The sequence below is a fragment of the Schistocerca gregaria genome, chromosome 1 (genome assembly GCF_023897955.1).
Source record: "Schistocerca gregaria isolate iqSchGreg1 chromosome 1, iqSchGreg1.2, whole genome shotgun sequence".
Taxonomy (NCBI): domain Eukaryota; kingdom Metazoa; phylum Arthropoda; class Insecta; order Orthoptera; family Acrididae; genus Schistocerca; species Schistocerca gregaria.
The window spans coordinates 348,954,957-349,027,045 of NC_064920.1; the positions used below are offsets into that span (position 1 = coordinate 348,954,957).

General features: G+C 40.3%; 1 protein-coding gene across 1 annotated transcript; it reads left to right on the forward strand.

Moving 5' to 3' along the window:
• Nucleotides 1–5,697: 5,697 nt before the first annotated feature.
• On the forward strand, nucleotides 5,698–14,920 carry LOC126301376 (uncharacterized). Its single transcript, XM_049991719.1, has 2 exons — nucleotides 5,698–6,050; nucleotides 14,650–14,920. Exon 1 carries the CDS (start codon nucleotides 5,713–5,715, stop codon nucleotides 6,037–6,039), a length of 327 nt encoding a protein of 108 aa, XP_049847676.1. The 5' UTR covers nucleotides 5,698–5,712; the 3' UTR covers nucleotides 6,040–6,050; nucleotides 14,650–14,920.
• Nucleotides 14,921–72,089: the final 57,169 nt, after the last annotated feature.

The window sequence follows — 72,089 nt, forward strand, 5'->3', positions numbered from 1 at the left end:
GCACGAATCTCAACTCATCCGTTACCGACGTTCTCCCGTTTTACAAACGCCAGCGCTGCAGAAATGCTGACGTTATTCCTCAGTTAGACCGAAAACTTGAAGCGTTCACCATAAACTCTTCTTCGCATGGGAATAACACCCATTTATTCCGTTTGAGGAGAAAACTTAAAATGCCATCGTCAGAACTGATTCCATTCTCTGTGAGAATACTGAATGACCAAACGAGCGCGAAGGTCCGTACATCGTGAAATGATGTGGATTACATGAACTATTGTTCCTGTTTACATCCTTAACACAAATCACAATAGTTCTTTGCAATTTGTGTTAAGGATGTTAACACTGACATTAGTTTATGTAATTTACACCATACCATGATGTACAGAGCTTAGCGAGCGTTTAATCTTGCAGTAGTGAAGAGCTCAGTTCTGACGATGACGTGAGTATATATCGAAGGGTTTGAAAGTCTGATGTGTTCTACAACAAAATTATCACTTGATAATGACGTTAAGGTCGGAACTGGAAATGTGAAATAATTTCTACGAATAAGATATCGTTAAATATAGTTTACCGTTTGTGTTCTCTACAATTTCGGCCCTCTACAGCCCTCACCTCCCTCTCCCTCCCCCCCTCCCTCCTACCCATCGTCTTTCCTTCCAGCTGCCTAGCAGTCGTTCCAATACTAAATTAACAAATCCTGGATGATTTAAAAAAAGTGTTTCATTACTTTATTCCTAGCTCTGATAGAGATTTTCAGTTTATTTCATTCGCCTCTTGCTGCTTCCAACCTCTCTTCCCTCATACTTCATTAAACAACATATTTTTAAACTTGCACCTGTGCTAACATAGTTACTACGCTACACGTCTCATCTTCCATTCAACACTTCTTCCGTGCCTCGTTATCATTCTATACAATTCTTTGTGCCAGATAAGCAATTTCATATGCTTGGACCGCTCAGTGTTTTTTATTTTTATTTTTATTTATTTATTAATTTTTTCTAGTTTCAGGAATGTGGTATCTCTGGTTAGCAGTTGACAGTATTCTCTCATTCATTTAGGTGTCTCGTGCCACCTTTGATCTACAGCAAGTCACTTTTCTCCTGTCTACTACTCTTAATTACTTTGATGTTAGCTTTGTTTATCCTTATCTTCATCACCAGCAGCAGTAATTAGACATCCACTGCGGGATATAGGCTTCCTCTACACCAGTACAAACGTTTAGGTCGCCGACTGTACTAATCCAAGTTCCTTCTTCAAATTTTCTCATGTCTTCTATCCACCTTTCACATGACCATTACGTGATGTCACAAGCCGTCGGCACACCAAGTATAAATCAGTAAACAGGCATGAGGGCATGTTATCCCGATTTTTGTGGGTAAATAAGAAACGGCTTTAATAAATAACAATTTATCGCCAAGATAGCGATTTTCGTTGAAACGTAGCCCTTTTGTGGAAGAGGCCGTCTTTATCAGAAGAGTTATATTTCCAAGATGAAACTGACTATTAAACGCCAGAGAATTGGAACTCAATTGCTCTCTTGTCCTATTAGTGGCTTCAATCACCTCATTTGTGACTGAGCTGACTGTTCAGGTTTCATTTCACCCCGCTGTCAAGAGTTTCCCACTTTGGCAGTGCTTAGCTGAGAGCAGGAAGATAATAAATGATACCCCACCAGCCAACGGTTTACAGTATTTTTACATTCGCCTTGGACTTTTATCTCTTACGATCCAGTAACGTACAGCTTTCGTCCTTCTGCCAACTATTAGCCTGCCTGCCCACTAACGTTTCCCACCTACCTATGCTTCATTTCCATTATCATCATAAAGATTCTTTCGCGCCACTCTGCTGCTGATATAGTTGTCCGTTTTCGTGTCTCTTCTAGTAACTCACATCACGCGTCCGCCAATTTTTGGTTGTGCAGCTCTCAATTTGGAACAGTTTGGCAGTGCAAGCCCAAGTCTCATTGCATTAGTACACCCATTTGTGATCTTGTTTCTGTGCTGAAACTTCCTACCATTTCTTTGACTGTTGTTTCCGTGTAAGATTAGCTCATAAAAACCGATACATTGCACCGTGTTCTTCGACAAGTTACATCACCATAAGTAGCGAGTATTTAAGTAGATCGTTAATCTTCGTGAGTCTATTTATATAATGAGGTCTTGAAGCCAATATAGCACTTCAAAGTGGAGCTATTTTTTTCTACATCTACATCTACATACATACTCCGCAATCCACCATACGGTGCGGGGCGGACGCTATCTCGTACCACAACTAGCATCTTCTCTCCCTGTTCCACTCACAAACAGAACGAGGGAAAAATGACTGCCTATATGCCTTTGTACGAGCCATAATCTCTCTTATCTTATCTTTGTGGTCTTTCCGCGAAATATAAGTTGGCGGCAGTAAAGTTGTACTGCAGTCAGCCTCAAATGCTGGTTCTCTAAATTTCCTCAGTAGCGATTCACGAAAAGAACGCCTCCTTTCCTCCAGAGACTCCCACCCGAGTTCCTGAAGCATTTCCGTAACACTCGCGTGATGATCAAACCTACCAGTAACAAATCTAGCAGCCCGCCTCTGAATTGCTTCTATGTCCTCCCTCAAACCGACCTGATAGGGATCCCGAACGCTCGAGCAGTACTCAAGAATAGGTCGTATTAGTGTTTTATAAGCGGTCTCCTTTACAGGTGAACTACATCTTCCCAAAATTCTACCAATGAACCGAAGACGACTATCCGCCTTCCCCACAACTGCCATTACATGCTTGTCCCACTTCATATCGCTCTGCAGTGTTACGCCCAAATATTTAATCGACGTGACTGTGTCAAGCGCTACGCTGCTAATGGAGTATTCAAACATTACGGGAATCTTTTTCTTTTTCGTCTACATTAATTTACATTTATCTACATTTAGAGTTAGCTGCCATTCTTTAAACCAATCACAAATCCTGTCCAAGTCATCTTGTATGCTCCTGCAGTCACTCAACGACGAAACCTTCAGGTACACCACAGGATCATCAGCAAACAGCCGCACATTGCTATCCATCCTATCCAAAAGACCATTTATGTAGATAGAAAACAACAGCGGACCTACCACACTTCCCTGGGGCACTCCAGATGATACCCTCACCTCCGATGAACGTACTGGGCTCTATTACTTAAGAAGTCTTCGAGCCATTCACATATTTGGGAACCAATCCCATATGGTCGTACCTTAGTTAGGAGTCTTCAGTGGGGCACCCAGTCAAACGCTTTCCGGAACTCAAGGAACATGGCATCCGTCTGATACCCTTCATTCAAGGTTCGCAAGATATCATGCGAAAAAAGGGCGAGTTGCGTTTCGCAGGAGCGATGGTTTGTAAAGCCGTGCTGATGCCTGGGTAGCAACTTTTCTGTCTCAAGGAAATTCATTAAATTCGAACTGAGAATATGTTCGAGAATCCTGCAACAAAGCGATGTTAAGGATAATGGTCTGTAATTTTGAGGATCCGTCCTTCTACGCTCCTTATATATAGGCGTCACCTCGCTTTTCTCCAGTCGTTCGGGACTTTAGGTTGGGCAAGAGATTCGCGATAAATGCAAGGTAAGTAAGGAGCCAATGCAGTTGGGTACTCTCTGTAAAACGGAATTGGAATCCCATCAGGACCTGGCAATTTATTTATTTTAACCCATTCAGCTGCTTCATAACCCCAGGGATGTCTATCATAACATAATTCAGGAGCATGTGTTAAGGAAATGGTTTTAAGCTTGCATCGAACCTTTGGCAAAAGACAGATTAAATATGGTAAATACTAGTGTGAAAGACTATTCTGTCAGCAATTCCATTCTCATCGTCCAATAATTACACTAGTGGCCATTAAAATTGATACACCACGAAGATGACGTGCTACAGACACAAAAATTAGCCGATAGGAAGAAGATGCTGGGATAAGCAAATGATTAGCTTTACAGAGCATTCACACAAGGTTGGGGCCGGTGGCGACACCTAAAACGTGTTGACATGAGGAGAGTTTCCAACCGATTTTACGTACACAAACAGCAGTTAACCGGCATTGCCTGGTGAAACGTTGTTGTGATGCCTCGTGTAAGGAGGAGAAATGCGTAACATCACGTTTCCGACTTTGATAAAGTTCGGATAGTAGCCTACCGCGATTGCGGTTTATCGTATCGCGACATTGCTGCTCGCGTTGGTCGAGATCCAATGACTGTTAGCAGAATATGGAATCGGTGAGTTCAGGAACGCCATGCTGGATCCCAACGGCCTCGTATCACTAGCAGTCGCGATGACAAGCATCTTATCTGCATGACTGTAACGGATCGTGCAACCACGTCTCGATCCCTGAGTCAATACATGGTGTCGTTTGCAAGACAACAACCATTTGCACGAACAGTTCGACACGTATGCAGCAGCATGGACTATTAGCTCGGAGACCAGGCTGCGGTTGCCCTTGACGCTGGATCACAGACAGGAGCGCCGGCGATGGTGTACTCAACGACGAACCTGGGTGCACAAATGGCAAAACGCCACGTTTTCGGATGAATCAAGATTCTGTTTACAGCCTCATGATGGTGGCATCCGTGTTTGGCGACATCACGGTGAACGCACATTAGAAGCGTGTATTCGTCATCTCCATACTGGCGAATCACCCGGCGTGATGGTATGGGGTGCCACTGGTTACACGTCTCGGTCACCTCTTGTTCGCATTGACGGCACTTTGAACAGCAGACGTTACATTTCAGATGTGTTACGACCCGTGGCCCTACCCTTCATTCGATCCCTGCGAGACCCTACATTTCAGCAGGATAATGCACCACCGCATGTTGCAGGTCCTGTACGTGCCTTTCCAGATACAGAAAATGTTCGACTGCTGCCCTGGCCAGCACTTTCTCCAGATCTCTCACCAATTGAAAACGTCTGGTCAATGGTGGTCGAGCAACTGGCTCGTCACAATACGCGTCACTACTCTTGATGAACTGTGGTATCGTGTTGAAGCTGCATGGGCAGCTGTACCTGTACACGCTATCCAAGCTCTGTTTGACTCATTGCCCAGGCGTATCAAGGCTGTTATTACGGCCAGATGTGGTTGTTCTGAGTACTGATTTCTCAGAATCTATGCACCCAAATTGCGTGAAAATGTAATCACATGTCAGTTCTAGTATAATATATTTGTGCAATGAGTACACGTTTATCATCTGTATTTCTTCATGATGTAGCAATTTTAATGTCCGGTAGTGTATATATGGCAATACGTCTGAAATTTAGTTACTTGGAGATCAATTTTTGGTCTGTACCTTATCCACAATTTGTTCAAGACCACCGGCACCTTTGGTTGTTGAACATTTTCTCAACATACGTACAGAAGGCAAGTCGTTGCGTGAGCACGCAGAGAGAGTGTACGGCTTGTTATAGAAGCTATCATGCCCAAGAATGGAGTTCTTCGGACGTACGATTACGTCAGAGAGGAGGAGTCGGAAGGAAACAGAAACAGTGACGGATAGGAAGAGCGCATCTGCCGATGACGCAACGGGATCTTGCGGGTAGACGCACAGCGGCTCGCTGCGAGGGGCCGACTTCTCCGGAAGAGGTAGCGTGACGTCAGCAGGGGAGCGCCGCTCCCACGTGGCGCGGTGCTCCCGCGCGATAAGCAAGCAGCCGCGCTCCAGTTGGCGATATAAGCGGCTCTTGCGGACCCCGGAGGCTGCAGTCCGCTCCGTCACAATGAAGCTCTCCGTCTTGTCGCTGCTGGTAGCTCTGTGCGCCGCGCAGACGCTCTGCTACGTGCTGGACGTCCCGGCAGCCCCGGACGTGGTTCTGGGGCCCGTGGACGAGGCCTCCAGCACGGAGGCGGCACCCCTGGAAGGCGGCGAGGAGGCGCATGCGCAGAGCGAGCAGCTGGTCGTCACGGGAGCCTGGCCGACCAAGGTGCTACCGCTGCCGCGCATCCTCAGCAGGGTAGCCGGTAGGAGGGTCTACTCCTCCTCCAGGTCCCTCTGTCCCCCGGGACAGCTCCCTGACAGGCTCGGCATCTGCAGGGATATCTGGTGACGCGCTTCACGGTACGTCATTTCAGCGTTGTCTGAATAAAGACACAAACTCTTGTTCACCCTTGCACATATGTTGTTGTTGTGATCTTCAGTCCTGAAACTGGTTTGATGCAGATCTCCATGCTACTCTATCCTGTGCAAGCTTCTTCATCTCCCAGTACCTACTGCAACCTACATCCTTCTAAATCTGCTTGGTGTATTATTCTCTTGGTCTCCCTCTACGATTTTTACCCTCCACGCTTCCCTCCAATACTAAATGGGTGATCCCTTGATGCCTCAGAACATGTCCTACCAACCGATCCCTTCTTCTAGGCAAGTGATGCCACAAACTTCTCCCCAATCCTATTCAATACCTCCTCATTAGTTATGTGATCTACAGATCTAATCTTCAGCATTATTCTGTAGCACAACATTTCGAAAGCTTCTATTCTCTTCTTGTCTAAACTATTTATCGTCCATGTTTCACTTCCATACATGGCTACACTCCATACAAATACTTTCAGAAACGACTTCCTGACACTTAAATCTATACTCTATGTTAACAAATTTCTCTTCTTCAGAAACGCTTTCCTTGCCATTGCCAGTCTACATTTTATATCCTCTCTACTTCGACCATCATCAGTTATTTTGCTCCCCAAATAGCAAAACTCCTTTACTACTTTAAGTGTCTCATTTCCTAATCTAATACCCTCAGCATCACCCGACTTAATTCGACTACATTCCATTATCCTCGTTTTGCTTTTGTTGATGATCATCTTATATCCTTCTTTCAAGACACTGTCCACTGTCCATTCCGTTCAACTGCTCTTCCTTCCACATGTAGCAGTCCTGTAACCAAACGTTAACTTATACTGGACGATCTATGCTTATACACCACACCATCTTCAATAACATTCCTAATTTTCCAATTTCCGAGTTTGTGCCTTGTTGAAGTAATCATTTTTTCTATCGCATCTCGACAAATTCCCCTTCTGTCATGAACTGGAGTGCCAGCTGCAGCTTTCGGACTCTCGCTGTTTGGACACGCTAGACAGAGAGCAACAGAGATCCGCGGAAGCTAGAAAAGCTGTCGAGTTACCACGAGGCATTTACATCCAGTAGCGTACAAAAACCAGCACCGGACATGTTCATCCGTTTCGTTCTTCGGCTATGCACATCCACGTTGTTTTTCATGTTTTCTAATGTCATCTACCTCCTGTCCCCTTCCTCTATGTCTTTCTTTATATCTTGGAATCATGTAGAGTCTCTCTAGGTCCATGTACCATCTGCTCTCCAGGCTAAATGTCCTGTTTCCGTCCATTTCATTTTCCTTCTTGATGCAATAATTTACCAACAGCCGTATGTATTTTAGAAATTTATTTTATTTTATGAACTTCTATGTGCTACCAGTTTCGGCATTATATTGATGCCATCTTCAGGCCCCACTCGTCATATTCGTAAAATCGCTATACACGTAAGGAGCCAAATAACTGGATTCGTGAATCAATTCGTCCTGCAACAGCTCTTGGTGGCCAGGCGACACAGACAACTTGATTCACGGATCCAGTTATGTGGCTCCTTTCGTGTATTGCGATTTTATGACTATGACGAGTGGGGCCTGAAGATGGCATCAATATAATGCTGAAACTGGTAACACATAGAAGTTCATAAAATAAAATAAATTTCTACAATACATACAACTGTTGGTAAATTATTGCATCAAGAAGTTCGTTTAAGCCGTCGTCCCACGATCCATAATGGATCAACGAAGATTTCATTTTCCAGTACAGTCCGTTCTCTCATCTAGTTGTTTGCTTCCAGCGTATCACAGAAACTCCCATCATGAATCTCTCTATTTTGTACTGAACGAACCTGAGTTTTTGAATGTTTTTCACATTAAAAACCACACCTCATTGGCATGTCAAAACTGGTAACACACAGCGATCTCAGCTTTCCTTTTCAGATACATCATAACCATAACATAGGAAATCCCAGTTACCTTACCAAAAGTATTCCAGGAAGCTTTTGTTCTACTTTCATTTCTTAATCTGTCCATCGTTTTGTAGTCTTCAACTACCTAAACACAAAAACACATCTACCAGTTCTGTAACTGACTGTCAGTTGATAACAGTTTCTTTCTGTTGTGTTGACTGCATAATACTTTAGTTTTATTCTAACAGATTTTCTAATCTACTGTTGGACTCGGTAGCAAAGTCGGAAATATGGAGATTGTGAATTTCGTTAAGAAAGATTGAAAAACTAAAGTAATAATCTTGTTAACGATCTTAGGCTGTTTCTATAGCCTTCTTGAGAAATCTTTTTTTCCTTCACTGTGAAAGAGGACGAAACTCGATGAAGGGGTCGGCTGCATTAACAAATCGATGGCAAGATTCTCAACAAATGAAGCACGATGAGACTCATAGTACAATCTGGCCTCAGGACGATTGACACGAAGAATAATTATATTTCCATACGATAACTATAAAGGAATCTAGTGTAGCAATATTAGTAGAACAATTATCAAGCAGGTTATACTGTGTTGCATATATGATCTTTCATGATGATGGACCGACTGAAGGCGCTCGCGTCCGCATCTCGTGGTCCTGCGGTAGCGCTCTCGCTTCCCGCGCCCGGGTTGCCGGGCTCGATTCCCGGCGGGGCAAGGATTTTCTCTGCCTTGTGATGACTGGGTGTTGTGTGATGTCCTTAGGTTAGTTAGGTTTAAGTAGTTCTAAGTTGTAGGGGACTGATGACCATAAATGTTAAGTCCCATAGCGGTCAGAGCCGAGACGCTCGTGAAGTGGTTTTCGCAGTTCGTTTACTGTATGTGTTTGTATGTCAGTGTACCCGATGGATTAATACCGTTGTCTACCTCATTTTACGTCGACGGTCTTCACTTCTTCCTAAATGTTCTGCATACGACATTCTTGATAACCTGTTTTATATATTTTGGTCTATGTCATACATATAACTCTACTCGTCTACTGTATCCTGCCATTGGCAAAGAACTATTACCATATGAGAAATGATACAATTTCAGAGACTTTCTAGTGTCATGCAGATGTAATTTTTTGTGATAGGTTTGTTTACAAATAACTCATCTGCTACTAGTCACGATTTTCTTTATTTTATTTTTCGCACGACGCGTTTCGGGAAATGATTCCCATTTTCAAGTGCTTCTTTTGTGTATGTGTTTGTTATGTCATGTATACGTGATGTTGTCGATGTGTGAAATTCTGTTTCATTTCGTTGACTTTTCTGCAATATATAAGAAAACACGCGATTTTTAGTTGCTTGTCGATCTTTTTGTGAAATTAGCTGCGAAACTTAGAAGAATTTGTACTTAACAGTTTCCTTATGGTCCATTTGTGCAGAGTCTGACACACACTAAACATCAAACACAACTTGTTGTACACTTTTAAACATCTAAAAGGTTTTCATAAACAAAACAGTTACACAGATGTTCCCACAAGTAGTCACCAGAGATGATATTTTAGGTCTTCCACAGAGTATGATATGCTTTTGCACAGAGGTTATTTTCCTTAACATTTTGGATCCTAATTTACTTATATCTATTTTACAAAGTCGACGAAATGAAGCAGAATCTCGCACACCGACAACATCACATAGAAATGACGTAACAAACACACAGACATAAAAATCACTTGAAAATGGGAATCATTTTTCGAAACGCGTCGTGCGAAAATTAAAATAAAAAAAATCGTGACTTGTAGCAGATGAGTTATTTATAAACAAACCTATTGTTTTCTCAGTCGCACGCTTTCAGGACCGCTTATAATGGATCAGATCTGATTTTTTGTATATAGAGTGAGCTGGCTAGTGAGGAGTGTGGGTAACAGGAAATTTAGACTCGTGCGGCAGTGAGAATTTGGTTCGAGGAGCGAGACGTGTCAGGGTAATTCGTGCAACTGTGCGAACCCCTGTGCAAACGTGGCTTAGCGGCCAGCACACCTGCCTTAGTTTAGCAAGACACCTGTGCTTGATTCGCGTCCTTGGTACAAACTTTCACTCGCCATTGCAGTATATATGCATAAAAACTCTTACTGGTTCCCTTAGCATTTGCCTGACATATAAATATGATTTTCGTTTACTCATAACATTTCTTCATACCGTATTTTATCTGTACATTAAATCCATACCATCCTTCTATAACACGATATCCCATTTCATTGCTCTTTTTACAAAAATTTTTGCAAAACCATACAGAGCGGTACCTTGGAATTACAGTCTTAGACACATTTTCCTCTGTTTCATCTCAGTATTTCACATAAATAGAATTTGGTCGTCGAAGGAAATGATTCCTTTTCGAGCTTACATAAAATGTGTTTTAGAAAAGAAATCGTTGTATCAGCAGCAATAAAAGTAATAAATGACAAGACGTTTATTTCTAGCTGCCACAGGTATTTTGTCTCTCTCTGTAGTTTTCGTAGACATGACACTAAGCTATTTAGGGCACATGAAATTCAAGTTGCAACACGAAGTAGTTTGATTATCACACAACTGACAACTACTTCCTACTTATTATGTAATATGTTTCACAATAAGAAGCTTACAGATTTATAGGTTTATAGATATTAAACCAGAGAGCTTACAAATTCTGTTGAAGTATCGTTTTGTAGAAAAATGAGTCAACTTTTCATAATATTTTTAACCACGTTTGTCTCTTAATTTGTGATACAGCTGTCACCCTATTTGAAACAGATTTTCCTGCCGAACTCGTTGCAGAATGGGATGATTTTTGCCAAGGAGGAGAAAATTGTTGTGTCAGAGGGTACTTAAACGTGAAGAATCGAGCAAATGAACAGTATTCAGAGAATTACACCCACAAGGAAATCGATAAAAATCTCCAATTTTAAATGAAGTTTTAGAGTGTAATTTCTTGTCAGAAATACTAAATAAGTACATCACTTTATTTTTCTCACTGCGAAATGATATTAGGGCGGAAAAACCTCTCTGAAAAACGAAGTTTACACATTTATATAGGCAATTTCCAACGTTTAGATAACACAACGACCATGTTTTGAGAGTCTTGCGAGTCAATGTGTCTAAGTGAAATCACACCAAGAAAATATCTTTGACGCGCAAAAAGTGGTACACATTGTATAAAACACTAATAATACTCTTCCTGGACTAACAAAATTAACACTAATCACAATTCACTGTTCTCAGAAACTACCGTGGTAAAATGGAAAGCTCTTTGCCCGGCATAAATAAGGCGTTCATGTTGTTGTTTTCTCTGTTGTCGTTGTCTTCTGTTCGGAGACTGCTTTCAGGCAGCTGTACACACTAGTTTGTCATGTGCAACCTTCTCCATCTCTGCATAACTAACGTAACCTACATCTATCTGAACATACTTACCTTATTCAAAGCTTGGCCTGTCTCTACAATTTTTACTCCCCGTACTTCGTTCCATTACCAAATTAATGGTTTCTTGATGCCTCAGATTGGGTCGCATCAAACGATCATTTCTTTTACTCGTACTCTATCATAAATACTGTGGGGAGAACAAGCCAAAGACTGCGATTCATTGGCAGAACACTTAGAAGGTGCAACAAGTCTACTAAAGAGACTGCTTACACCACGCTTGTCCGCCCTATTGTGGAGTATTGCTGTGTAGTGTGGGATCCGCATCAGGTGAGACTGATGGATGTCATTGAAAAAGTTGAAATAAGGGTAGCTCGTTTTGTATTGTCGCAGGAGATAGCGCCACAAACATGATACGTGGATTGGAGTGGCATTTATTAAAACAAAGGCGTTTTCCTTGCGACGAGATTTTCTTATGAAATTTCAATCACCAGTTTTCTTCTATTGGCACTCACCTACATAGGGCGAAATGATCATCACGATAAAATAAGAGAAATCAGAGTTCGCACAGAAAAATTTAAGTGCTCGTATTTTCCCGCGCGCCGTTCGACAGTGGAACGGTTCACGAATTCCTCTTTTTCAGAAATTTTTTTCTTGCCCTCAGTGAAATTAATATTATTTTGTTTTGTACATATTGTATAATAACGTAAGTCAAGTGTAAATTTGGTCGACAGAATATACTTTTCATACAGTTTTTAAAAGTAATCAAGTTTTGTGTGTTTCATGTAAAAAAGAACAAATTCAGTTACTATTTAGTCATAAAATTCTGTGCTATGAATCGTTAATCTCGAGCGATTTTTCTTCAAATGGCAAAATTTTTTAACCAGCCCGCTCACAAATTGTCATAACTCAATAGTTCCGTACTTCTGTCGAAGACACTATACGTAAACGACGGTAGAAAACTGAAACCAAAGAACAAAAATGTCGAGGAAGCATTATGATATTAGACGATCCTCGATTAGTAGTATATGGAATACTTAACGTGAGAAGGGTTATAAAGACAAAGTAAGGTATCCATCTCCATAGCCCTAGCACACCGACAATCCACTTGTAGGCGGAGAATGGAAAAGAATGGTATAACACCGTGAAAACTGTACAAGTTAAAAAAAACGGTGACGAAACAGTTTACATTCATATTGGGTTTATGGCAGATGTTGTTACCGATAGTACACACTTTTTGCCGAGACACCCTATTATTATCAGACTACCAAAGCATTAGAAAAGCTTATAAATAGCACACTTTGCTGTCTCAGTCACATGACTGAATCACTAAAAAGTATTGTTTAACAGACCGAAAAAGTTGACTGAATGGAAAATAGTTTTTTGATCGTGTATCTTTATGTCGGTTACTAGTTCTTATTTAGGCAGGTCGTGCTGAGGTCAGTCAGAGCCCATGAGCAGACAGAGCCCTTCTGCAGCGTCACTGCTGACTCGGCGTGTTTCGTCACGAGCTTGGTTTGTTGCGTGGGCGGTGCGCGGTGGCACTTGTTTGTTTCTACTCCGGCGTCTCGGCAACAAAGCAACAGGTCACGCATGTGACGGGGACCATATGTATATTTTGCCTGGCAAGCACTACGTGATGCAGCGTACGTCGCGTGTTACGCATGCGAGTGCTTGCTAGAACAGGGTCCGTGTTTAAAGTTTAGCGCAATGTGACTCCCAGACAAAAGGGGGAATTTGTCTATTGCAGTTCCTCAATCCTTTACATCATATATGAAGAGCACAAACTACAGATTGGAGCTGAAGTGGTGGTCCAACAGGAAAAAGAACGAAAAGGTTAATGTTCCCTATATCCGAAAATGAGCGCTGAATGTGCACTGAAGCGAGTCGTGTCATACAAATTTCTGAAAATAACAGACTGTTACGTGCGAAACACCTATCATATTTTTTTAAAATTTAGTCTTGGTAACATGTCCAAACACCAGCTCTACTGCCATCAACGTTATGATTAAAGTGACACAGGGGAAAATAACTATAATATTTATATCTCTCTCTTTAATCTAATCGTAAGTTACAAAAAATGGTATTCTATACAGCAAACTCGCTCTTATCCCGGTTATTACGGATCTTGGACAACACGGATAATCGAAAAACATGTATAGTCTAAAATACACATGTTCTTACCGGAAACTGCTACTTATTGCGTTTACAAAACGTGGTACATATTGTAAGCCCATTATATTACTTAAGCTCAATTCGCTGAATACTGACAACTTATTTACGAAGTTATCTTCAAATGGTTCAAATGGCTCTGAGCACTGTGGGACTTAACATCTGAGGTCATCAGTCTCCTAGAACTCATAACTACTTAAACCTAACTAACCTAAGGATATCACACACATCCATGCCCGAGGCAGGATTCGAACCTGCGACCGTAGCGGTCACGCGGTTCGAGACTGAAGCGCCGAGAACCGCTCGCCACTCCGGCCGGCGAAGTTATCTTCAAAACGTATTGTATTTAGTATCACTTGCCTTTATTTTACTTTCGGGAAATAATCTAGTTTTCCTGTTCCCTTGTTCACTCAGTTTCCTACGAAAAGTCAAAGCATCGGTACAGTTAAACGACATCCATGAACTAATAACAGATAAACGCATTTCAGTGCCTGGCGTTCGCTATAATAGGTTCGTCGAACACCACGTCTCCGCTATTCCGAACGCTTTGTTCACTTAACAGCTCAAATCCGGGTACAAAGGCATCTTTATGCTTCTCAGTAATATATACCTAAAAGTTAACCCTGAATTCTCGCTAAAGCATCGACTTACTAAATGACTGGACGCATACTTTACATGACGGCTTTCTAAAGATGGGGTTGCACTACAGTTCGCTTTGTCAGTGAATGGAACTGAAGACATGAACCCCAAAATGAAGCAGGCATATTGCAAAAATCACGACAGCGCTTGCGATATGAACCAAAATCTGTGGACGGCAGTCCCTGTACGCGTTGCAACTTGATATGTAGGAAATTACAACACGCTGACTGTCATTATTTCTCAGTAATCTAAAAGAATTGCTTTTGTTGTTAGTCACCATGATTTTATCAGCTATTGTGTCCTTCAACTAATGTTTTGACCACTGCATGCTACTGCATGTACATTTCCTAACAACAATCAAAAATTTGTCAAATTTTGTAAACATAATTTATTTCTCGTTGACGTTCCAGTCCTTTCAGATACGTTATTTCATGACGTAAAAATTGGGGACGAAGCATGTGTAGTGATGCCTATGTGTGTGTCGTCTATGTTGCAGAGGGCTACCGGGGCGCCGATCGCGGCAGCCGAACCTCACACTGAACGCTCGTGGGCGCTGCCAGACGAGACTGTCTGCATGCAGAAAGCAACGGCGTGGTCCAGCCGCTGCCAGTTATGTGATCAACGTTATGTGACCCACATTATGTGATCAACGGAAATCACAACACAACATCTTCAATATCTCCTGTTGATTGGTGCCTTTTTATACTCTTTGTATTCATACTGGAAGGAATTTTGTAAATAAAGTACACGAAAAGTCTATGTTTAAATATTGTTTTACTACATAGCAGAAACTGCTGTTTGAATAGTAACATAGATTGGTCTTTTCGCTCATATAACGAAAGAAGATGCTTAATTCTCAACATCTGGCAGTACGTTTGTGAGTAACAAGTACGTAAGAATATGAAACCTATGACACAATGGTTCGTCAACCTAAATGTCTCCAATGGTAAATCTGAAACATCAGAAATGTTACATCAGTAAATGTAAGACACAGGATAGAGAAATCGACGGTTGATGCGAACTTAATTTTGAATATGTTGAAATATTTATATTCATTCACTTTTGTCTTATAAATGATTGCTAAGTCTGAAGATTTATATATACAGTCCACTTATTTTCATATTTCAGTTCATTGCTATTCGGTTGTATGATACTTCGCGGTAACTTTTCGTCTCTGCCAGAACGACATTAAGGCTTTTAGACTAAATTGAACTAAGTATGTGATTTATCTATTTTAGGGATTAGTAATACCAATAACAAAATCGCAGAAAATTTATGCTATAATAAATCATTTCGTTACTGGTTCATTCGAGTTTCAGAATGACAGCGATATTCACAAACATTGTACTTGAAGGAAAAGTGGTCTACTCTATCTTCTAATGAACCAAACTTCTTCGTACAAAGAAGGAAAATACATAGCTAAAAATGCCTTTGTTACTGAGCAGAAATAAATAATTAGTGTCACAGAGAGCAGAAATGTATGTTGGTTGAAGGCGTTTCTTCTTAATTATTTAAGTACCACTTGTGAAATAAATGAATTAACAAATAACAGTATGTAGTCCAAAGACATGTAGAAGGATGGTTGTAGTTTAACGGTAAACAACATCGCGCTCATTAGAAAATGTTCAAATGTGTGTGAATTCCTAAGGTACCAAACTGCTGAGGTCATCGGTCTGTAGACTTACATACTACTTAAACTAACTTATGCTAAGGGCAACACACACACAGACCCATGCCCGAGGGAGGACTCGAACCTCCGGCGGGAGTAGCCGCGCAATTCGTGGCATGGCACCTCTAACCGCGCAGCCACTCCGTGCGGCGTGGTCATTAGAGAGCAAGTATTTGCGCAGTTCGTTGAAAATTGTTAAACTAAGGTGACCGCGATATTTTTGAAACTACAGTTCCTGCCACCTCCCAGAAAGCGAGCAATGAAACTACGGAAAATCTGCATTGTGCTGACTGGGATATTGAATCTTACACCTCAAATAAGCATGCTTGTGGCTCAAACAGGTAAGCAGTTACGTACGCATATGTAAACGGCCAGCAAAACGTGAGACTGCAAGGTAGGAAACAAACTGGCGACTTATATTTTGGGACGAAATGAGTACTACAAATAGCATATGGTCATCTATTTCAATACAACATCACACAGAAGGATTCATCACAGTTGCTATACTGGTGAGAGTACACAAGTGAGCACCAATGCTGCTCGACTTGTCGTGGCAGTGTTTATCAGCGTCCCATATACAGTCGCATAAATCGTTTAAGTACGTGAGTGTTGACAAGCCAAGCAGGAAAGCTCGATGGAGCCTTCAAAAAATTTACACTGTCCGATAAGAGCATTTTTTACTGACATCAGAGAGTGAAGATAAGCAACCACCGAGTGTGACGTCTGCAATGAATGGCAGAGAGTGATAAGCCAGGTGGCTCACAATCAGCTTCCACTTCCTTTTTAAGTAGATGGTCTGGGTTACCAGTCATTCACCGAATAGGTGTGTGTGTGTGTGTGTGTGTGTGTGTGTGTGTGTGTGAGGGAGGGAGGTGAGTGGTATGGAAAAATAGACTGTCCAGCATGTTTCAAGTGGGAGAGTTCTCATGGAATATTCGAAATATTATTATTATGACACAACCGGAAAGAAAGGAAGGAAGTTAGGGTTTACGGTATCATCGACTACGGGGCTATCAGACATAGCACACAAGCTCAGACGGGGAACCTAAGCAGTTTTGGAAAACCACTGTAAAACTGAACTTGGATCACTGAACGGGGATTTTAACCTCCGTCCTCCTGAAGTACGAGTCCAGCGCTTCGTCATTTCGTCACCTTGCATAGTTACACTGCACAGACATACATATGCGGAAAATAACCATTGGTCGGCTATAAACTGACGATCACAACAAAAGAAATAAAATAGATAATGAACGAATATTAGATTTGCTTTTGAGAAATATGTATTCGGCAGACGAACATCCGACCAACCTTTTGGATGATGGAAAGCTGAATGAATTAACACAATTACATCTTCAAGAACTAAATGAGAACCTTCTATGTCATAATTCTTATTTATATTAAGAATGCCGAAATTCAGAGACGCATACAAATGAAGAACATACACTGTTCGCCATTACAACTGTCGTGCCAGGAAGGATAGAAAACAAGAAAATGTTTCTGATTGAGTGTATGCAGCATAGTTGGAAGAATACATGATTTATGGGTGACGTGTGGGTATACAGAGTCTTAAATGTCGTAGAGATCTGTGATCGCTGGCTGCAATAATGGCTCTAACACTGTGAGCTTTGACGACTGACACAGATAGGTCATTCAGTGTTGCTTCAACAATATACGCCAGAGCCCATCGGTCGTAGTGACTGGAGAGAATTAGCGCGCCAGTCTATTGGCAACCCATGGTGCTGTCTACGGTGACAGATAACGTCACGAGATGTAGAAGGTAGAGCACAGCGTTCGGTCCTGACACGTCAGATTTGTAACCCCTGCTGACCAAACCACTAGCTATGCGAAACAGAGGTGATCACGTTGTGTATCGAACGGCACCCAGAGGAGTCACGCTATGTATAGCTGCCGTTTGATGATGAGAAGCGCCAGAGACGGATATGCCCGTTGAGACGCTGTGCGTAGAAACGGGACTTGTCTGAAAAGACTACACGGTGCCACTCCCAGTCTTCGTACTGCCTGTTTTCACGTGAAGTGGACACGGATTTAGGTTTGTGCTCCAAGTTTCAATGTGTGAAATCTTAATCAGCGTTATTCGAGAATGTTATGTAAGTAGTATGGCTAACCCGATTCTGGAACACCACTTAAACGACGTACTGAAGAATGCGATATCAGTGAAGTCACAATCCAGGAGTGCATGCATTTGACCTGGAACAGTGCGTGTGTTAGTGGGGGTTGCCTATATGCAGGGACAGATTCAGTTACTTATAAGCTAGACACTTGCAAAGACAAATTCTTCGCATTTATCAAAATTAAAACACACACACACACACAGTGTGTGTGTGTGTGTGTGAGAGAGAGAGAGAGAGAGAGAGAGAGAGAGAAAGGCCTAGGTCAAAGATATACACTCCTGGAAATTGAAATAAGAACACCGTGAATTCATTGTCCCAGGAAGGGGAAACTTTATTGACACATTCCTGGGGTCAGATACATCACATGATCACACTGACAGAACCACTGGCACATAGACACAGGCAACAGAGCATGCACAATGTCGGCACTAGTACAGTGTATATCCACCTTTCGCAGCAATGCAGGGTGCTATTCTCCCATGGAGACGATCGTAGAGATGCTGGATGTAGTCCTGTGGAATGGCTTGCCATGCCATTTCCACCTGGCGCCTCAGTTGGAGCAGCGTTCGTGCTGGACGTGTAGACCGCGTGAGACGACGCTTCATCCAGTCCCAAACATGCTCAATGGGGGACAGATCCGGAGATCTTGCTGGCCAGGGTAGTTGACTTACACCTTCTAGAGCACGTTGGGTGGCACGGGATACATGCGGACGTCCATTGTCCTGTTGGAACAGCAAGTTCCCTTGCCGGTCTAGGAATGGTAGAACGATGGGTTCGATGACGGTTTGGATGTACCGTGCACTATTCAGTGTCCCCTCGACGATCACCAGAGGTGTACGGCCAGTGTAGGAGATCGCTCCCCACACCATGATGCCGGGTGTTGGCCCTGTGTGCCTCGTCGTATGCAGTCCTGATTGTGGCGCTCACCTGCACGGCGCCAAACACGCATACGACCATCATTGGCACCAAGGCAGAAGCGACTCTCATCGCTGAAGACGACACGTCTCCATTCGTCCCTCCATTCACGCCTGTCGCGACACCACTGGAGGCGGGCTGCACGATGTTGGGGCGTGAGCGGAAGACGGCCTAACGGTGTGCGGGACCGTAGCCCGGCTTCATGGAGACGGTTGCGAATGGTCCTCGCCGATACCGCAGGAGCAACAGTGTCCCTAATTTGCTGGGAAGTGGCGGTGCGGTCTCCTACGGCACTGTGTAGGATCCTATGGTCTTGGCGTGCATCCGTGCGTCGCTGCGGTCCGGTCCCAGGTCGACCGGCACGTGCACCTTCCGCCGACCACTGGCGACAACATCGATGTACTGTGGAGACCTCACGCCCCACATGTTGAGCAAATCGGCTTTACGTCCACCCGGCCTCCCGCATGCCCACTATACGCCCTCGCTCAAAGTCCGTCAACTGCACATACGGTTCACGTCCACGCTGTCGCGGCGTGCTACCAGTGTCAAAGACTGCGATGGAGCTCCTTATACCACGGCAAACTGGCTGACACTGACGGCGGCGGTGCACAAATGCTGTGCAGCTAGCGCCATTCGACGGCCAACACCGCGGTTCCTGGTGTGTCCGCTGTGCCGTGCGTGTGATCATTGCTTGTACAGCCCTCTTGCAGTGTCCGGAGCAAGTATGGTGGGTCTGACACACCGGTGTCAATGTGTTCTTTTTTCCATTTCCAGGAGTGTATGTTAGTTGTGTTAATGTCAAGGCGAGTAAAAATCAAAAATATTTGTTTCTGAATTACGTAGGCACACACACACACACACACACACACCCACACACACAGTGAGAGAGAGAGAGAGAGAGAGAGAGACAGAGAGAGAGACAGAGAGAGAAACGCCCAGGTCAAAGATATATGTTAGTTGTGTTAATGTCAAGGCGAGTAAAAATCAAAAATATTTGTTTCTGAATTACGTAGACACACACACACACACACACACACACACACACACACACACACACCCATGTGCAGACTGCTTACCGGAATAAGGATAATTACAGACCTCTACAAACATTGGAATCTCATAAAACTGCATTGTTTCTCAAAACATGTAAGACTCCACACACTTTACAACCACAATCAAGAATCACATTAAATATTTCCATTTCTATATAGTCTGCATTACCTGTTAAAATAAATACAGCTTGCTTATTGGCGCTACTGAAATAACACCCATAACCTGTAGCCTTAGATCAATAACCAATGAGTCATAATCTGTAACCAGCAAGATGTAACCTCTAATCCATAAACTGTAGCCCAGTTTATGGTGAGTGGGGAATGATAATCACTGGGTTGATCAATGATAGTGGTCAATGATAGTCAGGGATCGAATGATGGTTAACAGTCAGTGATGATGAGTGAATTGGTCTATGATGGTCTGTAGTCAGTTTTGATGACCAGTGCTCAGTGATGATCATGGAACTGGTCAATGATGGAAAGTGATCAATGATGGTCAGTCACCATTGACTTTTGCAGACCATTTAGTATGCTGTCACGTCTTTTTATACTTTCCAACAAACATTAAGACAGTTAATACTATTAGCACAATTAGGGAATGAATACCATTAGCCCAAACACATAGTTTGATTCAACAACTGCTTAATGCACAATAGGATTTACCTTGATATTGTGTAATCAGTAGTACGTTAGCAGAAGCTAATTAACTGTGATCTATACTGTGGCTTCAAACACTCTTTGTAGCTTGACATGCAAATGAAATAGTAGAACACTAGAATGAGAAGATAGTGGAACACTTAGACAGTGCAATGCTACAATGCTAGAGTGCTAGAATGATAGAAAACTAGAGCAGTAGAACACGAGAATTATAGAATGCTAGATTACTAGAACAATATTATGGTAGATTGGTAGAGTGGTGTAATGTCAGAATGCTAGAACGGTGAACTGTAAATGGTGAATGGTAAACTTTTAAATGGTAAATAGTTAAATGGTTAATGGTACACTTTACCATTAGATCTTCTGTTGATGGATTTTGAATTACAAGTTACACATTAAGGGGTATGAGTTATGGATTATCAGTTACAGGTTATGACTTATAAGTTATAGGCTACAGGTTTTGGGTTATAGGTTATGGGTTTTTGGTAATATTATTAACTAGTGTCATCAAGCATGCTGCATGTATTTTAATAAGTAATACAGACTATATAGATGTGCAATAATTTGAAACTTCATTTCGATTGCAAAGAGTGCAAAAGCTTACTGGTACATAATATGAGAAAATATACAATTTTATTATGCTTGAATGTTTGTAGGCATCTATAACCTTACTTGTTCATTTCCTTAAGGAGTCCGTGTGTGTGTGTGTGTGTGTGTGTGTGTGTGTGTGTGTGTGTGTCTGTTTATGTATTTGTACATGACAAACAATATATAAGTTTATCAAAGAGTTTACTTTCAACATATCAGGTCTGTCCTGTTGTATTATCTTCTTCGTAGCTGTTTCGACTCTCACATCAACTTTAGTAGTGATATTTGTCCAAGTATACTAAAGTTCAGGTCGTGTATTACGAAATAATCACCATTAAAGAGCTTTATTTGCAATAAGATCGTCAGACCACCTTCTTCCTTCCTTCTTAACACATTGCTTGCTCAATTTTTCTTTTGGATTGTTGTGTGTGTTGTCACATTATACACTTTTCACAACTGTACACCTTTCATTAAATGTTGGTGCTATTTAATAATTGATTAGAGGAAGTATGTCTATAAATGTTTAGAGTGGCTGGATAGTAGTCCTGAGTCACTTCTAATAAAAGCAATGAATGTCAATCAATATCATCAATTATATTTTTATAATGTACTAAATGACATATTATATTTGCCTCTCCTAAAATAATGTTTAAGAAAAATTTAGATGTGGAAATATTTAATTTGAGGGTGTGCTGTAACATACATCAAATGTAGTAACAATTAATTACATTGTTCAGTAAATCAGACTGCCTCTTTTTTAAGTGCTTGCACACTTAGCAGAGTATGTTAGCTAACCTATGTTATCTGCAGTTGTAAGCTTTGTCAGGTTAGATTTATGACATTGCTCATCTAGTCCTAACTTACTGTATAATGTCAACTGTTAATTTATCATGTTATGTGTAACTATTTAGGTAAGGAAATAGCATTTAAATAGAGTTGACAATCATATTTTTGGCACTAATTTCACGAATATGTGTGTATGTGAAAAACAACATTACGATATTTGATATAAACATTGCAGATTTTGCTTGCAGACATATTTTTGTAGATATATTTCAGATGGAAAGAATACTGTGACACTTTACAACCAAAGACCTGGAAAATAATTAATCTGAGGCTCTGCTGTGCCTTAATCCAGGCTTAGTATTCATATAGAATAATGAATGTCACCATCTGTTGACTAAGTCAACCAATAGGAGCTTAAAGCAGTAGCTGATTTTATTTTGCGTTTTTGAGGTTTTGCAGAATAGCATTTTAAATGAAACTCAAGTTCGACAGCTACATGTTACTAAATAGTTAATTACATTGCATAAGCAAATGTTGCATTTTAGTTCTTTGTAAAGAGTATGATTTATTCGTTCTAGTATTGCATACCACTGTGAAACACTTGTTGGATGGTATGCTATATCATATGAGTTATTAGGGCTTCTTCGCATTCCAGTCACATATTTTGTACATGGGAGCTTTTTCTGTTGGCTTTGAATACTATACAAGCATTTGCAGGCCGATCAAAGGGGTCACTATTTTAATTATTATCTGTCTTGAGCATAAAAGTTTATCTAAAGTATATTCTGTATTTGGCAATCAAGTGTCGAATCAAGCATCATATGATTGTAGTTGAAATCGATAATGCTATTTATGGTACTACATAACTACTAATCACTCTTTGATCAATGGGAACACTCATATTGCTGTAATTGTTCTATGAGACGTGTGTATTCTGAATATTGTGACAGGCAGTTATATCTGGTACTTGGCACCACAGCATAAGTGAAGCTGAAGTAGAATATCAGGGTTGCTGAAAATGTTAATTGGCACGGTGATATCATTACATGTAACTATAAAGCATTCTAAATGCTGTAAATAAACAAAAGGTCTAAATGCAAACTGAAGTACTAAAAATATTTAGTTACTTACGTATTAAATCTTGTGACACAAATACAAACTGGCCTCCATTACAGCTAAGTAGCCTACAAAGAATACTGTAAATATTAACATGTGCTGTGTCACAGTCTTCTTCTATGATGTTTTTTTTTATAATTAAAGTTCATCGTTCGAGCGTTAAAAGACGACATTTACTTCCACTTCTTAATAGAGAAAAAACTTTCGAGAATTAATCGTACATGATTCAAGTTGTTGTGGACAGCAGTGGCTCTCTGTGAGTTACCCTGTCGTAATTATAAAAACCCATAGGTCGAGAAAGGAAACAGATATCGTCCACCTCTCGATATTTCAGTGTGTTAGCTACATTTCAATGTAGCGATGTATGACCAAAATTAAATCATATGCAAAGCCTATGCAATCCGTTTTCATCTCTGCAAACTTTCCAGATTCCGTGCAATGACTTACTTAATTTGATTCTACACAGTAACTATAACAAAGAACGAAAAGAAATTCAGTCCTCTGTGGAGCGAAGATATGAAGCTATAGGATGTGAAAGAATTAATTTCAATATCTTTCTCAAAATTTTTTGATAATTGTTTCACAGCGGGCAGCACGTCTTCTCGAGCACTCCGCCAATTGCTGTAACACGGTTGCAAGACACACACAGGACATAGAAGCCGCATTGCACCGTTTGGCACTGGATCGCTGGAACATTGGTCGCTCACGAAGAACGAGGTGCTAGCGTTATCAACGAACGCCTCTGCTAGCGCCCCAAGGGACACCCTCAACAATGGTCGCTGTGCTAGCAGTCCGCATTGTTCTATACATCCTCTTTTTTAGTTCACCTCCAGAGTCTGTACTCTGTTTAGTCATATAGAACAAATGTTTACATTTTACACTTAACTTCATGGAGGAAACACATCAATGCATGTTTACAGACTCAAAGTTTCGAGTCATCACTATGTTTCCACAAATCAGACATTCTTGTGTTATCAGTTCACACTATTCCTTAAACTGAATCATATGCGATTCAAAGAAATGAATATATGAATACTATAAAAGCTACCGGTTTTTGCCTATATTGTTAAGGAAACACCATCACTTTACAGATGAACGTCTTTTAATTGTTTGGAAGTCGGGATGAGTCACAGTAACTGCCGCTGGAATTACACATGAAAAACATAACAGTATTCTTCAGAGTTTACCATTCTTTTTCTATATTGGCTTTAGTTTGTAAGTTTGCTAGTTCTTCATTTAATCTCGTTTGGTACAGGTGTCTGATAGTATCCTCTTGTAGCAAGTATACCTTATAAACGCTTTCATGCTGTTGGTTTAACACTTGTTTAGTTATTTTTTTTCCATTTTGTAAAAAGATCTGTTTTGCAGATTAGTAAGAAATGATCTGATCCTATATCTTGTCCTCTATAAACTCCTGTGTCCCTTACTTGGCCCGCTAGCTTATCATTTACTAAGATGTAGTCAATTATTGATTTAAGACCTCTACTGGCCCAAGTATATTTGTTTATATCCTTTTTTCTGAAAAAGTGAATATGTGATTTTTAAATTGTTGTAAGTGGCAAAATCTCTTCGTAATTTTCCATTTTCATTACTTATTGGTTACCAAAACGGACCTATAACATTTGTTATTGCGATATTTTATTTTCTGGCACTGAAGTCACCCACCATAATAATCTGATCAGTAGTACTATATTTACTCAGAGTCTTCTGTAGTTCTTCATTGAAGCTTTCAGGCTCATCTTTTTCCCCTTCTTCCGGTGCATATACACTTATAAAGCTTGCGTTACCCTTTATCAGTTTCAGCCTGACTCTACGTATTCTTCCACTTACGTACGTACAGTCTTGGCTGTCTTTTTCCCATTTTTTATGCAGGAGCAGTGCTACACCTTTGGTTGCTCTTTTATGTTGTCCACCACCACTATAGAACGTAATGTAATCCCCTACATATTTATTTCCTCTTAATTTCTTTTTAGTTTCTGTGAGTGCTACAGCATCGATACTCATGTTGCTTAGTATATTTACTAGTTCTGCCTCCTTTTGGGAAATTTTTCTCACTTTCCAGGTTGCTGCTTTGATGTGTCCATTCATCCATTTTCGTTTGTCCGTTTTCATAGCCTTGTCATTTACCTTTGAGATCATCCTGTTTCCGAGAATCGTTTGGGTACTAGGAGTAGTCTGTGTTTTCTGAGATTTAGTTACCAGCCATCTGCTCAACTCCCTTCTAGGAGGAACAGGATTTTCTTTCGGGATTATCTTCCTTAGCTGATATGTTACGGTTATTTAAAGGTGCCAGAACTAAGTTCGCCAATCATCCTCTCCCACTGTCTTTGTAGCCTGTATCCACTGTGTGTCACACATTGTCTAGGGGACTCACGACTCATGGCTTCTATGATGTGGGAGTAGGGTTTGTTGGCAGAACTGCATTGAAATCCTTGAGGTATGATTGATTTCTTAAATTTCTGTGGAAATTTCCCAGAGTTTTGTTTCTGCAAACAGGTATCAGCAGCATGAGCAGACTCCGGTGTCCTTTGCCAAACTTTGATTGTTGTAGAATAGAAAAGAGAAATGAAAGATATCCTCAGGCTTCGAAACATAATACCATTGGGGTCGAAGGAGTAAGAGTTGGTGAAGGGAGGCCCATAGGAAAGAAAACAGAAGAAGCTTGACACAAGTAAGTGAAACTAATGTCAGACTTAGCTAAGGGTCAATGTGGTTGCCACCCACATACTCCTAAGACAGGAGCCTCCAGGGGGGGGACTACTCTTTGTCTGGAATAGAATTTGTGATCTAGGGAAGTAATATAATATTATGTAGGCGAGGCGTATGATATAGAGTAGCATAAGGAAAAAATAGTTTACAATAATGATAAAGTAGAAGAAATGTGTTAATGAAACTACAAATCTATAGCACAGGATGTGTCGAGGTGCCGATACTGGGGCAACTTGATAAGAGGAAACTGAAAGAATTTCAAATATGGTGCTATACAAGGGTGTCACATCTTCTGTTTCCCGACGAGTGATTATATGAAGAGGAAAGAAACAAGATTGTGGAATACCTTTACTATAAAAAGGACGTGGTCGTAGAGCATGTTGTGTAGAGAATTAGAAAAATTCTTCAAAGTGCCCATTTTTGCAGGATATTTGTCCAAGGCATGATGGAAAGCTTTTGTGATGTTTGGAAAGTATGAGAGAGGTAAACGCTCAGTCAAAGTTATAAAATGGGTAGTAGGCCAAGCCTGAATAGCTCAGAAGATAAGAACATTACCCACGGAAGGCTAAGTTCCTGATTCGAGTGCTGCTCTCACAAGCGGCTTAAGTCAGGGAGTCTCACAACAGCACATGCTTCACTCTGGAGAAAACTACTCACGCTAGATGGTAAATGGTACATATAAAACAGGTTCTGCATGCCGGAGATGTTCTCAGATGTAAAGATTTGTAGACTCTCGGAAAAGAAGGTTGACAGTAGTAAACCGACATCGTGAAAATATGATAGATGAGTTAGTAGATCTGTTTTTATAATTTTAGTCTAATGTGAGCTTTTAACATTTAAACTAAATTGTAAGCATATGATGATTTTACGTCTGATAACTAAACAATAAGGTTCCTTTAATGTTTTTTTTACAAACAAATATGTAAACTTGAAGCTAAATTGTAAGCATATGATGATTTTACGTCTGATAACTAAACAATAAGGTTCATTTAATGTTTTTTTTTTACAAAAAGATATGATGACTCTAACACGGGGACGTGGTATGGACTACCATCTGCAACTGTATTCATCTTAGGACTTTGTTGATTGTATGGTTGGTTGACTGATTCGGGGAAGGGGACCAAACAGCGAGGTCATCGGTCCATCGGACTGCGGAAGGGTAGGCAATGAATTCGGCCGTGCCCTTCCAAAGGAACTATCCCGGCATAAGCCTGAAGCGATTTAGGGAAATCACGGAAAACTAACTCAGGATGGACGGACGATGGTTTGAACCGATGTCCTCCAGAATTCGAGTCATGTGTGTTAAACACTGCGCCACCTTTTTCGGTGGTGATTGTATGTATCTCGTGTTATGCAAAGTGCTCGTCACCTGAATAGTGTTGCCGTTAACCAGTGTTTAGCTGCTCATTCAGCTGCAAACAAAGCAAGTATATGCTTGCAAACTTCTGTCGCGCTACCGAGGAAACTATGTCGTAAGTGTGGCTCTCTGATCCAGTCGTTGCTGACTGTCGTAATGCGTACTATCGACAAATTAAAGGTTGATGTTTAATTCAAATAGAAATAACTAAATTATAAACTTTCTACCCTCTAACAGCCGCATAACGAACCTCTCCCTTCAAAGAGAAGTTACTGATGACAGACACATCACGTTGCCTTTGTAATCATCACTCACACAAATTAGATAATAGTTTGATATTATGTTGATCTTCATTGTCTTCACAAAAAAGAAGAAGTAATTATTCTACAATTCGAATCGAGAACAACTGTCAACATGACCTACTCTCGTAGGAAGATCGTAACCAGAGTCTGGAAAGTTGCAAAAGTCGTCTGTATGCCCAAGAAAGGAAGTAAGACTAATCCACTGAATTACAGACTATATCTCTACCGTGAATTTGCTGTAGGATTTTGGAATATATAGTTTGCTCGAACATTGTGAATTATCTCGAAGGAAACGATTTAGCGACAAATAACCAACGCGCAGTCAGAGAATATCGTTCTTACGAAACACAACAGGCTCTTTATTCTCTCGACGTAATGAATGCTATTGATAGGGGCGTCAAATTGATTCCATATTTTTAGATTTTCAGAAGGCTATGGACACCGGTACTCACAAACGACTTCTAATTAAATTGCGCTCCTATGGAATATCGTCTAAGCTGTGTGACTGGATTCGTCATGCACTGTCAGAAAGGTAATAACTGACAAAAAGTCATCGAGTAAAGCAGAAGTAATATATGGCTCTCTCGAAGAAAATGTTACATGTCCTCTGCCGTTCCTGATCTACATAAATGATTTACGAGACAATCTGAGCAGCCCTCTCAAAATGTTTGCTGGTGATGCTGTCATTTACCGTCATGTAAAGTCATCAGATGATCATAACGAATTGCAAAATTATTTAGACAAAATATTTGTATAGTGCGAAAAGTGGCAATTGATTCTAAATAATGAAAAGTGCAAAGTCATCCACACGAATAGTAAAATCAATTCCATAAATTTCGATCACACGATAAATCACACAAATCTAAAGACAGTAAACTGAATTAAATACTTAGGAATTACAACTACGAATAACGTAACTTGGAACGACCAAACAGATGATGTTATGGGAAAAGCAAACCAAAGACGGCGATTTATTGGCAGAACGCTAACAAAATGTAACAGGTCTACTTTTATGCTGCTTACAAAAAGTTCAAACAAGAGCAGCACGTTTAGTATTATCGCCGAATAACAGAGAGAGTGCCACGGATATGATACACGAACTGGAGTTGCAGTCATTAAAACAAAGGCAGTTTTCACTGCGGCAGAAACTTCTCATGAAATTTCAGTCACTAATGTTTTCCTCAGAGTGTGAAAATAGTCCGTTGGCGTCCACCTACGTAGAGAGAAATGGTCGTCATAACAACATAAGAGAAACCAGAGCATGCAAGGGGAGATTTAAGTGTTCGTTTTTCCCGCGCGCTGTTCGGGAGGGGAACGGTAGAGAAGCAGCTTCAAGATGGTTCGATGAACCCTCTACCAGGCACTTATGAGTTGCAGAGAAATCATGTAGTTGTAGATTTGGATATAAATGTATGATTTTCGCAAGACGAAATAGTTTTTTGATTCTGATTTAGGTTGAGTGTAAGTAAACCATTGCTAGATTGACGTCAGTACAATAATAACATGAAAATGTTATTCTAATCTTTTAAATTCACTTCTGAGGTAATAACTGATGAAGACGGAAAAGCAAAACAAAATTGGTGAACTTCATTTTCAAATGTTCCTTTACAAAGGACAATTAGGGAATATTGCCTCAATTTAATTCTTTTGGCACTGCAAAGATGAGTGATGTAAATATTAGTGTCAGTGGTGTAGAAAAAAAAAGCTGAAGCCGCTAAAATCGGACAAAACTCCAGGTTCCAGTGGCATCCCTGACAGTTTCTACATCGAGTTCGTGGCTGAGTTAGTCGCACTATAAACTATAGTTTATTGTAGCTCCTTTGAACAAAACACCATGCCGAGTAGTCGAAAGGAAGCACAGGTCAGACCTGTTTACAATAAGGGTAGCAGAAGTTATCCACAAAACGGCCGTCCATTGTCCTTGACAGTCATACGTCGTAGAACAGAACGTATTCTGGGCTAAAATGCAATGAAGTATCTCGAACAGAATGACGTCCTCCATGCCAATCATCTTATATTTCGAAAACATCGATAATATGAAACTCATCTTGCACTTTTCTCGCATAACATCTTGAAAGCCATGGATCAAGGCAATCACGTACACCTTCGCTTATTGTCGAAAGTACGATCATACGACGCATCAAGAGAAACTTGTGACGGGATTTAGCATGTTTGCTTGGATAAAGCGTCATCGAAAAATGTGGAAGTAACATTAGCTGTGTCCTAGGGATGTATGTTGGGACCCCAGCTATTGAAGTTATACATTAATGACATCGCAGACAATGTTAATTGTAATCTCATACTTCTTGCAGATGATAAATTTATTATATCAAGTTATTCCTCAAAAAGCTCCACAGATATTCAGTCGGATAGTGACAAGATATCAAAGTGATGCAAAGGTTGTCAATCTGAGTTAAATGTTCAGAAATGTAAAATTTGACATTTCACAAATCATAAAAATGTAGTAGCCTTTGACTTGGCTACATCAATATATGTATCAAGCAGGCTTTCAGGTGACGCTAAGAGAACTATATGGCTCCATTTGCAGAAAAGGAAAATTAGATAGCATTAAACATACGATAAAATTACACTCCTCTCTGCGTATCTCAATTCGATATCTTGAACCCTTCTGCAAATAAAAGTGTTGTAACTCCGTTCGCTAGTTATCCACTATACTCCGCAAGCCGCTGTACAGTGCATGACAGCGTAGGATGGTGGGTATCTCGTACCAGTTCTATCCCTGTTCTATTCCGTTTGCGTAATGAGTGTCTGTATATACACCTCAACACCCTCGTTAATCTACCTTAATCTTAGTCGCGTGATCCCTGCGCAAGATATATGATGCTGGCAGCAGAATGATGGTGCAATCTTTCTCGATAACAGCTTCTCTAAATTTTCTCACAAGGTTTCTCGAAAACTACGTCGTTTTTGTTACAAGGAGTCCAACTGAAGTTCCCCGAGAATTACTATTACGTTTTCGTATAGGCTATTGAAAGTGATCTTAATAAAGAAAAAAGATAAAGAAGCTTATATGAACGTGGACTTGTTTGCTTTACTTCTGTACTGCCTTTTTCTGAATGTATAAACTGTGTATGAATGTGAACTGTTGCATATCAAAAAAATTGCATTCATAGAAAAGAAATATGTGCACCAGCTAATCTCACGTTTACAGTTAACAGCTAAACTTGTCTGCAAGAATGAGAAGCAATTCTGACTGCGAAATGTAAATGAAAATGCCTTGTCTTAACCAAGACTGAATTTTACAACAACAAAAAAATTGCTCTGGACGTTACTAAGAGAAACTAAACTCAACACTGTTAATTGACCCTGTGAAACTGAAAACTCATATCTCCTGTATTTGGCTTATCTGTGTCATAATAGAAAACGTAATGCAGCAGCTGTCGTAGAAAAACAAGAAAAGGCACGCCTCTGTTTCTAAGCTGCTACTAATTACAGAGAATCACTTGGTTCTCATAAAATTTAGCACTCATAAAGAAGACTGTTCATCAGGTAAAGTGAGCTAGATAATGGTACAGGATATTTTTCTCAAGAAACTGTATTAAAAAAATTCATCTCAGAAAAATTTCTTGGCACTATTACATTTATAAAATCTCACCATTGAAGGCTTAGCAAGCAGTAAGAAAATATTTTATTACAAACACAATTATAATGATCAACACTGAAGAAATACAAAAACGTAACGTAACATGAAAATTTATTCTGACACAAGAACTGTCATACTAAAGATTACACTCTTTTCTTCTCTTTTCATCTTTTCAAATGCATTAATAAAAATAACATGGAATTCCTGAGTTGGATGTCTGTGCTGAATCAAGAATGCCCAACTAAATGCTACCGCAATAAAGCGAAACACGTTCACTCGTTACTTTAAATCCCAATCTTCTCAAAATAGTATCCACCTTATAAACCCACCTCATTTGGTGCATATTTATAATATTCCTTTTGTAATAATTAGATCTTTCATTAGATCAATAAAATATTTCCCAAGAGTACCATGTTCTGCGTCCATCGTGTACATGCTATTTGCCACGACATCTGACTACAACTCCCCATCTCCCCTTCTCTCGATTAACACTGAACACCTAAACATATTCACAGAGCAAAGACGACCTAAATAGTATACGGACAGAACAGCATCTCTACCGAGACTGCAAACGCATAACTAAGCGATATAAATATTATATGCAAGGCCTAAGACATTCAAAAACAATAAAATTACCTAAAACATTATACAGACATAACTTTCACTACCCCTCAGTCTCTCTGGTCTTAATTTTACAGAGTGAGATTTATAAGTGACATAGTCCACAAAATTATCTAGCGAAGTTATGAAATATATTAGAAAAGAACACCAGTTCAAACAATGGAATGATATCATGAGAATAAAAAAGTAACTTGTTTTACAGTAGTGGCAAAGGCTCAAAATCGTCTTGCACAGGCACAGAAGCAGAGTAATAAACACCAGTGTGCACTAGGCATATGTAAAACAGATGTGTAATATAGTATAATGTTGTTGTTGTGGTCTTCAGTCCAGTGACTGATTTGATGCAGCTCTCCATTCCACTCTATCCCTTGCAAGCTTCTTCATCTACGAGTAACCACTGCAACTTAAACCCTTCTGAATCTGCTTAGTGTATTCATCTCTCGGTATCACTCTACGACTTTTACTCTCCACGCTTCCCTCCATCACTAAATTGGTGATCCCTTGATGCCGCGTCCAACTAACCGACACGTTCCTCTAGTGAAATTGAGCCACAAATTCCTCTTCACCCGCACTCTATCTGTAACTCCCCATTAGTTACGTGATGTACCCATCTAATATTCACCATTCTACTGTTGCACCACATTTGGAAAGCTTCTATTCTCTTCTTGTCCAAACTATCGTCCATGTTTCACTTCCATACATGGCTACACTCCATACAAATACTTTCAGAAACGAATTCCTGACACTTAAATCTACACTCGATGTTAACAAATTTCTCCTCTTCAGAAACGCTTTCCTTGCCATTGCCAGTCTACATTTTATATCCTCTCTACTTCGACCATCATCAGCTTCTATTCTCTTCTTGTCTAACCTATTTATCGTCTATGTTTCACATCCATACATGGATGCATTCCGTACAAATACTTTTAGAACAAGACTTACTGACACTTAAATCTCTACTCCATGTTAACAAATTTCTCTTCTTCAGATACGCTTTCCTTTGCATTGCTAGTCTACATTTTATATCCTCTCTACTTCTATAACCATCAGTTATTTTGCCCTCCCCCACCCCCCAAATATCACAACTCATCTACTACTTTAAGTGTCTCATTTCATAATCTAGTTCCCTTACCATCACCCGATTTGATTACACTACATTCCATTATCCCCGTTTTGCTTTTGTTGATGTTCATCTTATATCTTCCTTTCAAGACACTGTCCATTCCGTTCAACTGCTCCTCCAGGTCCTTTGCTGTCTCTGACAGAATTACGATGTCATCGGCGAACCTCATAGTTTTTATTTCTTCTCCATGCATTTTAATTCCTACTCCAAATTCCTCTTTTGTTTCCTTTACTGCTTGCTTAATATACGTATTATAACATCGGAGATAGGCTACAACCCTGTCTCACTCCCTTCCCAACCGGTGCTTCCATTTCATGCCCCCCGATTCTTATAATTGCCATCTGGTTCATGTATATATTGTAAATAGCCTTTCGCTACCTGTATTTGACCCCTGCCACCTTCAAAATTTGAAAGAGAGTATTCCAGTCAACCTTGTCAAAAGCTTTTTCTAAGTCTACAAATGCTAGAAACGTAGAGTTGCCTTTCCTTCTAAGGTAAGTCGTAGGGTCAGTATTGCCTCACGTGTTCCAACATTTCTATGGTATCCGAACTGATCTTCCCCAAGGTCGGCTTCTCTCAGTCTTTCCATTCGTCTATAAAGAATTCGTGTAAGTATTTTGCAGCTGTGACTTATTAAACTGGTAATTCGGTAATTTTCACACCTTTCAACACCTACTTTCTTTGGGATTGGAATTATTATATTTGAGCAGTGGTAAAAATAGACGTTTTGAAGAGCGCGACGCAGCGCGTAGTGTGAAGCAGTTGCCCTGCGTTTCTGGCGGTGGCGCCGCTGTGGCAATCGCAGCTTTGGTGTCTCCCTCTGGTGGGAAAGGGGAAGGTTTTCTGTTCACGTGCATTTAAGGGGCATTATGTACTCGCCAGTCGGTCAGTCTGGGTGAGTCTGGAGTCAGTCTGGGTTCAGTCTCTCGTCCCCAGCTTGCTAGCCTGTCTCTCGTCCGAATTCGTGTCGCAGTGAGAGAACTCGAGTGGTCTCCCGGTCGCGGGCTGAGTTCCTGCGTCTGAGTCTGCGCGTTAGGCCGCCAGTCTCCTCGAGTTGCGAAGGCGACGGTCATTGGCGGTTGGATCGATCGGTTGGTCGGTCGCGCACTGAGACACAACATGGCATGTCTGCCTTCAGCGTCGGCGCATGTGAGGTCGCAACGTGAGTCCAGTGGGCCGCGCCGTGTAGCGAGGGGTAGTGGCTTCGCAGCCGACACGAGCAACAGGAGTCAAACCAGGACATCAGTCTGGCCGGTGCGATCTGCGACGCAGTGAGACGGGGAGATCGGCGCCCCTTCCTGCGTTCGTTGACGCGGCTGGCAGCGGACGGTTCGAGAGCGTTTTTGGGGTGCTGCGCCAGGTCTTCGCCAGAAAACGAAGTTAATTAGAAGTTAAGTGATTGGTGATATGTTGTTTCATTTACTTATTAAATTCTACTTGTTTTCTTGGTGAGGTCACCAGCCTCTTTGTTTTGAGATCGTCCCACCATTCTTCTCCTTTTGCCCAACCGTGGGAAGGTGGTTATTTTTGAGTTGGGTGGTCCGTTTTTCCCTTATAAAGTAGAGGCGGGTTAGAGCAACCTGCGGTTCGGGTTGTTCGGTAATTTCCCTATTAATCTGCCGTACGTTAATAGCTGCCTCTGTCATGTTTGTCGGATTCGGCGTGTTAACGAATTTATTGCTTGAAGTGTAACGGCCTCATTCCTGAACTATGTTTTTATCTTGCCTATAATCTTTAGAGGCCGTATATCTGTACTGCAGAGCATGTTTGGCCAACCTTGTATAATTTAATGTAAGATTGCATTTCATGGGCTTTTATTTAGATGGTCATTTCAGTATATAAAGTTGCCACCCTTCCACCGTAAGACTTTTCTTAGAAGTTAAAATCAAGTTACACCTTCGGTGGCAAGTTAATATTTTCATTTTAGTGTTTTGTAACATTTCCATCCGTCCTACGGGGTGCATAGTATGTGTGCTTGTGTGAATTGTTAAAACTTTTACTTTAAGGTAATCTGGTGTGTTGCAGATTTGCATCAGTTTAGTCAATCAGAGGTTGTTGTGAGCGGTCGTGACTACGGCCGTGTCAAAAGAGAGCGGCAAGGTTCTCAGCCCGAAAGCTCATACACTCAAAAATTTGTTTCTTTCTTCCTCTGAATAAATTGTAACTTGATATTTAGAGGGTGCTTTCTACTTATAATTTTAAATCTGTTTTTTTTTTTTAAAAAAAAAGAGCTTTTAGGAATAAAATTCCCATCTGTTAAAGGCAATTTGACTTTGATTTCATCAGTTAGTCCCTGGCAACTACTTCCACGCTCACATAGTGTGATTAAATGTGTTAATGTTATTGATGAATCGCTAAAAATTAAAATAAATTCTCCAGAAAATTCTTTGAAAATAAATCCACGGTTCAATATTCTTCTTGAAGTCTGAGGATATTTCGCCTGTCTTTCAGTGCTTTGTCAAATTCTTCACGCAGTATCACATCTCCCATTTCATCTTCACTTACCTCATCTTCCATTTCCATTAGATTGCCCTCAAGTACATCTCCCTTGTATAGATCCTCTATAGTCTATACACTCCTTCCATCTTTCTGCTTTCCCTTCTTTGCTAAGAACTGGGTTTCCTTCCGAGCTCTTGATGTTCATACAAGAGGTTCTCTTTTCTCCAAAGATCTCTTTAATTTTCCTGCAGGCAGTATCTATCTTACCCCTAGTTATATATGCCTCTACATCCTTACATTTGTCCTCTACCCATCCCTGCTTAGCCATTTTACTAGCTCTCGGCTTTTTACCTACTTGATCCTCTGCTGCCATCACTTTTTTATCTCTAAAAGCTACCCATTCTTCTTCTTCCGTATTTCTTTCCCGTATTCCTGTCAACCGTTCCCTAATGCTCTCTCTGAAACTCTGTACAACCTCTGGTTCTTTCACTTTATCCAGATCCCATCTGCTCAAATTCCCACCTTTTTGCAGTTTCTTCAGTTTTAATCTACAGTTCATAACCAATAGATTGTGGTCGGAGTCCACATCTGCCCCTGGAAATGTCTTACAATTTAAAACCTGGTTCCTAAATCTCTGTCTTACCATTATGTAATCTGTCTGAAACCTTCCAGTGTCTCCAGGCCTCTTCCATGTATACAACCTTCTTTCATGATTCTTAAACCAAGTGTTAGCTGTGACCAAATTATGCTCTGTGCAAAATTCTACCAGGCGGCTTCCTCTTTCACTCCTTATCCCCATTCCATATTCACCTACTAAGTTTCCTTCTCTTCCTTTTCCTACTATCGAATTCCAGTCCCCCATGACTATCAAATTTTCGTCTGCTTTCACTATCTCAATAATTTCTTTTATCTCATCATACATTTCTTCAATCTCTTCATCACCTGTGGAGCTAGTTGGCATACAAACGTGTGCTACTGTCGTTGGTGTGGGTTTCGTCTCTACCTTGGCTACAATAATGCGTTCACTATTCTGTTCATAGTAGCTTATCCGTGTTCCTATTTTGTTATTCATTATTAAACCTACTCCTGAATTACCCCTATTAGATTTTGTATTTATAACCCTATATTCACCTGACCAGAAGTCTTGTTCCTCCTGCCACCTAACTTCGCTAATTCCTACTATATCCGAGTTTAACCTATTCATTTCCCTTTTTAAATTTTCTAACCTACCTGCCCATTTAAGGGATCTGACATTCCACGCTCCGATCCGTAGAACGTCAGTTTTCTTTCTCCTGATAATGACGTCCTCTTGACTAGTCCCCGCCCGGAGATCCGAATGGGGGACTATTTTACCTCCGGAATATTTTACCCAAGAGGACGCCATCATCATTTAATCATACAGTAAAGCTGCATGCCCCCGGGAAAAATTACGGCTGTAGTTTCCACTTGCTTTCAGCCGTTCGCAGTACCAGCACAGCAAGGCCGTTTTGGTTAATGTTGCAAGACCAGGTCAGTCAATTATCCAGACTGTTGCCCCTGCAACTACTGAAAAGGCTGCTGCCCCTCTTCAGGAATCACACGTTTGTCTGGCCTCTCACCAGATACCCCTCCGTTGTGGTTGCACCTACGGTACGACTATCTGTATCGCTGAGGCACACAAGCCTCCCCACCAACGGCAAGGTCCATGGTTCATGGGGGCAAGGGGCGGGTTTCAGTATAATATTCAAATGATATAATAGTGTTATTGATGACAATCGTCCCCTTTTCCTTCATTATTGTTTTGAAAGCATAAAAAACGATTGATATACACACTGCAGATAGTCTGTGAGGTTGTTGCAATAGGTTTGTTTCATCATAAAGATCTAGATAACACTTCACTGAAATTTCATATGTGTACAGCACTGCATAAAACGTATTTCATCGATGATATACAGTACAGTCAAGGAAAATTATAGACAACACCAGTGTACACTATACAACACTAAAAACTCGTTGTAGAGTATCTCGAAGTAAATATTTTGTCGAAGACTCAGTGCGATATAAACATTGTTTTAAATCCCATTGACATCGACAGATGTTGTGTAAGTAGTATAAGCTAAGAGCGGACTCAGAGGGTGACGTAGCGGACCATAAATTCTCCGCTGACAACTCAAAGCCAATGTGTCATACGATCATATACTGCCAGGTGTAAATTTCCATATTAAGACGAAAACGTAGTTTCAGTTCGGCAGGTGTCTTGTGGTTGATAGTAGCCTTGTCATAAATCAAACTTTGTTGTGAAATGTGTATTCCTTGCGTAATCATATCACACTGCAGAATTCCAAGCATAAAGAATCTCAAGAATGTGTTCAATCAGAATTTTACATAGGAGAGAAATATCGTTATAAAAGATAAAATACGTAAGCTATTATAAAGAATGTAGATGTTTATTACAACATTGTAAAACACTGTTAGCTAAGGAAGTTTGCACAAAAGAATAAGTTTGGTGGAAGAAATCACGACCAGACCACAATATAGAGCTAACGTTGAAAATCCTAAAGCTAATCAAATGATAGAACACCGTAAAGATTGCATAGTAAAATTTAAAAGAGATTATTCATTTATTTATTTATGCATTTATTTCACCTGGCAAGATTAGGGCCTTCAGGCCCTCTCTTACACCTAACCAGGCATACTCAGATTGAACGAGTTACAGATTCTACATAACATTAAGGAAATATAGCCTATTATGCAGTATTGATGTTAAAGAAAAAATAGATATTATAACAGTAGTACAATGATAATTATAACAATAAAAATAATTATAACAATCAAGAATAATAATAATAATAATAATAATGACTATGTATATGAAAGTAAACATACTTTTCTTTTCTGAATGTCAGTCCCATTGTTAGTTGGGAATTTTCTCGTTATGTTCTTGTAGCTTGTGAGTTATTCTCATTGAGCAGAGACATAAGACGATAGAATGGGGTGAAAGAGATATATAAGAGGTAGATAGGTTAGAGGAAGAGAAATAGAACGGTAAAAGTCGAAGCTGTGATGGAGAGGAGAAAGAAAGAGATGGGAGGGGCACAACAATGGTGGCTATACCGTCCCTAATATGTAAGTTTTGAGTTCCCTCTTGAATGTTGAGTAGTTCTGGATAAGACGAAGATCACAAGGGAGCGCGTTCCATAGTCGTATGGCTGAGATGGGGAATGACACGGAGAAAGATTTTTTGTTATGTAAAGGTACAGCCAAGATGATAGACGTATCCGATCTGGTGTTGCGATTGTGGAATGATGATAGGTGTTTAATGTGAGAAGATAAGTATTGGGGGCACCAGTGGCTAAGAAATCGATGAAGTAAGCACATCGCGTGCCTTATGTGGGCGTATCCAACCTAGCTGGGAGTATGACGGACTGATATGATCATACAACCGAATATTGCACACGTATCTAACGCAAGCATTCATCACTAGCTCGAGGCATCTAGAATTTTCACTATTTGTGCCATGTTGAACTACATCGCAGTAGTAAAGATTAGGCAAGACTAGTGTTTGGACTAATTTTTGTTTAACATGGGTTGGAAATATTTTTCTAAATTTTTGAATTACATGTAGGGAGGAGAGCGATTTCCGACAAGCTGTGACTGTTTGTTCTTCCCAGTTTAGGTGTTCATCCAAGATTATTCCAAGGTCTTTTACTGTTTTTTGGTATGGTAGTTGGGTACCATTGAGGAGTATTTTAGGGACTGTTTCGAGAAAGTACCGGCTGATTAACTTTGGATGAGATATAAGTATGACCTGGGATTTCTTGGGGTTTAGTTTCAGACCTAGGTTCTGTGCCCAACGGGAAACAGAGCAAAGATCTGCGTTCATACTCGCTACTGCGCCAGCAATGTTTTTGGGGCTTGCACTTATGTACAGTTGGATGTCGTCGGCATAAAGATGGTAGTTGCAGGATGGTAGTTGCAGGAGTGAATCACTGAAGAAATATCATTAATGTACAGTGAGAAGAGTAGTGGACCAAGGACGGAGCCTTGGGGAACTCCAGAGCGCACCCTTTTCCATGATGACTTTTCCGACCCACAAACGACTTGTTGACTTCTGTTTTTGAGGTAGCTGTCGAACCAGTGTATTGCGCTGTTTGAGAAATTCATCTGTTTCATTTTAATTAGTAATATATCGAAGTCAACTGTGTCAAAAGCCTTGCTAAAGTCAAGCAGTGTTAGGATAGTAGCTTCACGTCTGTCCATGGCATGTTTAATGTCATCAGTTACTTTGATTAATGCGGTTGCTGTACTATGGTGCTTTCGAAAGCCTGACTGATATTCGTCATGGATGTTATGAGTTTTGAGGTAATCCGTCAGCTGTTCATGGACGATGTACTCTAGGGCTTTAGAAATTGCAGGTAGTATGCTGATCGGCCTGTAGTCACCTGGCGACTTAGGGTTGTCAGTCTTGGGTATAGGCTGAATTAAACTTTGCTTCCACTCAGTAGGATATGTACTACTGACAAGAGACAGGTTGAAGATGTCTGTGATAACTGGAATAATAGTGTCTACGACGTTCTTAATCATGCCAATGCTCACTTCATCATTTCCTACTGCCTCGGAAGAGATTCTCATAGTTGCCTTGTGTACTGTGCCTGTAGCGACATGTATTAGGAAAAACTTGTCTCTCGAGAGATTGATATCTTGGGGCTGGTAATTTGTCGCTGCGTGGCAGTTTACAGCTGTTGAGAAGAAATCGTTTAATTCTTCTGCAGACGCTTGATAAACAGCGTCATATCTTCGCTTCCCTATACCGAAACTGCGCAGCTTTTTCCACAGTGCAGCAGGTTTTGATATGCCGCATACGACAGAGCGGGCATGTCTGATTTTGGCATTCCTCACGCTTTGCTTGGTTCTGTTTCGGAGTTTCCTATAAGCTTCGTACGCCTCGGGAGTTGGGTTACGCTTGAAGGCCCTATGCGCAGCATCACGTTTATTCATTAACTGGCGCAATGCAGTGGTGAGCCACGGAGCGGGAGCTCTCTTTACCTAGACAGTGCGTTGAGGAGCATGTTTATCATACAGTGCAATAATTTTGCGACATAATTGCCGAATTTTTCCGTCTAAAGTCAGTTCATTGCTTATATCATGCCAAGGGATGTCTGAGCAATCCTTTTGAAGAGCGTCATGGTTAACATTTTTTAAGTTTCTGTAGGTTACCAGGTGAGATTTTTCTTTGGTAGTATGCATTGAGTAATTTAAGAATATCACCTCATGAGCAGAGAGTCCCGGAGCGGATGTCTGATTGGCGCGGATTATTTTATCTGGTCGCTTTGTTGCTATTATATCTATGATTGTGTGGCTGTGTGGCGTGTGATGAGTTGGGTCCAGCGGTGTTAAACTCATATCATTGGAGTGGAACAGTCGCCTTAGTTTTTCGGCGGAGGGAGATTTTAACTGTAAGTCGATGTTTGTGTCACATTAGTGAAATGAAAAATCTAGGCTATAAATCATGAACAAAACATTGTTCCCGTACCATTAAATGTGAATAGAAAAATTATAGCATCAATATACAAATATGTATCAAAATTCAGTAACAGAAAGAAAAGCCTCTTCATCATGACACATTAAATCAATGTTCATGTGTATAAGATTGACTTACATAAGGTGATACATGTCTAAAATAATTATAAAACAGGATACAACTGCCCACAGAACTCTCAAGCTCCAGCACCTACTAACAAGGAATGTGGACAAAGGGACAGTACAAAGGGTTTGTGCACAAAGTTGTTATTGTACCTGGTAAAAGAAACAATTTGTACTGAAACATCAGTTGTCAGTCAGTCAAACAAAAGAATACTAAAATGTGTACAAAAGTGCTTATTCTATGCACATACCTACTAACAGTTAAGATCTAAGTACAACATGCTTAACATATCCCACATACAAGAAAGATAAAGCTGTAAAAAAAAATAAAAAAGCCTTAGAGATATACAAAAAAATAAAGAATCGGCGTAGCTATTTAGTTCAAAATATGTGTAACCTGTTAAGCTTATGTACAAAGACCATAGCTAAATAAAACGTCATTGACCTCTTGGCCGAAAAAGAAGAGTAATTAGATTAAGGAAGAGCAAAGCAATTGTAAAATGAAGATTGTGAACGTAGCTGTTATGTAACATAAATCTCAATAAAACATAGAGTTCTGAAAAGCTCTTAAAGATCAAAAGTTCTGTCATCACAGTATGCAAATCAAGTAGCATATAATCCCGAAATATCCTATCTTAGTTCATAAGAAACTGCCTACATCAGACAAAAATCACTAAACCACAATAACTCGATGTGTGCACTATAATCAAAAGAAAAAGTCTCTCAGAGTGTGTAACTCATGGCATATTAAGCACAGTTCCTCAAAAACATATCACATAAATCCACATAATAATTATATCATCGAACTTTCACAAAGCCATCGTGTCCATTACCGAAGTTAAAAAATTCGTCAATAATCTCACTATCCTTCATCTATATGTGTGCCTAAAGTTTCTTTTGACTCTTTGCTCATAGAATTTGAATTGCATTATTGTGTTTCAGTAGTCTCCGCTGAAAATAAGAAGTCTGCTTGTCAGTTACGTAACATGGCAAACTCGTCCAAAGAATAATTACCTGAAGCACATGTAAGTATTTAACATCTTACGCCAGTGTCTTTCAAATTGCTCAGCACAACAGTGTATCCACCTGTCAGAAATATTTCATTAGTTTACTCTGTACCTGATGTTACCTTCTGCCAATCAAGCTTTTATTTCATGTTGTGTTACTATATAATAAAAATTTGTTGCTTCCTCACTAATTTGTCGTTTTTCAAACTCTGTTTGACATATACAGCTAAAATAGATTATAATCAATGATATAGGAAATATAGTAGTGATGAAGAGCAGGTTGAAGTATAAGACACTAGTCACGAAGAATCAGTACGCAAAGAAGTGGGAAGTACTAAGGAATGACGAGATACGGTTGAAGTTCTCTAAGGCTATAGATACAACAATAAGGAATAGCAGCTTAGTAGGCAGTACAGTTGAAGATGAATGGACATCTCTAAAAAGGGCCATCACAGAAGTTGGGAAGGAGAACATAGGTACAAAGAAGGTAACTGTGAAGAAACCATGGGTAACAGAAGAAATACTTCAACTGATCGATGAAAGGAGGAAGTACAAAAATGTTCCGGGAAACTCAGGAATACAGAAATACAAGTCGCTGAGAAATTAAATAAATGGGAAGTGCAGGTAAGCTAATACGAAATGGATGCAGGAAAACGTGAAGAGATCGGAAAAGAAATGGTTGTCGCAAGGACAGACTCAGCATCAGAAAAGTCAAAACAACCTTCGATGACATTAAAAGCAAGGGTGATAACATTAAGAGGGAACGGAAATTCCACTGTTAAATGCAGAGGAGAGAGCGGATACGTGGAAAGAATACATTGAAAGCCTCTATGAGGGAGAAGGATTTGTCTCTTATAGAAGAAGAAACACGAGTCGACTTAGAAGAGATCGTGGATCCAGAATTAGAATCGGAATTTAAAAGAGCTTTGGAGGACTTAAGATCAAATAAGGCAGAAGGGACAGATAACATTCCATCAGAATTTCTAAAATATTGGGGAAAGTGGCAACAAAACGACTATTCACGTTGGTGTGTAGAATGTAGGAGTCTCGCGACATACCATGTGACTTTCTGAAGGATATCATCCACACAATTCCGAAGACGGCGAGAGCTGACAAGTGCGAGAATTATCGCACAATCAGCTTAACAGCCCATCCATCCAAATAGCTTACAAGACTAATATACAGAAGTACGGAAAAGAAAATGGAGGATGCACTAGACGACTATCAATTTGGCTGTAAAAAAGGAAAAGGCACGAGAGATGCAGTTCTGACGTTGTGGTTAATAATGGAAGAAAAACTAAAGAAAAATCAAGACACGTTCATAGGATTTGTCGACCTGGAAAAAGCGTTCAACAATGTAAGATGTTCGAAACTCTGAAAAAAGCATGTGTAAGCTACAGGGAGAGACGGGTGATATACAATATGTACAACAGCCCAGAGGGAATACTAAGAGTGGACGACCAACAACGAAGTGCTCGTATTAAAAAGGGTGTAAGACAAGAATGTAGCGTTTTTCCCCTACTGTTCAATATGTACGAGGAAGCAATGATGGAAATAAAAGAAAGGTTGAGGAGTGGAATTAAAATTCAAGGTGAAAGGATATCAATGATGCGATTCGCAGATGACATTGCTATCTTGAGTGAAAGTGAAGAAGAATTACGTGATCTGCTGAACGGATTGAACAGTCTAATGAGAACAGATTATGGATTGACAGTAAATCGAAGAAAGACGACGGTAATGAGAAGTAGTAGAAATGAGAACAGAGAGAAACTCAACATCAGGAATGATTGTCACGAAGTAGATAAAGTTAAGGAATTCTGCTACCTAGGCAGTAAAATATCCAATGACGGACAGAGCAAGGAGGACATCAAAAACAGACAAAAAGTACGAAAATCCCAGCTTACGAGTTGGAACAGGTCTGAATAAATTCACAGTTGCCAAATGATGTAATTTTAATTGAATGGTTCGAAATAATTGATCAAAATGAGAAGTAGTTATGCTTTTAGTTTTATCAAAGTTTACCTTTAGTCAGAACACGACGAATTCGTTTTACCGTATTGAAGAAGTAAGAAATCCGTTGAAGTATGTGAGATCATTTCCTTGGTCCACAATGTACAGAACTTAGATGAATGTTCCGTATTACGTTTTGATTAACTCTTCAAGAATGCAAACAAGCCATGTAGTGGTGTCAGATTTCAATCGTTGAAACAGAATATTGTTCCTTGCCAAATAACAGTGGCCAACTGTAGAGTTGTTCCTGTCGAGCCACTGCTGCTTGATGTTTTTCCATATCGGATCTCTTTCTTGTTCTTTGGCAACGTCACGTAAAGCTGGAAAAATACTAATTTCAAATGTTGCTTTCTTATGTGCAGTAAACTGAAGCTGGGCTGGCAAAATTTGCAGATGATTAAGTTTTTTTTCCGCCAAGAGAACGTGAAAAAGCGTCTGCTACAAAGTTCGCTGTTACGGGTATGTGTACAATAGTGAAGCTAAATTCTTGCGAACAGAATGCCCACCTCGCCAAGAATTCGTGGGAAACGTTGGCAGTCATCAGAAATTGTAAGCCAAGGTGGTCTGTGTAAATTATTGTGTGTTTTCCAAACAAAACATGTCGAAACTTAGTAAATGCCCAGACAACTGCTAATGCCTCTAGTTCAGTGATGAAATAATGTACGATCTGAAGGGGATCGAGCACAACGAGCAAATGGAATATTTTTTTTGAACTATTACGCTAACGTGTACCCCAAGGGCTGTCTAGGAAAAATCAGTAGTTATACAGAAGTCTCGAGGAAAGCCAGGACGGGAAAGTAAAGGTGCTTCCAGTAAAGCTGTTTCAATGTGTCTTATTCTCTCTGTGCCTCTTCAATCACAAGACTAATTTGTGTTTTTTATATTTAACTGACACAATCGCCGAGTTCAGGAGCGTTGTAATGAATGAGGTGAAAAACGAAATTTATGAGGCCCAAGAAATTTATGACTTGGCGTATTGTCGTTAGAATTGCAGTATCACAAAAGGCCTGAAGTTTGTCTAGATCGGGTTGTACTCCAGAAGCTGAAATAATACATCCTAAAAATTTAATAGAAGATCTACCAATTCAAATTTATTTAAGCTGGCACTGATTCCATAGTTAGAAAAGGATTCTAACAAACAGTTCAGAATGCTGTTATGTTGATATCAAGTTTTCTGTGCAATAGGGATGTCGTTGACGTAACTTGTAATTATGTTCTTTTAATCTTCCAGGAGAATGGAATTCGATCTCTAATGCTGCTGATGAAATATTTAAACCGAAAGGTAGTTTGCAAAATTGATACAAACTCCGAAACAAAAAGCCTGAGTATTTACGACGTTTTCGGATGAAATTAAATCTGACAAAAGCTGTATTTCAAGCCAAAAGTAGAAAATACCTTAACACCATGAAATTTCTGAAATAATTTCTCCAAAGTTTGAGGTCTGTCGTTTCCGGTACAATAGTAGCGTTAATTTGTATCAAATAAAGAGCAAGTCTGAGAGCGCCATCATTTTCGGTACAATGTGCAACGGTCTACTGTAACGGCAAACTGACGTCTCAATGATACCTGGCTTGAGCTTGGGTTCAGTTTCCTGTATAACCTTTTCTCCGTAAATGACAGGAATCGTGTAGTACCTAGCTACAAATGTATTATGATGTTTAATCTGAAACTCATAAACGAATCCACGAATAGTTCTGCAACTCGTCGAAAACGTAAGCGTGAGTCTGAAGAATCTGCTATAGCTGTTGCTTATCTCGATCTGATATTGCTACCCAGCTGTCTACTTTAACCTGTGTTGCCGGAGAAATATCGAAGTTCCATTCGTCATCTCCATTCATGTAAGGGAAATCTACATTAGTGCAGTGTGACATGCACCAATTCATATTTTCATTTGAAAATGAAAAACGTAATCTTTTGGTATTTTGTTCTTCATTGAAAAGTTATGCTCATAGCATAATGTGATCTGAGTATCGTTATGAAGCGAAATGCATGAATTGTTGAAATCAAGAACGGCTTTATCACTGTTCAAGAAGTTCACACCAAGAACTGCTTCTGTTGCAAGTACAGGAATAATCAAAAAGTTGGCAAAAATGTTTAATCTTGTACTGTGAAATGCGTTTGCATTTTCATCTCAACTCCCTTTTTTGAAACGACACCTCTTACTTTAGTTCTTTGTAAGGGTAAAGTAGTACAAGCTTCATCTGTATTTTACATTTGTTAAACTGTGAATCAATGATTACTTTGATGGGTCAATCTGAGTATAGAACTGCGTTTAAAGCATGTCTTCCTATCTGAGTACTGATAACTGGGCGCTAAACGTGCTTCTGTGATTCTTCATTTTCATGTAACAGCATATCCCTAATGTCTTCCAAATAGATAATGTTTTCAGCAGAGTCGGCAGAATGAGTAGTATATTGCGTTGTCTTAACGTGAGTATCTTACAAGCTCTGGGCTGTTAGTCCATGTTGTCCCCAGCTGTCGCGTCTCCGTGTGGTGGGTGACGAAACTTCTACTGTTTGTAGTGATAGCTGTGGTTAGGAATTATTGGAAATATCTTGCCTTGCATGAAAGCGACTGACTCATTCAACCAAATGATCTGCTGATTTGTGTAATTGTCCCTTCTCCTGTTTCCATATCTGTCATTTTCCTTTCAATTATAGTTTTTTTGCCTGTGATTGTAATAATTTTGTTGGTATGGCTGCTGTCTATGAGTTTGCAGATTGCTGTTTCTCTATACATAATTGTTGCCATAATTATTAGGCTGCAGGTATGACTGTGACCAAGGTTGTTGATGTGGAGGTTTGTTCATGTTACCTCCTGTATTATATAATTGCTGTTTGTTACGGTAAAAGTTCGGATTTTTTTGGTAACTGTGCTGTGGTGATCTGTTAAAATTATCGTTTCCCAGATAATGATTTTGATTCTGTTATTCCGTGACTGTTGTCTCTGTTGTTATGAAATGATCGTGACTGTCCTCCATTACGTCCGGCAGGATAGTTGAGCTTATTCCATGAGAAGTTAATGTTTCTGTAAGAATTGTTATATTTCTCAATTTCGAGAAGTTCTCGCGGAAAGCGTTTATATTACCTTCCTGGTGCCCTGCTGGTAATGATATGCGTAATGATCTGGAAAGATTTGAAATGCATAGCTGTATTAATGCAGATGACCTGTATGGTTCTGTTAGATACTGATTTTGTTGTACCATGTGCTCAAAAACTTGAGGTAAATGTGCAAACTGTGACTTTTCAAAATCTGGTAGGCTGACATGTTTGTCCCTGACCCAACGCTGTGTTTATTTAGATAAGTAAGAGGCTATAAGTGCATTTTGCTATTCTTCTAATGAGTAACGTGTCGTGCTATAGGTCGCATATTCATAGGGGGTCCTCCTAAAAAGTTGAAAAGAAATTCTAATTTACGCGTGACTGGCCAAGTAAGCTATAAAAAAAACTAAATCGCTTAACTCAATCTAAAGGAAGTAAATCGTTAGCACAAACGCAAAAGATTCTGAACTTTCGTATAGACAAAAAGTGTTTGTTGTTAAAACTGTCGTGTCTCAGAGCATTAAAATCGTGTGTTAAAACGAGTGTGAGAATGCTCACGTTCATGAGAAAATTCTCTTTCTCCTGTGAGTCTGCATACATGTTGTTCTCGCATGTATTCCTGTGCGCATCCGTAACAACTCTCACAGCAATCATGTGTAAAGCATTCAAATGTGAAATTCTTTTCAGCAATCTATGTACTTCGTGTCTCCGTTGTTTATTAATTGTCATTTGTCCTTCCTTGGTGCGTTCTAGAGATCTGAATTCTTCCATATCTTAAACACGTATTGGTTTTGTACCGTCAGGGTAATCGTCTTCTTATAACTCGATTTGCGTAACTTGGCTGGAAACATCAGTTACTTGTGCTTTCAGCGAGTCAAATTGTTGTTTCTTACTGAGGTCAATCTTTTTCGTTTCTGATTCTAAATATTGTATCTGTTCCGATTGCTTTTGTGATTTCATTCGAACTTTCGTAACCGCGGCGCTAGGAATTACCTTGTTAATAATTGTTATAATTAAAGCGTTGTCTTTGACATATTTGACTGTGGTATCTTTCAGCTTTTCCTCAATCTCAGTCTCTCTTTGAGAAAACTGTTATTCTAAAAGTGCCTGTGTAACTCCAGCTCTTTGATTCTTGTAGTGACATTCTTCAACTCTACTTTAATTCCTCCAGTTAAATTCCCTTAGAGTAAAAAGGTTTCCTTTGTTGTTTTATTGTAATAAATGCTGAAGCAGAAGTCCAAGCCCATTATTCTGCAAAAAAATTCATAATATTGGTTGGGTGATGAACCGACTGTTTGTGTGCGATTTCAGTAACATCCGTAGTTTCTAAAAAAAATTATGCATCGTCCATGTCACGTTCAAATGGTTCAAATGGCTCTGAGCACTATGGGACTTAACGTCGGAGGTCACCAGTCCCCTACTTAAACCTAACTAACCTAAGGACATCACACACACATCCATGCCCGAGGCAGGACTCGAACCTGCGACCGTAGCGGTCGGGCAGTTCCAGACTGAAGTGCCTAGAACCGCTCGTCCACACCAGCTGGCCATGTCGCGTTACTAACCGACTGAGTGGTATCACCAACATTTAATTTAGAACCTTGGCTATCATCAGCAAATGATATATTTATATTCGCAAAATTGTTGCTATCGATGTCCCGAGGAGTATCTGTATCAAGCGTAGGCTGACTCTCCTAGAAGGAAACAGCAGCATCACGCATTCTGCAGCAGAATTGGATTCTGTGTTATTGACAACTGAATCATCTGAAATCAAAGCATTATTTTCTAACAAATTTTGCATATTGTTTTTCTGTATGCTGTTGGTGCTACATGACATGCTGTTCTCTGTAGTAGTGGTGGTAAGTTCCTATGGGACCAAATTGCTGAGGTCATCGGTTCCTAGGATTACGCACTACTTAATCTAACTTAAACTAACTTACGCTAAGGACAACACACACATCTATGCCCGATGGAGGACTCGAACCTCCGACGGGGGGGGGGGGGGGGGAGGGGGGGGGGGAGGGGGGAAGGGGGAAGCGGGAAGCGGGGGGTAGCCGCTCGAACCGTGGTAAGGCACCTAAGACTGCGCGGCTACCCCGCCCGACTATTCTCTGTAGTGCATGGCATGATAGTGGTAATAACGAAAAATTCAGAACAAATACAGAAAATACAAAATCTGTGACAGCAAGTTTAAAAGAAACACAAATGATCAGGAACTGGCGCACCGGCAAATCAAAATTATAAAAAATGGCACACGAGAGCAGTGCACTTAATCTGACTATGCAAACAATCACAGAAGCTTCCCTGACGTCCTATTCTTGCAGGAGAGTCACCAACTGAAATATGTCTTAATAAAGAAAATAAATAAATAAAGATAATGTGAATGTTTACCTGTTTGCTTTTCTTCTGAATTGTCTCCTTCTGGATGTGTCCCCTCTGTATGAATGTAAGATGTCGCACACCAAAAAAATTTCATTCATAGAAAAGAAATGTGTATAAACTAAACTTCACGATTACCTCTGCAAGAATGTGAAGCAAATCTGATCACAAGAATGTAAGCGAATTGCGCCGTGGCTGAACCAGACTGCCTGTATTTGACTTACCTGTGTCACAATGGAAAACATCGTGCAGCTGTTTTCGTAGAAAAAGAAGAAAAGACATGTCTCAATTTCTGAGCTGCTACTAACTACAGAGAATCACGGTAGTGCGATGCGGTCTCTTAAATATATACAAGGTGTTACAAAAAGGTACCGCCAAGCTTTCAGGAAACATTCCTCACACACAAATAAAGAAAAGATGTTATGTGGACATGTGTCCGGAAACGCTTAATTTCCATGTTAGAGCTCATTTTAGTTTCATCCACCTACGCTCAATGGAGCACATTATCATGATTTCATACGGGATACTCTACCTGTGCTGCTAGAACATGTGCCTTTACAAGTACGACACAACATGTGGCTCATGCGCGGTGGAGCTCCTGCACATTTCAGTCGAAGTGTTCGTACTCTTCTCAACAACAGATAAGGTGACCGATGGATTGGTAGAGGCGGACCAATTCCATGGCCTCCACGCTCTCCTGACATCAACCCTCTTGACTTTCATTTATGGGAGCATTTGAAAGCTCTTGTCTACGCAACCCCGGTACCAAATGTAGAGACTCTTCGTGCTCGTATTGTGGACGGCTGTGATACAATACGCCACTCTCCAGGGCTACATCAGCGCATCAGGGGTTCCATGCGATGGAGGGTGGATGCATGTATCCTCGCCAACGGTGGACATTTTGAACATTTCCTGTAACAATGTGTTTGAAGTCACGCTGGTACGTTCTGTTGCTGTGTGTTTCCTTTCCGTGATTAATGTGATTTGAAGAGAAGTGAAGAAATAAAATGAGCTCTAACATGGAAAGTAAGCGTTTCCGGGCACATGTCCACATAACATATTTTCTCTGTGTGTGAGGAATGTTTTCCGAAAGTTTGGCCGTACCTTTTCGTAACACCCTGTATAATGCAAACTTGGTTCTCATAAAATTTAGCTCTTATAAAGAAGAATGTTCATCAGGTAATGTGAGATGGATAATGACACAGGATATTCTCAGATACTCTCTAGACAAAAATTATTCTCATGAAACTGTGTTAAAAAAATTAATCTCAAAAAATTTCCTGCGACTATTCAATTTACATATTTTTACCGTTGAAGGCGTGGCAAGCAATAAGAAAATATTTCTTTGCCATTAACAATTGGAGAAATACAAAAATGTAACTCAACAAGAAAATTTATTCTAACGAAAATTCTTTTCGTCTTTTCAAATCCATTAACATTTAATCTAAGAAATCTTTATAAAACATGATATTTCTAATTTGGATATCTGTGTTGAACCAAGAAGCCTCACTAAATGCTGTCGTAATACAGTTAAAAAAATGGCTCTGAGCACTATGAGACTTAACTTCTGAGGTCATCAGTCGCCTAGAACTTAGAACCAATTAAACCTAACTAACCTAAGGAAATCACACACATCCATGCCCGAGGCAGGATTCGAACCTGCGACCGTAGCAGTAGCTTGGTTCCAGACTGGAGCGCCTAGAACCGCACGGCCACTCCGGCCGACAGTAATAAAGTGAAATATATTCAGTCGTTATCTTACATCCCAATCTTCTCAAAATAGTATCAATCATAGTAAAACTACCACTTAATGGTAGTACCGCAGTTTTGTTAGCGTGGTCCTGTCTTCTATTGCCACGGCGAAACTGGCTAGTGTGCTCAAGGTAACATTCGATAACCGCGGAAAATTTTTTCGCCACATATTTGTACTTCCTCGGTGTTATTCTGTCTCTTACTCTCGTTTCACTTCATGGTTTAGATCTTTCGTGGCGAACGGATTATATATCCGGTTTCTTGGTGTGTATTTTACATACGTGTGGTTTTATGACTGATGCGTCACATGGCCAGCTACTTTTACGTAAATTTTTAAATACTTTTAGTTCACGTTGTCTGCGTAGCCGTGAAAAATAGGACCATGCCCTTTTCCTCCGCTTGTATCTGATCGGTTTTTTTTATTCTTGTAGACTATATGATGATGCCCCAAATGGGCGAAGGCTTCATTGATATTAAATAATTTCGCAACCGGAACTGTTTTTGTTCTGAAACACTGTTAAACCGCTTGCTGTAACAGCCTGCCAAAATGGTATTTGAAAGTTGTTTCATATACTTCAAATCTTGGACCTTTTTAATAGAAGCACAGAGATGATAGATCTATGGAAATTTCCACTTTCCGAGTAAATATGAGGGATCGTGCAAAAATGTCAGCGGAGGCAGCACGTAGACATTCACGTTTCATTACATAATACTTAAAATGTTGACCTTGCTTCTTGATCACAGGAGTCTATAATATCACTCCCTTCTTCACTACCCTCGCGATGAATTGTTTGTCCCTTCTTGCAATTTGAAGACATTGTGGAGGCGATAGATATAGCCCCAGTGGCTAATGGCTCACTAGTCGCTGAACTGTGCATTGTTCTTGACAAAAGAAAAACAATAAGAAAATAAAACAGCAAAAGTAGATAGATGTACGTAACTGAAAAACATAATGAAAAAAGATCGAGAGCTTAAATGCCGAAAAACGAAATGCTATTCAATGACAGCAAAGCTCAGTGATAAGGCAATATTTTTCGAATAGACAGCACGACCACTGGTCATATCCGATTTGCCTGAGGGAGTATATGGGAGGACTGCTTTCCCAGCCGGCCGGAGCGGCCGAGCGGTTCTAGACGTTACAGTCTAGAACCGCGCGACCGCTACGGTCGCATTTTCGACTCCTGCCTCGGCCATGGATGTGTGTGTGATGTTCTTAGGTTAGCTAGGTTTAAGTAGTTCAAGTTGTAGGGGACTGATGACCTCAGAAGTTAAGTACCATAGTGCTCAGAGACATTTGAACCATTTGAACTACTTTCCCACTCCCCGCCTTATCCCTTCCGTAGTGCTAGCATGGCGCGAGAATCGGTGCCGCAACCACAACGCCGCGCGATCTGAGATAGGCGCGTATCGCGTCACCATCGCATCGCACTTGAACCCATAGAGTTACAAAAATGCGCGCTGTGCTGCGTCAAGCCACTTGCGCCACATGCATCTCAGTATGCGTGTAACGTAAGAGGAACGTTAACAGTCGGTAACTGAGTGGCCCACGATGGAACCCAGTTATCATAACGCCAAGAGTTGACCTCTTAAGGTCCCTGTCTTCACATATTTCACAATGGAAAAAAAAATTGTTTACAGAACACTACAAGTCTCATAATACCTATTGGCTCTAAATACAATGCATATTACTTGCTTCTTGCAGCTCTGAAACGGATTTACAACTACGAAGGAGCAAATTACCTTGCTTCCACCATTATGTGTGCCACACAAAAGTAACTGGAGAGCGCAGCAGCATCTCAACTCGAAAAGACTTCGTCTTATCATCTGTTGACAAAAATAAGAAACACTATATTGGATGGCTTCATCACAACAAGCATATAACAAAATACTGCAATTGCGAATTTACACCCCTTACCTTACAGCGTAACTCCGCTTGCTTGTAGAGAAATGTAACGAAACTACACAACCTAGCTTGATAGCTAGACAAATGAATCTCAGCCAGATAGCCATAATGTCACACACGGAAGATTCGTCGTCTGTTATTCATCGGATTGCTTCGAAGCTACGAGCAATCAATAACTGCGAGCTGTATTATACGTATACCCGTGCCATCCACAGTCAGATCTCCATACCTAGCGAAGTATTGCTGTGGTCTGTCGCCGGCCGGTGTGGCCGAGCGGCTCGAGGCGCTTCAGTCCGGAACCGCGCGACCGCTACGGTCGCAGGTTCGAATCCTGCCTCGGGCATGGATGTGTATGATGTCCTTAGGTTAGTTAGGTTTAAGTAGTTCTAAGTTCTAGGGGGCTGATGACCCCAGATGTTAAGTCCCATAGTGCTCAGAGCCATTTGAACCACTTGTGATCTGTCACTAGAGCGCGGGGCTTGTTGTTACAAGCGGAGAAGTTAAGTACGATGTGTTGTAATTACTGTTGCTTAAGTTGACGTTGTCATCAGAGGTGTTCTGATGAGAGGTACTGTGATTCCGAGTCATTTATGAAATCATTAAAACCCCTTTTGCCTAAAGAAAGTGTAACATACAGGGCGTATTTTATTGAATAAGTTTATGAATATTCAGATAGTTGGAAGGAAAAAGCAGTCAGAGGACATGGCTGAAGAGAGAGAGAGAGAGGACCTTCAATATGAGCGAAAGAACCGGAACTAAAACGAAATTTAGTTTAGTTTTATTCTTTAACTGACGTGAGTTAACATTTGGAAAATGTACATCAGATAGTTGGCCATAAAACAGAATGACTCAGTATGCGTTTACTCGGAACGAATTATCACATTTTAGAAAAACAGCATTTTATAGCCTGATATAAACAGATATTTTGTATGTTTCTTGCTGAAACGTTGCTTACCATTTGGATCCTTCTCATTATTTTTTTCCAGAAAATTCAGTGAACTTCTATGGTTAGAGTGACATAGACTATATTTGCTCCGTTAATACAGTATTTATTTCTATCATATATTAGCTTATTTTTTGTAAATGTGGCCTCTGACAATATTAATGACTGAAATAATGCAAGGGAGTACTGATTTTGCTCCGTAGAAAAATTTATTTATTGAAAGGCAAACAAAACCAAAAGTCTACTGTGACCGCAGCGCCCCACAGTTCTAATAAGCACGAAAGAAATTTGCAGGAGTTATGTTTCGGGACAGCGCTTTCATATGTTCATATGTTTCTTTACTAGAATATGAACACCGAAAGTATTTATTTTCAAGGAACGATCTTTTTCCATAGAATATGATTTTTTTAAAGATTCTATTCGCAGTCAAATAATTATAGCGTTTCAGTAAAACACTTCCGAAGAAAATTCAGGCAAACAACCGAAGCGATCTGTCATAGACAGAGAAGCTACCTCGTGTCGGCTCTCAGCCATTATAGCACACCAAATACCGGTTGATTAAAAAGTTAGTATAAATTTGAAAAGTGAATAAATCACGGAATAATGTTGATAGTGAGGTACAAATTGATACACATGCTTGAAATGACATTGAGTTTTATTAGAACCAAAAAAATACAAAAGTTCAAAAAATGTCCGACAGGTGACACTTCATCTGATCAGAATAGCAATAATTAGCATAACAAAGTAAGAAAAGCAAAGATGATGTTCTTTACAGGAAATGCTCAATATGTCCACCATCATTCCTCAACAACAGCTGTAGTCGAGGAATAATGTTGTGAACAGCACTGTAAAGCATGTCCAGAGTTATGGTGATGCATTCGCGTCGGATGTTGTCTTTCAGCATCCCTACAGATGTCGGTCAATCACGATACACTTGCGGCTTCAGTAAACCCAAAGCTAATAATAGCACGGACTGAGGTCTAGGAACCTGGGAGGCCAAGCATGACGAAAGTGGCGGCTGAGCACACGATCATCACCAAACGACGCACGCAAGAGATCTTTCACGCGTCTAGCAATATGGGATGGAGCGCCATCCTGCATAAACATCGTACGTTCCAGCAGGTGTTTATCATCCAGGCTGCGGATGATACGATTCTGTAACATATCGACGTACCTCTCACCCGTCACGGAGGCAGTTACAAAACCAGAATCACGCATTTCCTTGAAGAAAAAAGGCCCGATAACGGTAGATGTGGTAAATCCAACACATACCGTGACTTTTTCGTCGTGCAATGGAGTTTCCACAACAGTTCTAGAATTTTCGGTAGCCCAAATTCTGCAGTTGTGGGCGTTGACAGACCCTCGGAGTGTGAAATGAGCTTCGTCGGTCCACAACACGTTACTCAACCAATCGTCATCTTCCGCTATCTTTTGAAACGCCTACACCGCAAGTGCCCTCCGCTTCACTAAATCGCCAGGTAACAGTTCATGATGCAGATGGATTTTGTACGGATAGCATCGGAGGGTACGCCAAAGTGCCAACCAAACAGTAATGTATGGAATGCCGGTGCGACGTGCGACTGCACGAGCGCTGACTTCCCCGTGCGTAGACGAACCCGCTACAGTCTCCTTTTCTTCCTGAACTGTCTCAGCAGCATTACGCCTCGTGCTCGGTCGGCTACTACGGGGTCTATCGTCTAAACAACCCGTGGCTTCGAACTTCATTCTCGCCACAGCTGCATTTGTCAACGGACCTTTACCCGTTTTAATCCCCTTCCTATGGCGATAGAATCGTAACGCTGAACCAGCACATTCCCCATTCTGATAATACAGCTTCACTAAAAGCGCCTTTTCAGGTAACGTTAACATCCTGCGACTGCTGGCGCATCTGATTCTCTCTCTCATTACAGCTCCTTTTTGCCATGCGCAGTCACTGACGTTTTGCGGTCCAGCGCCATCTGTCGGACATTTTATGAACTTTGTTCTTTTTTTTTTTTGTTCTAATAAAACCCCATGTCATTCCAGGCACGTGTGTCAATTTTTACCTCTCTATCTACATTATTCCGTGGTTTATTAAGTTCTCAATTTTATGCTGACTTTTTGATCACCCTCTATTTGTACTTCCTCCGACCACATACAATATGGACCGCGCGCACCATCTCCGTCTTGCTAACCTTGAAACCAGCACCCTAGTCACATGACGGGCGGGGTAAGTCTTCTGTCCTGCTCCGTAAACTCTGTAAACAGCCACGGTTTCACTCAGTTGTGTCTGGGATCAAAGGTTGAGTGACCTCCTTTATTAGTATTTCATATTAGATACTACAGTGTAAGAGGCCCATGACTAAAGAGTTTGTTGCTAGCGTACAAGAGCAGTGTAATTTCGATGGATTGCTCACGCGTTGCCTGAGATATGTAAGCTATAAGAGAATCTCAGACCAGAGAGCAGTGTTGTATGCAGTAGGAACTTGTTTAGCAGCAGCAGTAAGTAGTTGCTAGCGAGCACTCTGGTGTATCGTATTGGCTGGGCCGGTCGTGGTGGAGCGATGGCGGTGCCTGAGCGATGTAGTATAAGGTAAAAGCAGCCTCGTGCATATGTAGTATTGTTATATCAAGTCCCATGTAAATGTTTAAAAAAAAGTCTCTTAATAACAATCTTTCTCATAAAAAGTAACTTTTGACAATCATTCATTTCAATTTAAAGAATTTACTAATTTCTCCAATCCTTGGTCATCCCGATAATTGAAAAGAAAAATCAGCTGTTTCCTTTTATACAAGACAAATCTATCGGCCAGCATTGCACTCAGCTGCGCCAGAAAATTTTCTTATAGGAGCAGATGTATACGCGTTATCCGGCGACCTAATTGAGGTAAGATTTTTCAATTTATTCAGAATGAATTTTCAGGGCCATGACGCAGTACTGCTGACGTCCAAAATTTACCAGGTTAAACTGACAGTCAATTATTGAAACGTTATAAGTGAGACACATTTTCATTATTCCTAGGTTACGGAATAATAAACTGTTGGAAGGTTACGCTGAATGTGAATGAAATAAATAATTATATTGTTTCTACTGTTGGAAGGTTACGGAAAATATTTTGTGGGGAGGTTACAACAGGTAAGGCAATTTCTCAAAATTTTAAATATTAGTGTTACGGTTATTGTTTTAACATTCGGAGGTGGTGTGCTGTAACCGCCTTGTTGGGGATAATAAATTGCATGGGGGCTTAATTAAAAAGAATAATGAAAAATGCGATAATTTTAGTGGGTGTGTGACCGGGTACGAAGTCTCGTAACCAGTTGGCCCTGACTGGTACTAACACGCAATCTGACTGCATAAAATATAAAAATAAAGAATGACAAGGAATTTCCGTTAATACAATTGATTAATTAAGTCCCCTGCAACTATAAAAGCTACGAAACAACAAAGCACAAGTGTACCTGTTCTGTTTGTAGTAGTGTGACTCAACGTACATGTATCTGGCTCGGTTCTTTCTCAAAACGACAAAATATTTTAAACAACATTTACAATGAACTAATTGAAAAACCAAAAATTGCACTTAGAAACCAGAATTACAAGTCTAATAAATGAACACGAGCCAGATGCTTTGTTGACTGTACCTGTGAGCAAGAGGCATTGTCATTAAAGAAAACTGTAATACCTTTTTACCTCATTATATATTGACGAAAATTTTCCATTACTCCACCATCATAAATCAAAAGCCCATCTCCATTCTCAAATACACTGTGATAATTGCAACATCTTCCATTTATACATTACACCAACCGAACAGCATCTACTCTCTCGCCCAACCGAACAACTGCCCTCGACATCCTCTCAACTACTACTGCACCAGTGGAGGCGGCTGAATAATAATCTATGGCGCAATCTCTGGCGCTGTGACTCAGCGTAGCCACCTTTCAAAATTCCAAATAAAAGAAAATCTAGGCACATCTAGGTTTCCACGAACGTTAATCGTAACGCGGACAGATGTAACACAATTAGCTTTTTAAAAAAAATGTTTGCGAGAACTTAACTCCTTTTAGTTGCTCCTTCGCAGCTGATTCTTCTGGTAAACTTCTTAAGTGATAAAGGGCCAGAGAACACCATGGTTCTCTAATGACGTGAAAAGTCAAAGGAAGATTCAGGTACACAAAAATTTATTTGACGTTACGTCACACAATGTAGCTTAAAAACTCACCTTCTACCGGCTCTCCCGCACGGTTCTTCTACATCTACATCCATACTCCGCAAGCCACCTGACGGTGTGTGGCGGAGGGTACTTTGAGTACCTCTATCGGTTCTCCCTTCTATTCCAGTCTCGTATTGTTCGTCAATAGAAATATTGTCGGTATGCCTCTGTGTGGGCTGTAATCTCTCTGATTTTATCCTCATGGTCTCTTCGACAGATATACGTAGGAGGGAGCAATATACTGCTTGACTCTTCGGTGAAGGGATGTTCTCGAAACTTCAACAAAAGCCCGTACCGAGCTACTGAGCGTCTCTCTTGCAGAGTCTTCCACTGGAGTTTATCTATCATCTCCGTAGCGCTTTCACGATTACTAAATGATCCTCGGTATGTTGGCAAAAATACTTGTTCAAAACCGGTGGTAGGCAGAAAACGTCTTCCGAGATTGTCCTAAATGCTTTCTCCGAAAATTATTTCGAGCAGTTAGTCCACGAACCCACGCGAATTGTAAATGGTTGCGAAAACACACTTGACCTCTTAGCCACAAAAAATCCAGAGCTGATAGAGAGCATCATGACTGATACAGGGATTAGTGATCACAAGGTCGTTGTAGCTAGGCTCAATACCATTTCTTCCAAATCCATCAGAAACAAACGCCAAATAATTTTATTTAAAAAAGCGGATAAAGTGCCACTGGAAGCCTTCCTAAAAGACAATTTCCATTCCTTCCGAACTGACTATGCAAATGTAGACGAGATGTGGCTCAAATTCAAAGATATAGTAGCAACAGCAATTGAGATATTCATACCTCATAAATTGGTAAGAGATGGAACGGATCCCCCGTGGTACACAAAAAAGGTCCGAACGCTGTTGCAGAGGCAACGGAAAAAGCATGCGAAGTTCATAAGAATGCGAAATCCCGAAGATGGGCTAAAATTTACAGACGCGTGAAATTTGGCACGTACTTCGATGCGAGATGCCTTTAATAGGTTCCACAACGAAACATTGTCTCGAAATTTGGTAGAAACTCCGAAGAAATTGTGGTCGTATGTAAAGTACACAAGCGGCAAGACGCAGTCAATACCTTCGCTGCGCAGTGCCGATGGTACTGTTATCGACGACTGTGCCGCTAAAGCGGAGTTATTGAACGCAGTTTTCCGAAATTCCTTCACCAGGGAAGACGAATGAAATATTCCAGAATTTGAAACACGAACATCTGCTAGCATGAGTTTCTTAGAAGTAGATACCTTAGGGGTTGCGAAGCAACTCAAATCGCTTGATACGGGCAAGTCTTCAGGTCCAGTTTGTATACCGATTAGGTTCCTTTCAGATTACGCTGATACTATAGCTCCCTACTTAGCACTCATATACAACCGCTCGCTCACCGATAGATCTGTACCTACAGATTGGAAAATTGCGCAGGTCGCACCAGTGTTCAAGAAGGGTAGTAGGAGTAATCCATTTAACTACAGACCTATATCATTGACGTCTGTTTGCAGTAGGGTTTTGGAGCATATACTGTATTCAAACATTATGAATCACCTCGAAGGGAACGATCTATTGACACGTAATCAGCATGGCTTCAGAAAACATCGCTCTTGTGCAACGCAGCTAGCTCTTTATTCGCACGAAGTAATGGCCGCTATCGACAGGGGATCTCAAGTTGATTCCGTATTTCTAGATTTCCGGAAAGCTTTTGACACCGTTCCTCACAAGCTACTTCTAATCAAGCTGCGGAGCTATGGGGTATCGTCTCAGTTGTGCGACTGGATTCGTGATTTCCTGTCAGGAAGGTCGCAGTTCGTAGTAATAGACGGCAAATCATCGAGTAAAACTGAAGTGATATCAGGTGTTCCCCAGGGAAGCGTCCTGGGACCTCTGCTGTTCCTCATCTATATAAATGACCTGGGTGACAATCTGAGCAGTTCTCTTAGATTGTTCGCAGATGATGCTGTAATTTACCGTCTAGTAAGGTCATCCGAAGACCAGTATCAGTTGCAAAGCGATTTAGAAAAGATTGCCGTATGGTGTGTCAGGTGGCAGTTGACGCTAAATAACGAAAAGTGTGAGATGATCCACATGAGTTCCAAAAGAAATCCGTTGGAATTCGATTACTCGATAAATAGTACAATTCTCAAGGCTGTCAGTTCAACTAAGTACCTGGGTGTTAAAATTACGAACAACTTCAGTTGGAAGGACCACATAGATAATATTGTCGGGAAAGCGACCCAAAGGTTGCGTTTCATTGGCAGGACACTTAGAAGATGCAACAAGTCCACTAAAGAGACAGCTTACACTACACTCGTTCGTCCTCTGTTAGAATATTGCTGCGCGGTGTGGGATCCTTACAAGGTGGCATTGACGGAGGACATCGAAAGGGTGCAAAAAAGGGCAGCTCGTTTTGTATTATCAGGTTGTAGGGGAGAGAGTGTGGCAGATATGATACACGAGTTGGGATGGAAGTCATTACAGCATAGACGTTTTTCGTCGCGGCGAGACCTTTTTACGAAATTTCAGTCACCAACTTTCTCTTCCGAATGCGAAAATATTTTGTTGAGCCCAACCTACATAGGTAGGAATGATCATCAAAATAAAATAAGAGAAATCAGAGCTCGAACAGAAAGGTTTAGGTGTTCGTTTTTCCCGCTCGCTGTTCGGGAGTGGAATTGTAGAGAGATAGTATGATTGTGGTTCGATGAACCCTCTGCCAAGCACTTAAATGTGAATTGCGGAGTGGTCATGTAGATGTAGATGTAGATCCTGTAACGAAGCGCGCTGCTCTCCATTCGATCCTCTCTATCTCTTCTATGAACCCTATCTGGTACGGATCCCACATCGGTGAGCAGTATTCAAGCAGTGGGCGAACAAGTCTATTGTAACCTACTTCCTTTGCTTTTGGATTGCATTTCCTTAGGATTCTTCTAATGAATCTCAGTCTGGCATCTGCTTTACCGACGATTAATTTTATATGGTTATTCCATTTTAAATCACTCCTAATGCCTACTCCCAGATAATTTATGGAATTAACTGCTTCCAGCTGCTGACTTGCTATATGGTAGCTAAATGACAAAGGATCTTTCTTTCTATGTATTCGCAGCACATTACACTTGCCTACATTGAGATTCAATTTCCATTCCCTGCACCATGCGTCAATTCGTTGCAGATCCTCCTGCATTTCAGTACAATTTTTCATTGTTACAACCTCTCGATATACTACAGCGTCGTCCGCAAAAAGCTTCAGTGAACTTCCAATGTTATCCACAAGGTCGCTTACGTATATTGTGAATAGCAGCGGTCTTACGACACTCCCCTGCGGTACACCTTAAATCACTCTTACTTCGAAAGACTTCTCTCCATTGAGAATGACATGCTGCGTTCTGTTATGTAGGAAGTCCTCAATCCTATCACACAATTGGTCTGATAGTCCACATGCTCTTACTTTGTTCATCAAACGACTGTGGGGAACTGTATCAAACGCCTTGTGGAAGTCAAGAAACACGGCATCTACTTGGGAACCCGTGTCTATGGCCCTCTGAGTCTCGTGGACGAATAGTGCAAGCTCGGTTTCACACGATCGTCTTTTTCGAAACCCATGCTGATTCCTACAGAGTAGATTTCTAGTCTCCAGAAAAGTCACTATACTCGAACATAATACGTGTTCCAAAATTCTACAACTGATCGACGTTGGAGAAATAGGTCTTACATGTTCTCTCTAACTACTCGAACTTTGTTGCCTCCAATAATTTCGTTTATAACAATCACAGAAGTTGTTCATAATTACATAAAATGTTATCGTTTTCAGATTACAGTTTAAATACATGAAATAGGATACAAACTCAAATACATGTCTGTCGTGTTCATCGAAAAATATGTTAAATGATTCAGATAAGCAATGCTGATTACATTTTTGTTAATTATACTGGAACTAAATTATCCCAAGTCAGTTAGTTCCGCACTGTGAATTACAGTGAGTACGAAGTAATTCGTTGCCGTTATGTTAAACATTAGGATAGCAACTTCATAGTATGACAAACAGAATTGTTACAGGTACCTAACATTATAAAGTACAGTATATTTGGTGCCTCACCTTTAAACCGTCGTTTATCTGGTTTGCTGCTCAGAAGCGACTGCAAGACAGTGTGGTTGGTAGTAAGCACTTTCGAGTTCACATGATTTCTTAAAAATACGTCTAAAATGCTCTTTCCAGAAATGACGTCCGATTTATCCACCACACTAGATTTTTATAAAAATTACCGTTTTATTGTAGTTTTATGACTGTTATTATATACAGTATGTATACGGAAACAACATTAAGACATACTGTTAAATAGATTAGAGGTTTTCTTGAAAAAACCGTTGCATAATAAATTGAAACCAACGCCTCGATCAGCTGATGGGATACAGTTTGAAGAGGATTATGGAGCAAATATCGTCTTCTGTCAGGATATATCGGTTTTGATGGCGAAGCCTGCTGTAGCGATGAACTTCAGAAAAATAAGTGTGAGACGAAGTAACATTTCGTCCCTCAGATTAGGTCTTTTTTCGAGATATACAGATACAGGTTGGAGGTATGGAATGATATAATTACCGAGAAGTTGCGAATGGCCTTTCATTTAAGAACATATCTTTGTGTATAAATGTCACGAATTTATTCCTAAATGTTATTATACCGATCTGATTTGTTGTTTTAATTTTGCACAAAATTCTGTAAAAAGAGCCAAGACTAGTGGTTCTGAATGAAAACTGATATAATAAGAGGTTTTACAGTCAGTAAACTGACAAGAAAATTTCGGTGGAAGAATATGATGTAGATATTATTTGCTAAGACAAACTTTTTTACTTTGAATTAATAATCAGAAATCTGGGTTGTATGTTTGTCCTCATATCAAAAATTTGATGAATAATGGTGTTGATGTTCGAAAAGGTAATTAATATTACCTTTAAACCTGGCAAAGCTAAACATTCTGTTAGTTACTTTGGAGTGTAACTTTATAATTCTTAATTTATTTTATAGATTATTTCATGTTAGTTTTGCTTGTTGAATCGACAGGAACAGTTCTGTTGTTTATCAAATGATGTCTAGCGTTTACTCACAGAAACATTCACTCAGATATTTCTGACATCCAAGTTTGCACATTGGTTGTCAATACTCTTATGTAAATTTTCTGGCCGCAGTGAATAACGATTTTTGATAGAGGGTGCAAATACAAGTCGTAACGGAAATAATGAGTTTAGACTGTCTTTTTCGTAAGCTATAGGTCGTTAACATCTCAGTCCGGTTATACATTGCAGTTAAAATAAGAATATATTATTAAAATACCGAAGTTTCCATAAACTTTGTTTTTGGATGAGATGATCATTTATTGACAACAGCTTTAGCCACAAAGTAATAGCCTTTCATAGATCAACATTATTAGCAAGGCAGTTCTAAAGATTAACCTTCGCTGTGAAGTTAACATTTATATCCAGCAAGGAGATTCGTTGTAGGTTAAGCATTCTGTTTCCAGTGGTCCAGTTTGGCGAACAACTCCTATAGCAGTTGCAGTACGATATCGGCAGGTAATTCATTAGTTCGTAAAATTGGAGGGTTGCTAGCAGAAGGGGCACTCACTCAAAGGAAATTATGTAGTAGTGTGGGCAGTGTACAAACTATACGAGTTAAGGTAGGCAATGCAATACAACCCACCACCACACATTGTTGAGATTTACTAGGTACCGCACGCAGTTTAAATTTAGTAGCAGAAATATAAATGATACAATGTACGAACGCTAATCCATTACGCTGTAATCGTAGCCTTCTGTATCGAATACTGTACGCAGAAAGAATTTGATAATTTTGTCATATTAACATTTATAGTAAGAAACAGTACATAAACCAATGAGAGGTAAGAGAATATCTAAGGCTAGTCCCTTTTTATTTTGAGTTCTTGTTTGATGATGTGGAATACATCCAAACAGTTCATTATAAATGTCAATAATTAACATGAACGTAGAATACTTGGAAGTAAAAATATTTACGAACATTACAAAACGATTGCTTTCGTTATTTGTTTGTATGCTTTAGTTATTATTTGTCAGCATAAATTTACATTAAATTTACAACAGCTCGCGGTTAATTTATGACAGTTCGTGATAAATGCATTTGTCTTTGTGAACAACTGCGTTTATTTTTTGCTGCAGCAGTACCCAAAAAGTAGCTTAACAGTTTACATTGTCTATCTACATTTCTCCTTTCTTCTGTAGACTGTATCTCCCTGTATTCACCCTCTCCCGCAAACAGAAATGTTATGATTGTAGGTCGACAGATCTTGATAATCACCAATGACACTTCCACGACAAATCGATGCACTAGGCTCTGCGTTCGAAATGTGGTCTCTCACAAGTAATGGAATGTGGAGGGTCTCATCATAATGGACGTATAAGGCATTCTGTATTTACAATCTACTTTTCAGCCAATGTATATAAAAACGCGTTTAACTATGCTTCGTCAAACATCCCCAAAAATAATAGTGCCTGGGATCGTAAGGATCGCGCCACACTACACATTATGGAGAAACGGTCGTGGGAATTGTATCCACTATAACATGTGGATAGTCCCTCAGCAATCGGTAACAAACTAATATAACTCACGATGTTAATTGTGACTATTATTAATTGTTATTAATTGTTAACTATTTACTACATATTTTATCGAAAACCTCGTTTAGTAGAAATTTTTACACTTGGCAGTCTTTCGCTTTAAGCAATGTGTAAATACAACTCATGAAATAAAATATAACGATTTGGCATAAAAGGTATAGGATAGCAGTTAAAAGAAATGTGTTTTCTCTCGGAGACCATTATGAAAAAATCACATGTTTCTTCATGAACGTCTTTTGTTTCAAATGACAACCTCCACCCCGTCCCCTCCTCCCAACACATCGAGACCGCCACTTTTATGGACCTTCATAGAAATTTTTGTAAATTTGTGGTAAGTTCCTGTGGGACTAAACTGTTGAGGTCATCGGTCCATAGGCTTACACACTACTTAATCTAACTTAAACTTACGCTAAAGACAACACACACACCCATGCCCGAGGAAGGACTCGAGGGAAGCCGTGCGAACCGCGCCGCGTACCTTCTTGTCCTGACATCCCGACAACAGGCAATTTTGTCCCGATTTTGCAAAATATTGTTACTAGCTTGGCTCAAGTACTGAAGTAACGCCGTCTGTTAGCGCAACATATAAATGCAGCCTCAGTTAGTTTTATTTGTGTCAACAAGTTTATGCTGACAAGCTTATCTCACATATGGCGTTGTATGCCTATCTTGTATCTGCAATGCAAGCACCTTCCAGATCTAGCGCCGTCATTTTTAGAAAATACCAGACTCCTCCAGTAGTATGTGGCTTAATACAAATAACGAGTGCAAGTAAGTAATGTTTGAAGTGCTTAGTGCAGGGATATAGAGCGTGAACTGTACAGTGACGTGTATTTCGATGACAAAAGTGCTGTACACCATGAACACTTTATTTTATGTAACAGACATGGCCTCCAAACACGTCTATATATGACAGAATTGCATTATTGTCGACTGTTTACCGTTTAATAAACTTATCATAGCTTACGAAAATGCCTAAGGATGGTAAGAGAAAGTGTCACTTTTCAGATGATTACACGAAAGATCTTTTGTCAAGAAAGGACGCACGGATCAGGAAGTGTTGTGTGAGATTTGTAGCTGTTTGATCTCAGTAACTTACGGAGGTAAGGCAGATGTGAGGCATCACATTTCTACGAAGAATTATACAAAAAATTCGCGGTAGCATTGAGATCGAAGCCTATTTCTACATTAAAGAAGATACCCAGGAAGAACTGCTCGTTGCTGCTGCGGAACTAACAACAACTTATAAAGTTGTCAGACATCATCAGTCGTTCAGCTCCCCTGTCTGTACCGTAAAACTGAGTGCAGCCGTGTATCCTGACTCCAAGGTCGCAACAGAGCAGTCTATAGACAGGACTAAAGCTACAGGGATTGTGAAAAATATTCCCGCACCTCACTCCGTGTCCCAATACACAGAAAAATTGCAAGAAGTTTCATTTTACGGCATAGGAACAGAGGCACCGAACCATAAGACTGAAAAGATGCTTCCTTTAGTTGTTCAGTACTTTACTGAAACTAACGGAATCCAACAGAAGCAGTTGAAATTTGATTCACTGAATAATGAAACATCGGAGATAATTGCAAAGTTTTGTCTAACTACTTTAAGGGAACCGCAAATTCCATTAGGTAAATTAGTCCGTTTTTGCGGAGACAATACCAATATAAACTTCGGAGGGCTTCATCGACGTGGTTAAGGAGTGTGTTTAAAGAAGATCTAGGCAATATGTAGAAGGAATTGGATGTCCTGTTCATATTCTCCACAATACTATATCAAGCGCTGCTGGAGTCTAAATCCTCGACATAGAAGTAATCGTCATGAAAATATTTAACTATATTTCAGTATACACGGTAAGGACAGAGAAGCTATAAGTTTTCTACTTATACGTTGATCTCAACGCTCAGACTCCTCTGTCTCACTCAAAAACAAGATGGTTATCGTTAATGCTCGTAGTTGGGAGAATTCTTAAGCTTTGGATGACGCCGAAGACAGGCCACCTACAATAATTTCATATCTTTTCAGTAGTCCGATCAGCGAAATTTACTTCATCTTTTTGCAGTCAAACTTGGGGCTTGTGAGGTAAGGGGCGAGTTGTGGCGCCCTGGAAATATTATATGTTCGAAATTGTGGGCGGCCGCACAGGACGCTCGTCAAAGCCGGGGCCCGGCAGCAAACACGTGGTGCCAAACGTTAGCCAGACGAGGAGGGTAGTCCCAGTGCATGGTCCAGCCCCGTGGCTGGGAATTCCGCTGTGACGAGGACGGTGCTTTGTGCCGATGCAGGAGATGTCTATGCCGGGAGTGCCATAGATTGTGGACTTTGTGAAATCATATGGCAGACATTTCACAGTGCTTATAGAAATTAATAGTAGCCAGATGAATCATGATACCTCAAAAACAAACATGTACAGTCGTGGACAAAACGAGCGAGACGCCTCGCCTTTTCGTTATGCTGATCCGCACAGCTTTAAAGTCTGCCGCACAGCATAACAGGCAAGGCGACGAAGTGCTACCAACATACTATGCACAGGCGTGAAATTGACAAACTATCCGAACTTTTTCAGACTGTTTTCAGTCATGTGTATGACTATATTAATGCTGATTAGTGTGTTAAACACAACAAGTAAGTATAAGATGCAAATCAAAGAAGAAATGCTAATTAGTATGAACTGTACTAATAAAAATGAATTTCAGCTTATCTATATGAGATAACTGTTATAGTAAGACAAAGTACCCCAGATCGTTACGAATTAACAAAACATTATGCGCATTCGGCAGCGAAACGGTCTGTGTCAACGTTTAGACCAGTCATACTGGATTACCGTTGCTGACCTACCATGAAAGTGTGCAAATTTAGCAATGCGGGAAGATTCATAACGAAATTCAGTTAAAAATCATTCAGTGTCACACATAAGTCAAATAAATTATTGACAGAAGCGGAAAAAGTAATCAGTAACAAATATGAAATTCTACAAGATCTTCATATTTACATCCACAGGGCGCCGTACGGAATAAAGGTAGCAAAAAACGTATTGGGGGCGCAAGAATTCCTTAAAATTGCTTTACTGATAGTCTAGCTGCCTCCATTGAGATTAGAACCGAAAACAAACCAGACATCCCTGTCAGTAGCAAAAACCTGTCACTACGCTAGCAGACAACCCAAGCAAACAGTCCTCTATTATTACCCCAGACTTGAATAAGCCGGCAATTTCGCAATGAAAATGGCAAAATGATCTGCAGTTTCTGTTGCATAGGGCTTTCTGGACTCAGAAACAAGAATTTTCTATCTTTATGTCACCGCTTATGTGACAATCAATAGGGATGTTTATCGAAATAACAAAATACTGTTATTAAGCGAGGAAATTTAGTAGGATAATTCTGCACCACCCCAGGAAATAAACGGCTACATAGTTGCCAAAAGTATTCTACAATGTTTCGATTTCTCCATTAGAGTCGCCCCAACCCGAAAACGTTCATTAGCCGAAGTGTTTCTTAAGCTACCTAGCAATGGGAATGCTCGCATTTCTAAAACGCTGTGTCATTAATACTGGGATCTGAATTACCATGTGTATAGGCAAATGGATTTTATTTGCATTCCTGTAAACGTGATTTGGATCAATAGCATATCTACGAGTAATATGCTAATGTATCGACTGTAACTAGAACAGTTCCAAAAAAGAGTTGGGAGAATTATTTACGCGGCCCTCATCTTCAGTAACTGTCATAACTCTTTTCGTTGTTAAGATTTCGTCACCTAAATCGGTAAACATGGAACCCTACTAGTTTCACTTTCTTCACCGTCTATCTGTCTACCCAGCCCTAAAAACCCGTTTTGCTACTTCATAACGATCTGGGGTACTTTGTGTTAGTAAAACAGTTATGTTCCGACAGCTGAAATTCATTTTGATTAGTACAGTTCATACCAATTAGCATTTCTTCTTTCATTTATATCTTATATTTACGTGTTGTGTTTAACACACTAATCAGCATTAATATAGTCATACACATGATAGAAAACAGTCTGAGAAAATTCGGATAGTTTTTCAATTTTTTGCCTGTGCATAGAATGTTGGTAGCACTTCGTCGCCTTGCCTGTTATGCTGTGTAGCAGACTTTAAAGCTGTGCGGATCAGCATAACGAAAAGGCGAGGCGTCTCGCTCGTTTTGTCCACGGCTGTACATTACCATTATTTGCACGATGATTCTGATGGTGTAATCAGATTTTCAATATCTTTATCAGTTGAAAGTTTAGTATAGAACAGTAAATTATACAGGTAACACCCAGCAACGAATTTCCAAAATGTAAACGCCATGTCTTTAGAAAGCTATTAGTGTAAACCTAAATTGGTATGAATTACAGGCATGTAACTTGAATAGTACATGCGTTACTGGCGGTCAAAGTGGCCGATTACTATCGATCGCGTCAGGTCATAAGTACTCCATAGTTACACGAAAAAACGGTAGCAGCATGCTTATAAATATATTTATTCATCTATGTCTTTGTTTATATCCGATATACACTATTCATGAAGAAATGGGTTAAATATTTACTTTGTTTTAGAAAGCACACAGACATTAGGCTACTGGCCTACCTTTTGTTGCTGTTCCTTTGATATAAGTTTATTTAATTTGTTTATGTATTTAATAATATGTGTTAGAGCGTGTTTATGGTCGAGTCGTAGGAATATTTATTTAATTTCAGGTATTTATATGTAAATCCAGTATTTCGTATGTGCTTAAATATATGTGTGGGTGCGTTGGCTTGAAGACAAGGCGCTAGCGCTCTAGCCAATCACAGCGCTCGTGAAAGGGGAGACCGAATGCGAGCGAGTTCGGGAGAGAGGACAGACAGTATGGGTCGGGAAGTGCTGGACGTGACGGCGTGATGGACGCTCGGTCGCGGCAGTGACTTGGAGAGTGTGGAGCAGTTTGCATGTGGTCGCAGCAGAAAGAAATACTTTGGAGTGCCGACTTGTGCACTTGTGAGATTTCCGTGGCTTCTACAGTGAAGACGTAGTGTGCGTTTAGAAGTGAATACCTTGCGAGCTGTGTTGTTGTTCTTACTAATTACGTGCTGTAGGACTCTGTTGTTCCCTTTTATTCAACTTATATTTTAGTTAATTGCTGGACCATCGACACCAAAAAGTGTTTTGTAGAAAGATATCGCATTCTCAGAAGTACTTCTACTATCGTATTCATCATTTAAAGTCACTAAGATAGTACCTGCAGATTTTATTTAATTGCAATCTTTCATTTTTAAATTTATATGTTACTTTCATAATTCGCAATTGCCGAGTGATAGAAACCTTCAACAATTCGATTCATGTGTGTTTTATTATCGTTACTGTAGACTGAATAGTATTTGGCCTGTAATGCGACAACTATGTATTCCACCCCCTGCACAACGAAACCAGCCAAAACTTTTAATATTGCAACTCTGAGTCTGATGGTACGTGGTTGAGGGCCACCACCAACATCATTTCATTATTATTTCATGTGAAAGCCCGCAGGCTGTTTGGAAAAAAAAATATATAAAAAGCGTGTAGAAGAATAAAGTCTCGATAATTAAATAAGAAATATCTTAATGGACACTCAAAGATGTCTGAATGACAGGAAGTCTGCCGGCTTTATTGGCATGCAGACCAAGATGAGTTTGGGCAAATTAAAGAATGAGAACCCTAATCAAGAAATAATCAATTTGACTTCGAAATTCAAGGAAGAGACAATGACTTCCTATACCGTAGCATTTGCTTACTTAGAGAAATGGGTTAGTTCTTTTAATAAATATCAAGTATTTGATTGGATGACGCTATCTGAAACCCAAGATTGGGTGATGACTGGAAACACTATTATAGACCTGACTAAAAATGGTTGAAGATTTCAGGCGACAATTGTTTTCAGAAATTCATGGATCTGAAGAGCTCTTTATAAACTAAGCGTGACTCGGAAAAATGGAAGTCCAAACGCTCCGTGGAAGAAAGGTGGATTTACTTTCCTAAGGAAACCTAAAATCATCGACGCATATGCCAGCTGCCAAAATTATGTATTTGTTTTCTATTCCCACACACAACGCCATTGTGGAAAGAGTATTATCGCTGATATCGTCCCATTGCGCTGAAGAAAGAAATCGACTGCTGCGAGCGGGTGTGGAGCCAGTCTTACAGTTCAAGTTTAACTACAAGCTGATTTGCATGGAGTTTTATAAATACGTAAAAGGGAAAAAAGAATAGCTGAACAAGGTGAAATCTTTCGAAATACATTGTGCACCAACTACTTCTGCTGCGACAAGTTCCGTGCAGTTGTGTTCTACATAAGAAGTAATTATTTTATACAAATTTTTATTTAATATCTACACCCCCATATCCAGAGTGTCCCGCCGAGGACCCGCCGATATATATCAACGCTACACCTCTCGGACATCCAGCATAGTGTCCCACGTGATGCAGATAAAAATGGTATATAAATGGTTCGTTATATCGAAAACAGGTTTTCAATCGATCATATAAGTGATCAATGAGATTAATACGGTTATGTTTCAAGTACAAGCACAGTAAAGTAGTAATGATCGTATTAACTGTAATGGTATCGTTTTCAACGCACGTGGAGACCTCTTAAAAAGGAAAATAGTCGTGACACTTTTCGGAGAGAGGGCGGAAAACGTGCGGAATGAGTTTCCCAAGCCCGTCAGTTTAACAGAATCTCGCTTCCACAACTTCCATAAAACCTGCATCAACGTGAACTTTTACCATATTTTTGCGAAAAGTTTCACTGTAAAGTTTATGCCTTATTTTTCTTCTCTTTCCAGAACCTCTCGTAGGTCATTAAAAATAGGAAAGTGTCCCGTTTAAAGCACGGTAGCCGCATTATTATTTAATTATACAAAAGTCAAGTATTAACCACGCAGCAAAAGACTCTTCCTATTGCGTACTCATATTCATCACTCGAACGTTTATGAAAAATTATTAACGCCTATCCTCTATCTGAATTGTGTAAGTAAAATTTCCGCAGACAACAGAAATGTTCTTTCCGTGAATTATCGCTTAGAAAAAGTAGATGTAGAATAAGAAACAAGTTAGAGTACACTCCTGGAAATGGAAAAAAGAACACATTGACACCGGTGTGTCAGACCCACCATACTTGCTCCGGACACTGCGAGAGGGCTGTACAAGCAATGATCACACGCACGGCACAGCGGACACACCAGGAACCACGGTGTTGGCCGTCGAATGGCGCTAGCTGCGCAGCATTTGTGCACCGCCGCCGTCAGTGTCAGCCAGTTTGCCGTGGCATACGGAGCTCCAACGCAGTCTTTAACACTGGTAGCATGCCGCGACATCGTGGACGTGAACCGTATGTGCAGTTGACGGACTTTGAGCGAGGGCGTAT

Bases quoted from the DNA above. Each gene is read 5' to 3' on its own strand.
- LOC126301376 (XM_049991719.1), top strand. From the start codon at position 5,713: ATGAAGCTCTCCGTCTTGTCGCTGCTGGTAGCTCTGTGCGCCGCGCAG.